Source organism: Arachis stenosperma, chromosome 9 (assembly GCF_014773155.1).
Source record: "Arachis stenosperma cultivar V10309 chromosome 9, arast.V10309.gnm1.PFL2, whole genome shotgun sequence".
Classification (NCBI taxonomy): Eukaryota; Viridiplantae; Streptophyta; class Magnoliopsida; order Fabales; family Fabaceae; genus Arachis; species Arachis stenosperma.
Window position 1 is genome coordinate 132,425,290 of NC_080385.1, and position 72,089 is coordinate 132,497,378.

The 72,089-nt window shown below is 32.5% G+C and overlaps 2 protein-coding genes across 2 annotated transcripts; one reads left to right on the forward strand and one right to left on the reverse strand.

Moving 5' to 3' along the window:
* Positions 1-12,871: 12,871 nt before the first annotated feature.
* LOC130948181 (long-chain-alcohol oxidase FAO1) lies at positions 12,872-22,200 on the forward strand. Its single transcript, XM_057876898.1, has 3 exons — positions 12,872-13,150; positions 18,778-19,050; positions 20,196-22,200. The coding sequence occupies exons 1-3, from the start codon at positions 12,920-12,922 to the stop codon at positions 21,942-21,944; spliced, it is 2,253 nt and encodes a 750-aa protein (XP_057732881.1). The 5' UTR covers positions 12,872-12,919; the 3' UTR covers positions 21,945-22,200.
* Positions 22,201-22,610: 410 nt separating this feature from the next.
* Positions 22,611-36,145, reverse strand: LOC130950989 (phosphate transporter PHO1). Its single transcript, XM_057879593.1, has 15 exons — positions 35,763-36,145; positions 33,909-33,989; positions 32,382-32,607; positions 30,356-30,704; positions 28,401-28,449; positions 25,892-25,963; positions 25,530-25,659; positions 24,701-24,821; positions 24,245-24,494; positions 24,058-24,162; positions 23,915-23,959; positions 23,681-23,833; positions 23,311-23,589; positions 23,086-23,222; positions 22,611-22,988 (listed from the first exon to the last, which is right to left on the reverse strand). The coding sequence occupies exons 1-15, from the start codon at positions 36,018-36,020 to the stop codon at positions 22,901-22,903; spliced, it is 2,343 nt and encodes a 780-aa protein (XP_057735576.1). The 5' UTR covers positions 36,021-36,145; the 3' UTR covers positions 22,611-22,900.
* Positions 36,146-72,089: the final 35,944 nt, after the last annotated feature.

The following is a 72,089-nucleotide window of genomic DNA, read 5'->3' on the forward strand; positions in this document are numbered from 1 at the left end:
AAATAAAATAAAACACTAAACAATCAAGGCAAGATATTTTCAAAAATTATAATAAAAATAAGGCTAGAAATTTTGAAATATATAAAATAAAATGAACAAGAAAATTAAATTAAAATTAACTATGTAACACCAAGCTTAATTTCATAAATTAAGGAAAAATACTAAGTAGAATTTTCGAAAATTAAGGAGCAATAATTAAATAAAATTAAACCTAAAATGCCTAATCTAAGCAATAAAACAACTAATTATTCTCAATCACAGTCAATCCCCAGCAACGGCGCCAAAAACTTGGTACAGAATTTATAACCCAAAAACTAACCGGCAAGTGCACCAGGTCGTACCAAGTAATACCTCAGGTGAGTGAGGGTCGATCCTACGAGGATTGATGGACTAACCAACAATGATTGAATGATTTACTTAGTTAGACAAGAAGAAAAGAGTGTTTGAATCTCAATTGCATTAAACAGTCAATTTAGGAAATCAGAAAGCAAGTAGTAAACGGGTTGTAAAATATATGAGTAAAACAGTCAAGGTTTCAGAGATATTTATTTTCCGGATTAACTTTTCTTACCAACTATTTTAATCATGCAATATTCAATTCATGGAAAACTATATATGACTAAACCCTAATTATTTAGACCTTTTTAGTCTCCTCTAACCTTCATCAACTGCCAATTCCTTGGTCACTTGATTCCATTTAGAGTGTTAAGTTCAATTCAAGTTTATATGCCACAGAAATCCTAATTATCTAAATATAAGAGGATTATATGTCACATATCCCGTTAAGTTCAGATGATTAGGAATTTAGGAGAAGTTATTTTCAAGCTGTTGTTCAAGCAAAGAGCTTTTCCAAGTTTTACAAGAACTCAAATAGAATCAGGTCATACTTCCGTTCCACCCAGATTCATAAGATAAAGAACGAAAATAATTCTTGAAATTGAAATCAATACATAAGTTAAAATAGAAAAGTAATAGTATTAATCCATAGAAGAAACAGAGTTCCTAACCTTAACAGTGGAGGTTTAGTTGCTCATGGTTCAGAGAGAAAATAAGGATTCTGTAAAACTGTAAAATGCAGAATAAGGTAGAAGAGAAGAGAGGAGCCCGAAGGGCTAATTCTTTTCCTTTTTATATCAAATCCTAATTAATATAAAATATATTTTCTAAATTTAAATAATATATTTTCCTAATTATAATTAGAATAAATGTTTTAACCAAAATGAATGAGATCTTCGTGTAGGCCTTGATAGATGAGTGGGGACCATTGCCTTTCATAGGAGTGGCGCCTAACTTGAGATGATGGAGTTGGACTTGGAGGAGGTAGCAAGAATTGGGCGTGCATTGCTTGACCTGGCGCCTAACTTGGGAGGGTGTGGCACCTAACTTGAGCCTGGTCGAACCGAATTGAGTGTTGAGAGTTGTCCTGGCACCTAACTTGAGAAACTTCAAGTTAGGCACCACCTTAGCAGTGTGCATTTGGAGGCTTTCCCTTGTCCTGGTGCCTAACTTGGGAAAAGCCAAGTTAGGCACCACCTATGCAGCAAGGAACTCTCGTGGAAGTCTTCCTTTGGCGCCTAACTTGGAGAATCCCAAGTTTGGCACCACCAAGGCCGAGTCTCTGGAAAGGAAGTGTAGACTATTATACATCGTTGGAAAAATCTGAAAGTTAGCTTTCAATGGCACTGAAATCACGTCGATTGAACCTCTGTAACTTGAGTTGTTTATGTTAGAGTGCAGGAAGGTCAGGGTTGACAGCATCATTCACTTTCTTCTCTTTTTCTACAGAAACTCCATCAAATCCAACCAAATGCTACCTGAAATAAACAAAATTGCAAACAACTCAAAGTAGTATCCATAGTGGCTAAAAGATATTTAAATCTTGATTAAACTTAGAAATTCAAATGCAAATTCACTAGAAAAAAGCTATTTTATATATTTGAGAAAAAGCTATGCATAGATTCTTAGGGATGCACGTCGAGGGACAGTCCATGGTTTAACAGCCGGACTTGTCGAGTTAGCTTGATAACTGACAGATGAGCCTCATCAACCATAGGATAGGCATACATCATGCGTATATTGTTTGCTTTATTTGCTATGCATTAATTGGGAATGCCTAATTGAATATATTATATTAACTACTATCTTTGCTACTTGCACTACTTGTTTCCTATCTGTTCTTGCATTTGTCTGTTTGTCTGTCTTTGAAATCTCACCAGAGATGGAGGAACGGAGGAAAGGTGGAAAGACTTAGTGTTAAGGTTAAGTTTAAGCTTGGCTTAGATATTCTTAGAAGACCACCCAATTATGGTTTTGGTTTAATTCCTTAAGCTTTATATCTGAGTGTCGGCATCCAAGGATTTCCTCTGGCATTCCCAGGACCTTATATCTTATATGTGTGGCATCTTTACCATGTTGAGAACCTTCGGTTCTCACTCCATACTATGTTATTATTTTTCAGATGCAGGTCGAGCGGTACCTTCCTAAGCGTCTGGAGCTTCTACAGTGGAGTGGGTATTTTTGGGGTTTTCTTTTGATCCTTTTAATATATGTATTTATATAGATTCTCCTTATAAATTCTTGTTTATTCTGGAGAACTAGGGTTTTATGTATGTGTCATTTTGGGACTTTGGGTTATGTACATATATATGTAAATATTCTCCGGCCAGCCTTAGCTTCGCAGGCTGAGTTAGGAGCTTGTTATTTTGTACCCTTGATCCTCTACTCTTATCTTTTGTATAATCATGTCTGTGAACTTTAGATTTCTTCACACGCAAGTAATCTCGTTTCCTGAGCATTGCGCTTTTTATTTTGTGATTTCGTTTTATCCGTTTTTCAAGGCTCCTCGTATACTATATCCTTTTTAATATTATTATGTATATATTTATTTTAGAGGTCGTAATCCATACCACCTATATTTTACGGCTTAAGCGTAAGGCTCTGTGTGGTAGGATGTTACATTTTGGTATCAGAGCAGTTCGTTCCTCTAGAGCCCGAGGAACGGACTGACTATGCTTCTATGCATTCTCTGTGTATGTGTCTATGTGCTATTAGGATATCTAACTGATATATGTGGCATAAACGTTCATGAGCATGCATTTGGGACTTGAAGCACTAGACTTGCGGTATTGAGACTGATCGACTTGATTTCACTTGTTTGGTGTGTATAGGAACCAGATGTCGACTTACAAACGTGGTCGTGGGCGAGGCAGAGGTAGGATAGGCAATGCTATTGCTAAACCGACAGAGAACAACCCTGTAGACTTCATGACTGCGCTGGAAACATGGTTGCGGCTATGCAGGCGACAACCGAAGCACTGGGAAACTAGATGAACAATGGGAATAATGGGAATAACAGTGAAGATGGCACTATGGATCCAAGCGATGAAACATGCACTACAGGAACAATGGGTTAAATTGAGTTGTACCACTTTATTATCATTAACTTATAACTCGAGTATAAGAATTTGAATATTAGGGTGTTACGGGGGGAAATAGGGATGAAAGGCAATTTACTAAATGGGAACGGGGGACGGGGGATGGAGGGAGAGTTTCTACCCCTATGGATACCCATTGCCATCCCTACACTAGACTTAGAAAATAGAACATATGAATATGTAGCGGATATACTTTGTGAATTTCTTCTCATTTTTTCATTCAAAAAACTGCTCTTAGCAAGATCCATAGAGATTACACCATTAGAAGTAGAATTAGACAACAAAATTCTGAAAATTTTTCACGAATCTGGTAAGGAGTCAGGAAATAACATTCTTTGAACTTCTTGGAAGATAACTGATTCATAAAAGATAACTGATTCATGATTTCTTGGAAGTTATTCATGTGCTTTGCTATTGATGTCCCATCTGTATATTTCAATACCAACAACGGCTTAATAAAAAATATCTTGTTATTTCCAGTTTTTCAAGCATACAACTGTTCAAGCTTAATCCAAAGTCCGAGCACGTATCTCTCTAGTAATATGGTTTAACACTTTATTATCCATCCACTACTTAATACATCCACAAACTTGTCTATGCAACAAAACATAATCATTATTAGATTTATCATTAGGCTTCTCAGTACTAAAAATTGGTTGATAAAAATTCTTGTCATAAAGTAAATCTTTGACTTCCACAAATCATAATTAGAACTATTAAGAGTGATCATCGTACTAGTATTAGTATTAGCTTTTATTTTTTTATAGATCACAAGTTTAGAAAAATACCAATAAACTCTGATGCCAGTATGAAAGAGCCCAACAGGTGAAACAACACAATATCTAACACAAAAATAGTTTGAAAGCACTCCCAATATAATATGACAGCAACTCTGAGCAAGTAAATATATCAAGTAAAGCAACAAGAATATATCAAGATTTTAACGTGGAAGACCCCCTTAATGTGAGAGGTATAAACCACGAGTCATCCAGACCAATGAAATAGCTCCACTATAATCAAATATGAGGTACAAAAGAGTCTCAAACAAAGCATAAATCGTGCATACAACTAGCCAAACCAAAACACCAAATCTTACAAATGAATAACAAAAAGATAAAAAAATATCCAAAATCAAAGTTGTTGTGCAAAGTCAATTTCTCTCACTATAGACGTCTAATCAGCATCTCCGTCATCCAAAAAAAAAAAGATGATATAAATCTGCCATCCAAATTTCAGATTGATTAACGGTGAACAAAAAAAAGAGCTTTCAAAGATTGTTGTTTTACATAAAAACTGAAATTTTATTTTTCTGCCTCTCTCAGTTTTGTGACTACACTCTCTCTTTCTCTCAAAGATCCCGAAATTCTAATTAAGTTAGTGACAAAAAGATGCAAAAAGATAACCAAAAAAATTGGATTTGGGTTTCACATAAAAGAAAAATAAACTCAATAAAAAATTTATTTACACAAAAATATTTGGCATCCATGATGTGGTAAAGTAAAATAATTTCTACTCCACTAAAATTTATAAAATTTGAATTACATTCAAAATTTTGAACTAATTTCAACCGTCTTATTCAAGATTTTATTTAATATTTTTTAACAAAATTTTAAGTATTATCTACATTTTTTTATAATTTGTATATTTTAAAATTGCTAGTTACACAATTTTCATTTAAGTTCGAGTTTCATAAAACTGTAGAACATCTATTCGCAATTTCAATACAATCAATTAAAAAATAATTTGAAGGCAAGAAAGAAAAAAAATAAATAATATTGACTTTTACTAATTTTCTCAAAATTTTGAACATACAATTTAAATTATATGATCCAGCTCATTTTATATCTTTTGTAATTAATATTTACTAATTTAATGAATTATATTCAAATTTCAATGTATACCATATGATTTAAATTATCCTTACAAATAACATATGTTTGTCTTTATATCTCTACTTTTTTGTTTTTAATATTATTACAGGAATCACCCATTATTTTTTTTATTATTAAAAATCATTAATCCTTGTGTCTTGTTTTAAAATAAAATGAGGAAGAAATAGTCTATGTTGGGATAAATAAATTAAAATTTAGCTAACAATTAAAATAGCATATAACAGTCAAACTAATTAAATTCTAAAAAGTCGGTTATATGAGAAAATAAGTAGTTGTAAGATATTTTAGGGAATGTTTGAAATAGAAATTGATACTGAGAGAGATTAGGAAATAGACACGAAAAGATAGAGAATAAATTAAATTTTTATATTGTATTTAGTATAAATGGCAGGCACGGATTTACTGTATAGTATGAGGGAGCACTTGTTCCACTGTATTTTTATTTTTTTTTAAAAAATAGTTATATATAATATATTTTTATTTTAAATTTTAAATGACCTCATTATAAAAAAATTAAATTTATTTGTTCAAAATCTTAAATTTATTTTTTTATTATTTTAACTATTATTTAACTTAATCAAATTTAGTTTTTGGGTCATTACTCTTTTATTTTTTTAAATTTTTTTTTTATTTTTATATTTTTAATCTTCTTTTTCTATTCTTTGCTAGTGGTCATTTTCTCTTTATCAAAAAGTAAATTTTAAATTCTTTATATTTTTTTATATAGCTCTCTATGACTCTATGTATATTCCAATTTCATTGTTTCGCTTTTTAAAATTTTTAATTGCAAATTTTAATTCAAACAATTATAGTTTAGATATTAATCTAATGTTTTATTTTCTTCATGAATTTATATATTTTATTTTATTATCAATTTATTCATTCTTATTACTTATTTTATATCTTTTGTTCTATTATATATACTTATGTTGCATATAAAATTTTAAAATGAATTGATTAACTTACTAATTTAAAATATATTTTTATTTTAGAAATAATAATAAAAAATATTTAAATTACAACACATAATTAAACAGATACATAAAATTTTTCATCTATCTAACATTATATCAAAATTAAATTAATTAAAAAATATATAACAAATTTAATTATTTTAAAAAGAAAGAAAAAATTATTTTTCTGTATATATTTTTGGCCCACTTCTAAAATTTTTTGGATCCGTCGCTGATAAAGGATATATGACTGAATTATATATCAGTATCCTATTTGATGAGAGTAGGTGTGATAGCGAGACGAGACATTAGAGGTAGAATGGGGCTGAAGTTAGAGAGGTGAGGATGATAGAAGGGGTAGAATGAAAATTTGAAAAAATTAGATGAGGATATTTTTAAAAATAAATGTTATTAAAATTTTAGTTTCTATTTTAAAAATTTTAATCCTATATGTCTCCGCTTTCTAAAAATATTGAAGGATTGAAATTTTGTGTTTTGAAATTAAAATTTTAGGCTACATTTTTTTACAAGTATATAACACTAAGATATGGATATAGAGATACATAATTGTATTTAACAAATGAGACATAGATAAATATATTATGTCCTGAGATATTAAATTAGTGTATTTTGCGTCTTTTCATTCAGAAAAAACACAAAGACATTGGATGAAGATACAATTTACCTTTTTTTATTATCACTCTCAATTTTTTATAAAAAATGTTAGAAAGTCATCATAATGTATTCTTTTTTATTATTAATTAATCATCAATATTTAAAAGTATAAACTAAAATATGTTGTTAAATTACTAATCTAAAATAATTAGATTGATTACTAAAAATAATAACAAAAAATAATAAATTCAAATGATTTTCTAATATTTTTTATTTCATAATTTTTTTATTATTCTATTTTTTTAAATTTTGTATAAAATAAATTAAATTTTTATGTTTTATTCTCAATATTCTATTTGATCTTCTTCTCAAAATCAAATAAAACCTTAATTTTAATATTTAACCAACAAATACAATACTTTATCCCAGTCTCCCATATCAATTATTTCTCAAGCATTATGCCATTAGTTGTTGAAAGCATTCAATTTATTAGCTTCGTTTTGCTTAACCACGTTTCTCATTATTTTTCTTCGTTTGAATTGCACTCAATGCATTAGAACTGGTGTGTTAACTTTCGTTTGATTATAAGAAATACAACCACGGTAATACAGACACTATAACAAAAATGGCGATGAAATTACAACTTTATCATGTGAAACTTCCTTCATCTTAAAAGAAGTTTAAAAGTAAAGTAATTTTAAACGGAATTATATTTTATTTAAATTATTTTTTTTGTTTTTTTTTAGTTTATTTAAACCAAAAAAAACTCTATTTAGCTCAACAACCCATACACAAGAAATAAATTGAGACACATGCTATATATCCATGCCCCATCCAACAAGAAGGAACCCTCTGGAAATTAGAAGAGCAATCATGATGTCGTGATGAGATCTTAATTAACCAACCTTCCATGGAGGACATGGGTAACTCTACAGCATAATAAGGTAGGTAGCAAGTTGTTAAGAAAAATTATAATAAAAAGTATGTTACCAATTAAATAATAGTGAATTTTATAGTACCTATAATTTGATATTTAATTTTTATTTAATTTATTTTTTATAATAAATTTTAAATATTTAATAATTATTTATTTTTATATTTTTTAAAATTAAATATTAATTTTTTATTTTTTAATAAATTAGAGAAATACTTTTAGACACTAACACAATCATTTTAAATAATATGCCTACAAAAAATTAGCATAGCCAATTTAAGAAAAAGAAGCATTGCTACTTCACGTATGGTTTGAGACATGGCCACATCTGCAAGTATTACTTTCTTCCAAGCTGGAACATTTTAGCTTTCTTTATAAAAATACTAAAATAGGTCAATGAAATTAATATAATATAGGTTATGGTCTAAAAAAATGATCTGGAACATAAGGATTCACCCATCAGGCCATGCCCCCGCACCCACTGTTTTCAATTTGTCACCAGTTGGGAACACAGCTTTGAAAAGCAAGTTTATTAAAGGCCGTATGGTCCATATACGACAGTACCTTTTTCAAGTTCAGCATAAGCATTAAAGAATTTTTATGGCATTTAATAAACTTTATTTTACATCGTCCTACTAGTGACAATCCAAAAATTTTAAGTAGTAAGAACAAATATATAATATATAAAAATAACAAAAAAATATTATAAACATATTAAAATATATAAAAATAAATAAAATAAAAATATTAACAATTAAATAATTTTATTATTTTGATAAATAATAATATAATTATTATTTTATTTTTTTATCAATTAAATATATAATAATAAATGAGATTAATAAAAATGATAAATAAATTATTTTTTAATCAATAATAAAAGTAAAACATATTTTTTATAAAATATGTATGATAAAGAGTATTTTAGGAAAAAAAATTATGACCCAAATAAATTTTTCATATTCTCGTTATATATTTTATAGATTATTTAATAGTTATTCAATTATTCAATCAAAAAGATCAAAAATTAATTTCAAATAATAATAATAAAGTTAGTTACTTAGATAAATAAAAGCACAAAATACATTATTATTTTAATTAATTTTTAATTTAATTTATGTTTGAGAATTAATTATCAAAATATATGTGCAGTACAAAATTCTTTAATTGACTAGTAAATATTAAAATAGAGTAAAAAAAATTGAAAGATATAAACTTCAACTAAATAAATTCATTAACTAAATAATGTTACAATATTATTTTATTTTTATTAAATTATTTTAATATATATTAGTTACAAATTAGAATTTAATTTTGATATACTGACAGCGTAAAATATTTTATCTAATTATCCAATTATATCTGTTTTCTTAGATAATCATTCATATAAATGCAATCAATATTAAACTGTAATTTTTTTTTATATGGTGTTACACAACTAGAAGTACATGTAAAACTATTTTACACTAATAATGTATTAAATTTTAATTATAAACGTTAAAAAATATATACAACAACAAAACAACAACAATAAAGCCTTGTCCCACTAAGTGGGGTCGGCTACATGAATCAAATGACGCTATTATGCTCTGTCATGTATCATGTCTACAGAGAGACCGTTTACATGTAGATCTCATTTAACCACCTCATGGATGGTCTTCTTAGGTCTTCCTCTACATTTCGCCCTTTGTCCATCTTCTATCTCATCCACCCTCCTGACTGGATGTTCTATCGGTCTTCTTCTCACATATCCAAACCACCTGAGACGCGATTCAACCATCTTTTCTACAATGGGTGCTACTCCAACTCTCTCCCTTATATCTTTATTCTTTATTTTATCCAATCTCGTATGACCACTCATCCATCTCAACATTTTCATCTCTGCCACACTCAGCTTATGTTCGTACTCCCCTTTAGCCGCCCAACACTCCGTACCATACAGCATAGCCGGTCTTATAGCAGTGCGATAGAATTTACCTTTAAGTTTTAAAGGCACTTTTTTGTCGCATATAAAACCAGATGCACTCCGCCATTTTGACCAACCTGCTTGGATCCTATGATTCACACCTTGTTCAATCTCTCCATTATCCTGTATGATGCACCCAAGATACTTAAAACTTTTAACTTTTTATAGGATGTTTTCTCCAATCTTCACCTCTATATTGAGGTTTTCCCTTCTCAGACTAAACTTACATTCCATATATTCCTCTTGCTACGGCTTATGCGCAGACCATACACTTCTAAAGCTTCTCTCCATAACTCCAATTTCTTATTTAGGTCTTCCCTTGACTCTCCCATAAGGACGATATCATCGGCAAAAAGCATGCACCATGGCACAGGCTCTTGGATGTGCTCTGTGAGTACTTCCAAGAGATGATCCCTGGTGTAATCCTATACCAATAGGGAATTCCTCTGTCACACCACCTTGAGTCTTCACACTATTTGTGGCCCCATCATACATGTCTTTAATTGCCCGAATATATGCGATCCTTACTCTCCTCTTTTCTAAAACCTTCCATAAGACCTCCCTTGGTACCCTATCATACGCTTTTTCCAAATCAATAAACACCATATGTAGATCCCTTTTGTTACTACGATACCTCTCCATCATCCTTCTTAATAGTATATCGCTTCAGTGGTAGATATTCCTGGCATAAATCCAAATTGGTTCTCTGTTACTTGTGTCTCTTTTCTCAACCTCCGTTCTATTATCCTTTCCCATAACTTTATAGTATGACTCATAAGCTTAATTCCTCTATAGTTTCTGCAATTTTGTATATCCCCCTTATTCTTGTAGATAGGTATCAATGTGCTCTTTCTCCACTCATCAGGCATCTTCTTTGACCTTAAAATCTCATTAAAAAGCTTGGTTAACCAGTTGATGCCTTTTTCTCCAAGACCCTTCCAAACCTCAATCGGAATATTATCAGGTCCTACTGTCCTGCCATTTTTCATCTGCTTTAGAGCCTCTTTTGAGGACAAATACAATTTTTCAATGGAGACGCGCGTGCGCGCACACACAAAATGTTAGTCGAAGCACTTACCTCCATAAGTTATAGCCTATAGCAGTCTCACTAGGTAACAAACTAGAGGCGCTACTAACTGCAGTCAACTAACAATTTTTTTTTTAATTTTCCTTTTGGAAGAAACATGTATTCAAACTATAAGAAAAAATATCCAAAACCTAAATGAAAAAAAAAACATCTAAAACTATTTTAAAAATTTTTAAATTGATTTAAAAAATTCCAAAATTATCTCTAAAATCCTTTTAAGAATTCTAAAATTTATTTTAAAATTTATGAAATTATTATAAAATTTCTAATAAAAAAAATATTCAAAACATACAAAAAATGTAAGAAATCTAACCAAAAAGAAATATCCAAAATTATTTTAAAAATTTTAAAATCTAACAAAATAAAACATCCAAAAAAATATTGGAAACAAAACATTCGAAAACTAAGCAATAAACATCTAAAATCATTAAAAAACATCCAAAGTCCAAAAAGAAGAAACATCCAAAACTTAGGAGATAGAAACATCCAAAACTAGTAAAAAGAATCATCCAAAACCAAGAAGAAGAAGAATAAAAAGAAAATATTAAAAATAAACATTCAAAAACTAAGGAAGAAACATCTAAAACTATTAAAAAAAATTAAAGATAAAAAAAGAACATCCAAAACATAAGAAAAAAAACATCTGAAACTTAGGAGAAAGAAACATCTAAAACTAGTAAAAAGAATCATCTAAAATTAAAAAGAAGCGGCGCTTGTTGTGTTTGAATATAGCACGACACGATGCCTAAGACGGAAATTGTTGTGTTTAGGAAATGAGGACTGCGGCGGTGATCGACAGCGTTGCGTTCGTGAGGGAAGGGGCTGCGACGATGATCAACGAAGCTGTATTCACGAGAGGAAGGCAATGATGGTGATCGACGAAGATGCATTTGTGAGGGAATGACAGTTATGGTGATCGACGAAGATGCGTCAGCGACACTGCGTTTGCGAAGAACAGACACTGCGTGTCTCCGGCGATGGTCAATGGCACTGCGTTCGTAAAGAGAGGGCGGTGCACCACTGTGGCGATGATCGATGAAAATGGCAAGAACGCACACGTGGATAGAGAGAGAGAAATTAGAATTTATGTAGTTATTTTTTTATTAAATTTTGTTTTTTTAATTGACTATACCACTAGTTAATTTCTTAAATTTTTTTATATTATTGTTAGTTTTACATAGATTATATTCATGTGAGAATGATCAAAGTGTTAGATATGCATTAATTAAAATCAAAAGTTAAATTCCAAGTAATGATTTATTTTTATTCTTATTAATCTTATCATTTCTATTGTCAGTTATTCATACTTAAAAATGTATGAAATAAAGAAATACTATTTCAACAACTAAAAATAAATGTATGTAATAGATATACTATTTCATATTTAAAAAATTAATGTAATAAATCTATTATTTTATACTAATTTAATAACTAAATTTTAGTGTATATATTATAATTATTAAAAAATTCTGGCTAATATATAAAGATGTTTGATTCTTTTATTGTCAAGCTGACCATTTTAATATAGATTTATTATTCAACAAAAATATATGAGAGCATAATTTAAAAATTATAATTTAACTTTTTTTTGCTTTTATTTTATCTATTAATTATCATTGAAATAAATACATAATATTAAATATAATGAATATATAATATTACAAAAATTTTATAGATATTATATTAAATAAAGTAACTTTCAATTATTATTTTGTTAGCAATGCTCTTATTTGATTAGTATATATGACTAACCTCCTCTGCCTTATAAATTGTCGTATTATTCTTATTACCCATTGCATTCTCTAAAATAAAAATAAATATGGAGATTTACATTTATATACCGTATATCTTTAGAAATTGGGTGCCATACATACATGTTTTTTGTTATTGATACAAGAAAAATTCACCAACTCTCTCTCTCTCTCTCTGTATATATATATATATATATACACCATTCTTGAATAATTAAATTATACAACTTAGACTTAAAAAAGAGTTGGTTTATTTTCTAAAGAGAGAGAGAGAGAGCAAAAGAAAAATGAGGAATAGAGAGTGTCATCCTTTGCTGAGAGGTGAAAGAAGAGAAGGAAGGAAATATAGAAATGGATTCTCTTCAGCTGAGATGGAATCATTGTCAAGCATATGTGAGACTCTGTTACCTCCTCTGCCTATTGAATCTTTGAATAATAATAATAATAATAATAATTCAAGTGATGCTGTGAAGTTCTTCTGGGAATCTTCTGGTTCTCAATTCCCTGTTCCTGATAAGGTATATATACTCTCTCCTTATCTTTATATTTTATTCACACGTTTTCTAGTAGATTTGGTTCTTGCTAATTAGTTTACATTATCAAATTACACCATAACATTCATCATATAATCAATTATTCTGATTTTTTTGTTTAATCATGTAAGATATTTATTTCTACTAATATTAGAGTTAGATACGTACATATATAATTGTGATTTGGGATCACATTTTTGTTAGTATATCATAAGGAGTTTGTGAAATATTCCACCAGAAAATTTAAGATCATATGTTAAGGGGAAATAAAATTAGGTTTACATTTACATTGCGAAGCTGCAGAAAGAAATAAGGAAGAGGAACTATTTGTGTGAGCGGTTGTTGTAATCAACATTTTACTATTTTTGATGGGAACGTTGGTAGAAATAATATAAATTATTATGAAGTGTGAAGATTATTTTAAGTAAACTCCCCTCGAAACATACAATTTTAGCTGTCGTTTTAAGTTTTAACCATTCGTTTTGTGTAATCTATTTCACTAATCGCTATTTGACTTCAACATATATATATGCATTATTGATTTTTATTAGGTGGGTATTTGACTGATCAAGTGAACATATTAAGTAGCTTCTTTCTTGAAATCTCCTTTATTATTGTCGTGTTGGAGGATCTATTGATGTATAATAAGCCCTTATTAATTTTCATAATTAAGCCATACAATTGCACTTAAAATGTCTGTCCACATATCTCATATATTCAGTAATCAAAATACACATTTTTTTTGAGTATGTATCATATTTTAGTTGTAACTGTGATCAGTTCAAAATTGAAATTTACAGATCTGAATTGCTAAAGTAACCCAAATGTCTATATAAAACATTGATTTTAAACACATGAACAGTGATTAAATATTTAAATGTATAAATTATTTCAAAATTAAATATATTAGTAAATATATTATTTATTTTATTTATATAAAACATTCGCTTACTTATAATTTTTTTTGGGGAGAAAATATAGACATACTAATGATGTAAATAAATTTATGAACTTCTTTTTGGTGGTCAATAAATTTAGTTATTTTTCCTTCTTTTCTAAATCGTACTGTAAGTACTGACTACCTGTAAATAAGACATGAAAGGATATTTGTAGAGAACAATAGAGAAAAATACAGTCCGAAAATAGAAAAAAAAAATTTCTAGTGAATCGTGTTTTCCTATTTATTATAGGAAGAGTTTTTGTCTTTTTGTACAACAATAGAGATTGCTTGTCAAACGAAAACTACGGTGATTAGCTTCAGGTCAATTAGTACCATGAGCATTTTTATATCACATATGGTACGTGGCTAATAGTGTTGTCATAAGCATTGATGAGCCATAATTCATAATAATGAATCTATGTACTACTTTAGCTTCTCCAGTTAAAAAGTTTTACTCGAGTAATTACATCTTAAATGTGTATGTACAACTAACTAATGTATAACGTGTGTAGGTCAAATAGTTCTATTGACGTAAAATTTATGTCGGTGGTGCATTAAAATTTTTGTCAAGTTACACCCTTACATATACACCTCTCTAGGCTCTCTTTCTTTTTCCATAGGTTTCAATTTAGGGCTAGAACTGGGTCAAGCCAGCTTATGAGTCTATTTAAACTCGACTCATTAATAATCTGATAAGCTGAATTCGTTAGTTAGTGAATCGAGTTTGAGCTTGAATTTGAACTCATAAATTAAATAAGTCGAATTTGAATTTGGATAAGTTCAACTCATTAACTCGTGAATTGGTTTGATTATACATATCATATTAAAAATATAGACTAAATATATATAAGATATGCGTATTAATAATTTAATATATATATATATATATATATATATATATATATATTAATGTTCTTAATTGTTTAAAATTTTATATTTATTTTTTATATATAATTTTGATGTAAGACATAAATAAAAAAATTATAATTGATATATAGACAATATATTAAATTTATTTTTTTAATATTTTTTAATATATATATATATATATATATATATAAAAGTTATAATTTATTGATATAAAATTATAGATTATGTTCCAATTATTTAAGTCAGTTCGGTTGTTTGAGTCAGCTAGTGAATTTTTGTTGAGCCTAACTTGAGTTTACAAAATAGGCTCGATTATTAATGAGTCGAGTCGTGAACCGAATCTAATTTTCGTGAGTCGAACTTGAGTTTGGTCTAACTCGACTCAACTCGGCTCACTTCCAACCCTAAGTTTCATATATCGACTTTCTAGTCAAAGTTAGAATTTAAATTCGGTGTACCTTTTAGCAAGACAAACATAGTTGCCACTAAACTCGACCTTGTGTGTTTTTATAAGTGTGATGAAATGAGTTTACAAAATAATGTAATATAATGAGAGCCACTCAGATAAAGACGCTTAAAACATCTTTTAATAATTAAAATTAAATATATATAATTGATTAAACTATGTTATTTTTGTCAAAATTAGACCAAATAAATTAATTTAATCGAAAAATTGATAAACTAAACCTTGAACCGATCTAAATTAATATTTTTTTATAGAAACTGATTATAATATTTTTATTATAAAAATTGACTAAAATACTCTTTTATATATATATATATATATATATATATATATATATATATTAAAAATCCTAAATTTTAACCTATGACGATATAGAGGGAAAAAAAAGGATTAGAATTTAGAGTTCTCAAAATATATATAATACAAGTATTTTAGTCATTTTCTATAATAGGGGTATTATAGTTATTTTTTATAAAAAAATTATTAATTTAGATCGGTTCAAAATTTGATTTACTAATCTTTTAGCTAAATCGATTTATCCGGTCTAATTTTAATAAAAATAATTTGATTTAATTGATTACATGCATTAAATTTTAATTATTAAAAAAATTTTAATAAAAAATATTTTAGGTATCTTTATGTGAGCGGCTACTATAATTTATGTGATTTTGTTTAGAGTAAAAGCCCTTTCCGGTCCCTAACCATTTACCCGATGGACGACCCACCCCCTAAGTAATTTAAAACCCCAAATCGGTCCCTATCAATGATGGTATATGGACATTGAAGACCCTGCAACCGGTTCCCAGCAGGTGACATGCTGATCTGTCAGTCACTTGTCCACCTGGATTTTTGTCCTACATAATTAGGACTAATCGCCCCCTGCACCTTTGAAACGATGCGTTCCATGAACTCCCATGTACTCCCATGTACTCCCATGTACCCCCCTGCTGGGTCAAATTGATTCATGTACTCCCATCCTCCATGGCACACACTTTTAAATTTTTCCATTGCCGCTTTGAACTGCACCTGAGTGGTGCACTTGGCAGCATGCCATAACAGACCCTTTACCTGCTTGTTATTGAACCTTTGTTGAAGATTCTTCCAAATATGCAGCACACAATTTCTGTGGTGTGCATAGGGCATGACTTCCTTGGCTGCACGCATAAGTCCCTGCAAAGATGGTTTACAAACCAAATATAATGCACTTATGACATAAAGACACCAATAACTACACACCAATTGCTGGGAATAGACATAGACCAATCATAAGCCACTTAACCGTATATGCATAAACTAATAATGAATGTATTATGTTGTGCAGAATTCTACTAACCAAAAGCTAGAAATTAAACAACACGATTACAAACAAATACTAACCCAGGTGACAATTCACAGATTAACAGATTATTTTCTATGGAAGGGATACCAACAATTGTAAGGGAAGATGGTTAGATTGGTTGTATTTACTACCAACTATGTTGCTGAATTTCTTCAGTTTAACAAGTATAGCCTTTTGCTTCAATTAGCAGATATTCCACTTTAAATCTAAACAAACAACTAATTAACACATTCAACACAAGTCTACATTGTGCAGAGTTACATTCATAAAACATACATTATATCAGAATAGTATAGGGACATTGTAGTTACCTTCTGTTGGTCGGACATCAGATTCCATCCGCGCACTTGATGGTCTCCCAAATCATCCTGAAGCCGCGTCAAGAACCACGTCCAGTTCTCTGTGTTTTCAGCTCTTGTCACAGCATATGCAATAACGAATACATGGTTGTTAGCATCAAGTGCCATTGCAGTTAGGAGCTGCCCTCCGTAATAACCTTTTAAGAAGCAACCATCTAGGCCTATTAGTATTCCAGATAACCTAATCCCCTGAAGAGTTCTTCCAAGTCCTTCTTGTTGACAAAATCAACATCCATCGGTGGAAATTTCTCAATCTTCCCATCTACATAGCGTAACACTCCATTTGAATCTTTCTCTAGTCTCCCACCGTGATGAAAAACAGGGGCAACAAACACAGACATCTGTAAAAAACCAAATCACAACTCAGTAACAGAGCTAAACTTCAAACACCCTCAACAGCAACTAGGCTATCCTGTCTATCCATTAAGCATTCTTAATGCATCAAGCCAACACAAAGGTACAAACTTTCAAACTTAACATCACTTTCATACTTTCACAACAACCCTAACTCATGAAACAAACCTACTGCTTCACCCGATCCACCCATAATCACCATGCAGGGGAGAACTCACATATCAAAGCTAATTTAACCCCCACTACCTGACATGAATCAATTTGACCCAGCAGGGGGGTACATGGGAGTACATGGGAGTTCATGGAACGCATCGTTTCAAAGGTGCAGGGGGCGATTAGTCCTAATTATGTAGGACAAAAATCCAGGTGGACAAGTGACTGACAGATCAGCATGTCACCTGCTGGGAACCGGTTGCAGGGTCTTCAATGTCCATATACCATCATTGATAGGGACCGATTTGGGGTTTTAAATTACTTAGGGGGTGGGTCGTCCATCGGGTAAATGGTTAGGGACCGGAAAGGGCTTTTACTCTTTTGTTTATGATCAAAAGTATACAGGCCAGGCTGATTTATATGATATTGTGAATAAAACAATTTTGTCTTTTTCGGTAATAGTCAACAAAGTTGTATGGATTGAAAGTTGACAAACTCGTAAAACCTTGTGGAATTGTGGGTTAAAAGTTTTAAACCCACCTCAATTTGTATATCCAACCCAGCCCAATTTACATTTTGTGGATTGGATCGACCCCAATAATACTCACGAGAGACTATTATAAATTAGTTCTTGCTCTTATTTTTTCGATTTATAAAATGTGTTTTTAACTTCTAGTTCTAAGTTCTTTAATTGTTCCAACTTCCAAATTTCGAAGCTACAAACAAAAATATCCTACAATACCAAATCTTGTTCTCTTAGAATAATATTGCATTCACATAAGAACAAAGGTTAAAAGGTTGAGTTTTCTTTGTACTTTGTGAAGAACAAGTTGTAATATAGCTCTGATCTTTTATTTAAAAGAAAACTTAACTAACACCTGTCTTAAGAACACATATTAAAGTTACTAAGTAAAAAATTTATTATAAAAAATTATGTAAAGTTTGATTTTTAATGTAATTATTATACGTCTATTAAAATAAGACATTTAAAATTTTCTATTAATAGTAATCTTAACTTGTATTTTTAGGACACATGTTAGCTAAACTCTAAAAGATATAAGAATAGCACATCACTTACAATTAACAATTATAACTACAATATACTAATTAATTTGAAATGTGACGATATAGATTGTAGAGATACTGTTACAGAGAGCTCTACCAGAAGCATTGATACTACTAAGATTGATTCTATGGATGCTAGCTACAAGGTTCGGCACTTTGCTGCTAGGTGGTTCTCTATGCCTCAATGGAAAATGGCCTTTCATCAATAAATTCTCAGATATGTCTTTGGACAACAGAGAAAAAGTTCTACAAAAATGGTTCAAGCACAGGTTTCTGACTCCAGTTAGGATAGTATTTCTCTATATCAAAGTCCTCTGTTTCATTATTTTCTTCTCTCAGGTAATCCCACCACATTCTTTATACTTATCTATTAACGGTTTAGTTACTTAAATTTATAGTTTCACTAAATGTTTAATTTAAGTTTTGTAATTGAATTCTAATTTTAAAATATTTTATAAAAAATAATATTTTAAAAGTAATTAAAATGAAAGATTGATGATTTTACTTGTAGGTTCACCAGCCATATGGGAAAAGTAATTAAAATATAACCATGAGGAACTGAGATATAAGCAAGGTTCTCAAGTAGTATTGCTTTAAATAAATATAGTATATAATAATTTATAGATAATGTTGTGAATACTTTTAAAATTTTATATATTATATACTATTTTTAATTTAGATTTAAAATAGCATATAATATGTCAACAAACATAACCAAAACATGTACAATTATCTTCAATACTCTCAATTAGGAAAGTTATTTATTTTAAAACATATCATTATTAGCAAAAAAATATTTTACCCTTGGATAAATTTAGATAATTGTTAAAGGTGAAAACTCAAGTGCAGTCGAAGTTGATATCTGAGAGATGAAAATTTAGTCAAATCAGTCAAATTATCTAACGGCTCTCAGGTATCAACTTTACGTGAAGTCGACTGTACCTGAAGTTTCCAACATTGTTAAAATATAAATTTAACTTAAATTCTTTTCTAAATACTTAAAATACTTGAACTATTTTAAGAATAAATTAATATATTTTCATAAAAAAATATTAAGTTTAAAATAAAAGAATAATGAGACACAAAATAAATGAATAAATAAATAAATTATGATATAAATATCATACAATCACATCAACCATTCATAATTAGTTAAGGATATAGCGTTTTTACGTAAAACCGTTATAATCTGTCGTGTTTTATGTAATCATGCTTTTTTTTTTTTTTTCATAAACCACTAATGCTTAGTAGCGGTTTATGCTGGTAACTATTTTCACATAAAACTCGATATCCCATAACGATTTATGTGTACATTTTGAAAATATTACTCTCTAACTGTTTATATAGAGTAAGCACACGACCAAAATATAACCAATTTCGAATTGTTGTATTTGGGTAATTTTGAGATACATCTTCTTTAATTATGTAATTTGCCCTTGTTAAAATTTCTAAATGCTTGTGGTTTTTTCCTACTTTTTGTGAAGTGTGATGAAAATGGTGAAAACAAAGTATGGGAAGCAATTGGATATAAGGTAGACAATGAAGTGAACACAAACAACTACACTGAGAATGACAAGAATAGGGCTCTTGAAAAGGGAATAGTAGAAGCAATGTATGAGACCAACTTGACTCTGCCACAAAAACTTGATCAGAAAGGCCTCAAAGTCTCCATGGATTCCAAAAACAACATCCTCAAAATCAAATGTGATGTGGTAATTGTTGGGTCTGGTTGTGGTGGAGGTGTTGCAGCATCTGTTCTTGCAACTTCAGGCCACAAGGTTCTTGTTCTTGAGAAGGGTAACTACTTCACATCAAGAGATTATTCCTCACTTGAAGGTCCTTCCATGAATGAACTCTATGAATTAGGAGGAACTTACACATCATGGGATGGAAAATTGGCAATTCTTGTAGGCTCAACAGTTGGTGGTGGTTCTTCAATTAATTGGGCTGCATCTATCAGAACACCAGATTCTGTGCTTAAGGAATGGTCAGAAGAATACAAGCTATCATTCTTCTCGAGCTACGAGTATCTTTCGGCTATGGATACAGTGTGTAAGAGGATTGGTGTAACAGATAAGTGTGTAGAGGAAGGGCTCCAGAACCAGGTTCTTCGAAAAGGATGCGAAAATCTTGGCCTTCGAGTCGATTATGTGCCGAGAAATTCATCAGAGAAGCATTATTGCGGCTCGTGTAACTACGGTTGTAGAAGAGGGGACAAAAAAGGGACTGAAGTTACATGGCTTGTTGATGCTGTGGATCATGGTGCAGTTATACTATCAGGATGCAAAGCTGAGAAGTTTTTATTGGAAGAAAATAACAAAGAAGGTTGCTTGAGGAGCAAGAAATGCTTAGGAGTGATGGCAAATGTGGTAACAAAAAATGTCACATGGAAGCTACAAATTGAGGCCAAAAGTACAATCTCAGCAGGTGGTGCTCTTTTCACACCCCCTTTAATGATCTCAAGTGGATTAAAGAACAAGAACATTGGTCGAAACCTTCGCCTTCATCCGGTGCTAATGGTGTGGGGATATTTTCCTGAATGGGTTCGTGATCTCAAAGGTAAGATCTATGAAGGAGGGATAATAACATCAGTTCACAAGGTTCAATCAAAGGACTCATCAAAAGTGAAAGCCATAGTTGAAACTCCTGCAATGGGGCCAGGAGTTTTCTCTTCATTGTTTCCTTGGGAATCTGGAATTGACTTCAAAGAAAGAATGCTCAAGTATTCAAGAACTGCTCATTTCATCACAATTATTAAGGACAATGGTTCTGGAGAAATTAGGACTGAAGGCAGGGTAAGGTATGAGTTTGATGATTCAGACAAAGAGAATATGAAGGAAGGACTTAAGCAAGCGCTGCGGATTCTGATTGCGGCCGGTGCAGTGGAGGTAGGCACACACAGAAGTGATGGCCATAGGATCAAATGTGAAGGGAAGAGTGAAAAGGAATTGAGGGAGTTTGTGGAATCAGTGTATTCAACAGGTGGTCCAATGTCTCATGAAGAGAAATGGAGTGTTTATTGTTCTGCTCATCAAATGGGAAGCTGTAGGATGGGCATGACTGAATCCGAAGGCGCCGTCGATGAAAACGGACAGAGTTGGGAAGCAGAAGGTTTATTTGTTTGTGATGCAAGTCTCTTGCCAACTGCAATTGGTGTCAATCCAATGATTACTATCCAATCTACTGCGTATTGCGTAGCGAACAGAATAGCAGAGATGCTGAGAATGGAATAGAACGCAAAAGCAGGTTTCTTCTTCTTTAATTTCCTTCAATCAAGCATGTCCTTGCCAGTGCAGTTGAATAAATAATTGCATGAGACATGCATTCAATTGTTTTAGTAATTTATGATATATATATCTATGTGATTAGCAATATTCTTGTGTTTACATGGTTAAACTACTTTCAGCCTTAGTTGTATTAGTTTAAGAGAATTTATTTGCAAGAAAGTTCTCTATCATTTGTACAATACAGAATCTTGCATGGTAAGTTCTGGAAAATGTGCTTTAACGTTAAATGACATAAATCTGCACCACAAGAGAATGAGCTACAAAATCTAATCACAATGGATTGAGAAAACAATAACCTACTCCAAAAGAATTAATTGATTTAATAGAACTAAACGAAGTTTTATTTTCATCCAAACTGTCATGAAAATGTATACAGAGAAATTTTATTGAGATATTTCTTCAAATCTTACTAATTGAAACATGATTTGATTTTCCTTAAAGAGCTACTATAAGCTTCTAGCTAATTGAAACATTTTATATTCTCATTAGGTTATCGACAACCCTTTTGCATCAATGTAACCAATTATACTATTGGTTCTTGGCTTTTGATTGCAGTTTACAATAAAGTAAATAAAAGCAAACTTCTAATTGGATCAGACGATAAAACAAACGGAAGCAATTAATCATTTTTGTTTTCTTGAGGCTATTGATATTGATATAGAACAACAGGAATTCCAAAATTTGAAATCCATTTATCCAATTTACATGAAATATTATTATTCGAGGTGCACATTTGGCATTGCAATTGATGGTATTCACAATTCAATTGAGTAATCATATGAATTACGAGGGACCTCACATGTTTAAAATATGAATCCCTTTCAACTAGTCCTTGCATCTTTTTTATGTCAGCATGTCTCTAAGACCTTTACATGTATAAGAACATGGCCTCCACAGATATCTTAGTCGGAATCCATCTCTCGGAACGGTAATGGCACCGTCTTCACTGCGCGGTAGCGACCAACATTGTTTAGATGTTCATTCTCCAACCTATGCATAAAATTTATCAAATTTATTAACCACTCAACAACGATACTCAATACAAAAAATAAAAATCATTTAGTTATTCTAAATGAGATAAATATACCTGTAGAAATTCCAATGGCCTCTTCTAATAACCTCAAGTGAAGCTAACATAAACTCGAGTAGACGCGATTGAACTCGCCCCACTTTAAAATGCAGGATAGTTTCCACCCATGTTAATCTTAGTACAACATTTAAGGCCTGCAATCCAAAGATCATTCAAAAAACTTACTCATATTTTGTAAGCAGTAACATTCAAATTCAGAAAGAGGTAAAGAGAAGAACTTACAATAGACATATAGTATATGCTTTTATTCTTCAAAATTAGATCATCTCTAAGCCAGGGATTTTTGGAGTTAGGATTAAGAAACCCCCAATCCTTGATGAAATCCCAGTATAATTGATAAACTGTGGCTACAGTGGAAGTGATCAAGACTATAACAAACCATAGATGGTTATCTTGTCTGCTATATGTTACTCTAGCCCCTGCTGCTACCATTGCTGAAACATACTTTCCCATGTTCTTCAAATGATTAACATCACTGTCATCAAACCACCTTCTTGCACACTATGTATTAATGAAAATTAAAACATGAATATTAGTTTCCTAATATGTTTCTAAAAGGAATCTCTTATTATTGATCGATAACCAAGCTTACTTGCAACGCACGCCAATAATAAGGCATGAATGAGATGATATAAGTTATTTCCAGATATAGCCTTCCAGAATGGCAGGCCTCAGGATTGTGTGTTTTGAAAATCGTAGCGAAAAAGCGACAACTTGTAGTTTCTAAATGCCTCAGCAATGGTATCTGTATCCATAAGATGCACGTTAATTACAATTCATAACGTAAAAAAAAAAAAAAAATCAAATAAAAATAACAGGATTATACCTGGCTAGTTAGTTGGTCAGCCATAAAAAAATCTACTAGTAGAACCTGAAGAAATCACAGATTAAATCCAATAATAATGCAAAGTTTAGTCTTAAAACATCTATAAATCTATACCAAAAGCTCAATTGAAGAACTTCCTTTACCTTATAAAATGGAGAGCAAGCTATGTTACGAAGAACACGGATGAAGCAATATCGAGTGGGGCGATAGAAAAAATCAAAAGGACAAATGAGCAGCATTATGAAAACCTGAATATCAATTATGACGTCAGCAGAAAGACTAACAAACTGTCTCTAACTAACTAACAAGAAAAATGAATATTAGACCAACCAAAAGAAGAATTCCAGGAATGGCATCAACTTGAGAAGGCGAAAATCCTGCAGCTCTTAAGAGTAAGTGTATAACCATTGCTCCAACCACCGTTGTCATGAGAGTAGTGCATATGAGGAATGCATCTCTGTGCCTGAGTGCTGTGGTTGGTGAGAATTCAAATATGAAATTGTAATTGATTCTTGTCCTCTTCCACATGAACAGGTTGCATCCATACATAAACAAGTGCAAGCTTAGCAATGCAAACACACTGCACAAATGCAAACACTGTTTAGTTAAAAATGTGTGATGATCAAATTAACCTGAAAACTCAGGTGAAGTCAACTTCAAGTTAATAACTGAGAGCCGTTAGATGAAAATTTAGTCAAATCATTCAAATTATTTAACGATTCTTAGCTATCAACTTTGCGTACAATTGAATTTTCACCTCAAATTAATTAACATAATATGAATCACCTGAAGACAGGGTAAACTGTTTCCATATATCTTGGCTCTTTGCTTGGAGAGAATATACCACACAAATGGGCCAAGATTGCATATACACAAAACAAGGATACAAAGCAACCTGTAGATAACCCTGCAAACATACCAAACAATTGATAATAAGCTCTTTAATTAATTTTCTTATCCAAATTCAATCTAGGTCTACACCAGGGCCAAATTAGTAATTTACCACGTTTTATATGCTCTTAATCTTTCTTTTTTTATTTGTAAAAACATACACTAAATTCTTTTGAGACTAGCATTATATATAATATCTGATATTTTTTTATCAAAAATAGTAAAATTCGAACCCGCGATCTCATAAATGAATATGAGAAGATTATACCATTTGAGTTATAACTGATTGGCATTTGATATATATGTTTGTATTTGATAAAATATAACAATCGCATTTTGTAAGGATATGATAAAAAAATTTTCTGAAAAAATTAGTATTCTAATGGTGGTTAACCACTTTATATATAATTAAGTTGAGTTTATGGTTGCTATCATTATAGTGGTGGTGTGCACTGTAACTATATAATTTTGACCACGTTTAAAAAATGTTACTAAAATTAAAAATATATTTTTAATATTTAAAATTTTTTTATAAAAACGTGTTATTTTAATTTTTAGCAATATTTTTTAAAGAATATTAAAAGTATATAGCTACTATAACGATAAGCAGCATAGCATACGCATTCCATTATACTATTTATCATGTATTGTATGATATCACTTAATTGTTAGTGAACGTACGTGAAGCATTAATATCGAGAAATTAAAGAGAAAGAAGATTTACCGACAAGGAAGGTGACCATATGAGAATCTTTATTTTGTTGAGGTCTTAAAAACTTCATTGCCTTTTTCCTATCATTGTTGGCAAAGTGCTTTGTGAATATGGATTCCACTTCATCCATTAGTCTAACAACCTTTTAAACCAAATAATAATAATAATTATATATAAAATGGTTAACCACTAATTTGAATATTATGTAACGACACCAAGAGAATTTTGATGAGGAGACCTAATTCAAAAGGTATATTAAAAATTTGAACACAATATTGGTGTTTTCTTTTCTTTTTCCTTTTAACAAACTTTTAAAATGAAAGGGGTTAGCTAGGAATTGAAGAAACCAATATAATATATTAATATATGTATACCTTATCAGAACTAACGAAATGAGATCTCTTCACTTCTTTCAAATAATTTGCTGAAGCTTTTTGGCAAGACACCTGCTCAATTAGATTGCCACATGCATATATTTGTTCATTTTCATAGGAACTTAGGTTAAATTATAGTAGCTAGATTAGACATGCAAAATTATTAATTAAAACTAATAGGTTCTAAATTATCAAAGCCAAGGAAGTGAATTAAATAGTTCATGGATTTACATGTAATATAATCACCCTAATCTGCAGCATGGACATTATTGATTAAACTATGAGAAAGTTTAAAGGACAGCATTTTTTATTGAAATTTGGTCAGCACATAACCATTAAAAGTAAATTGAGTAATTCTATATCATTAGATATCATCTCACATTATTAAAAATATTGATGATGACTAATTGATGACTATACATCATAAATTCTGTTGGTTTCTAACATTCCTCTTAAACTATAGCAATAAAATTTTACTGCATTGATTAAATTTTTTTGTGTACGTGTATCTATATATATAATACTTTATTAATGATTATATTGTCTTTCTACCCAGAAAAAAAAAGAGAGAGACTACATTATCTTGTATAATCAAGGTTATTAGAACCGACTTCATCAATAATAAAAATCTACCCAGTATTAGAGTTGTATATGTACGAAAATGATGATATTTGAGGATAATCACTTAAAAGTAATCTATGACATGAAACTACTTGTTACAAAAATTAAAAAATTTAATAAGTTGATGGTTATATTTTAAACACATCATTGTAAAAATATTGAAAACTTTTTTTGGAGATAAATAAAAATTGAATTTTAAATTTTTAGATCATAAAAATTTAATACCATACATATCATAAAATGTCTTTTGGAAATTAATAAATTAATAAAAATAAACACATAATAATTATATTTTTAATATATATTTTATTAAAAATTTACTCAATACCTTTTTTGTAAGTCAGTAAAAACAAAGAAAAATCACTGGATATATACATTGATACTTAGCCATTGAAATCTAATTATATTTTTAATTAGTTGACTTAAATAATTAAATAATATATAACTGTAAGTGATAGTCGCCAAGAATTTTTAAATATTCAATTTTTACTGATTACTAGTGCATAGAGAGCACTTTTAATTACTTTTTTTTATCAAACATTATTGCACTAAACTCTTTAGGCACAAATTATATTGCCACACAAATTAAAAAACACAAATTGAATATCTAAAAACTCTTCGTGACTATGACTTACAGTTATATATTAATTAAATTCTAATGGATAATTATGTATTTAGGTAGCATTTATTTTTAAAGACAACACACATAACTAATATTATATTATCTTTAAGATTATTTTTTTATATTTTTGTATCAACTCTTTTATAGAAGACAATGATAAACATAAAATTTAAAAAAATAGACACGTTTTTTTAATAAATTTTTTTTGTCCAAAAATATTTTTTATTATTCTATTATTATTCCTTCTTATTTTCCTTAATTTGAACTTCTTTCTTATTTTGCGTTCTTCTTCTTTCTGTTTTTTAAGTATTCTCTTTTGTTTATAAAATTTTTTATTTGGTTAAATAATTTATTTTTTTTATATTATCGTTATTAACTAATTCTTCTTGTATGTACTCCTACGTGCTCTCATTCTTTAGTTTATATTCCGTGTGTGAAATTATAACAGATGCACTATGATCATTAATACAGGAATTGTGTGTTAAAAGTATTTCCACTATGAAGTAAGAAATTAAAGAGTTTGAAATAAAAATATGATCAATAATCCATCACCCAAAAAGGAAATGAGAAGAGATATGGTTGCATTGTGTCACTATCTTAAGGTCATGTGTCGTGTGAGACACATATATAGTTGCTTTTGGAAATTAAGTTGAGTTTCAATCATGAAGAGATGGTTGTTATTTAATTAAGATCCTCACAACCTTCATGTGATTGAAGACTACTAGTTTTCAAGTGCTTAATTAGTTTGAAGCATGTTTTGATTATTTTTTTATTAATAGTAAATGTAGATTTATTTGTTATAATTTTTTTAGTAAGAATATATAAAGAGTACATAATATATAAAATATAATAATTTAACAGATATTTTTTTAAGAGATTTTTTATTAATCCTAACTCAACAGATATAAAGTTCTTCTCATTATTGAAGAGAATAAAAAAATTCTTAAAACATATCTGTTGAATTATTACATTTTATATACTATGTGTCTATGTACTCTTTATATATATACTCCCATTAAAAAAATAACAACAAATAAATTTATATCTACTATTAATAAAAGAATAATGTAAATAACAACCACAAATATACCTATTAGAATTAATATTACTGGAAAAACTTAATTACAGTAATTAGTTCCTTTTCGTATTTGTCTCTCTATTCTTGCCATAATATGCTATTGAATGTGTGACCCTAAAGAAATAAAAGTAAGAACTTTAACTTAGTGCATATATAGCAAATAGGATTAGATATATTTTAAGCCTTACCTTATCAAACTTCTTGAGTATCTTTGAAAATGCTACTGTATTTAGTGAGCTGCCAAAATTAGAGAATAATTTGATTAGAAATGATGGATTATTGGCTCATATATTTTAGTTAGAGGCTAGTATTCATATATGTACCTAAACGTTTTAGCTAAAAAAATAATCGAAAAAATACTTTTTTTTTCTAAAGTTAACTCGAACCTCAATTTAATTCTTAAAATTTTAATTGTTTTAATTTAGTCTTTTAAATTTTTTAATTGACTTTGTAATGAAAACTACCGCATAGACTAATTAAAATTTAAAAAATTAAATTGAGATAATTAAAATTTTAAAAACTAAATTAAAATTTAAATGCAACTTCAAATACCAAAGTGAGTATTTTTTCAAAATAATCACTTTACATTATTTTTAAATCAATAAAATGCTCTATTTTAGTTACATCTTTTTCTTTGAGGTTTCTAACCTATAAAATTACAACCATTAGAAAACCAAATTGAACTATCCTTTTATGATTTTTTTTATAGTATCTCTTAATTCGACAGACTAAAGATTAATTTAATGTGAATTAGAGTTCGAATCTATTTAAAAGTTTGTTGCTGGTCAGTGCATTATTACATGTACAAGACAAAATTTAAACTTTTGACATTTATTTAAACAAACTAGTGAATGAACTATTAAACTAACCGAACTTTATTAATTTTTATGAAGTTTTATTATATTGTTTTTATCGTTATATAAGATATAAAATTGCGATTTTTGGCATATAAAGCTGGTCTGTTTCTTGGGATTGGAATTGAAATTAAGAGATTGAGACCAAATATTGTGTTTAATGTGATTAGAGACTAACTAGAACTAAAATTTCAATCTCAAGACAAAAAATTTTAATTCATTTAATACCTCTAGAAAATAGCTAAAAGATACATGACTAAAATTTTTAGAAAGAAAAACGATAATTTTTAGAACATTTCTTTTTAAAAATATTCTTTTTATCTTTTTAAATTTTAAATTTATTATTTAATCTTTATATTTATCTTAAATTAAATATAATATTAATACATAATTTAATTTATTATATTTTACATTAAACATAACACAAAAATTTAATTTAATTTTTATTTTTTAATCTCTATATTTCAATTTCTATTATTTAGTTTCAATTTCTTTTTTTAAATGTAGTCTAATTTAATGAACCATACATCAGGCATGGAGGACCATTATTACTCTCACAATGACTTCTTAAAATGATAACACAATTACATATATAACTTAATTTGCTAAAGAAACTAAGGATGGGTTTAGAATATATATGATTTCTTTTTGTTATTAAAAAATACGGATATCTCTTTATCTCTTTGGGATATGGATGAATAAAATATGAAATGCCACACTAAATTTGCATATAAAAATAAGTAAGCATATTGAAAAGTGAGATTTTCAATTTTTGAATAAGGAAAAAGGAAAGGAAATAGGTCAAGCAAAATTCGACCTTGCCAGCCACTAAGCACTGTTTGGAAGATAGCTTTAAATAAAATCCTTGTAAAAAGTGTGGCCAATTATTATTATTTTTTCCATTCCTCCCATGAAACACAACATAGATATCATGATCATGATCACGATCACGATCACAGTCACATACCAACTTTCCTTTACTCTATCCACCTGAAAAAATTAACCTTACGTGGTGCTACATCCTGGCGCCATGCAACTCATCATAATATCCAAATTTTATTATCAACAATGAATTAATTACTCAATTGTTGAATGTTGATGAGGAAATTTAAATTTCTAATATTTATTTAAATAAATTAATAAATTAATTACGATCAGATCAACTAAAGTTGGTTGCATGATTTACTTATTACCTCTTAATAAATAAAAACGCTGGAATAATATTAAAATATGAAAATATTTTAGCCTCATAACATAGTGGGCAAGGAAGAATGAATGAAGAAAGTAACCTGTAAGTTTTGAGGAGGCCAAGGGCACGATAGAGTTCAACAAAGGCACTTCGAATCATTTTCTCAGCGCTCTGAATCTTCCTCTTGAAGATGAAGTCACCGCCAGAAGTAGTTGGGTTGTTAACCAAATCCTCCAAGAGCATGCTGGTTATGGCGGTTATGGCCCGGGTCGGATTGGTTGCTGGCACGTCGATTCTCATTCCCATTTTGGGCTTCCCCTTCTTTGTCTTTTTCCCTCTCATCCCTGAATTCACCAAGTTTATTCCATTCTTCTCCAATGTCGTTATTACTTCTTCCGTCTGCGATGACACTTCTGAATTCGTTTCGTCTGATTCCCCACCAAACCTTTCTGCGGTAACCAACCAACCAAATCATCTATGTCATTGTCTCCCCGTATCACTTACTTCAAAGTCTTTACACCCAATATTATATGTCTAATATTACAGTTAACATTCATTAAGGGAAAAGAAATTAAAATATAGCAAGTTAAACTAACTTTTCCAGTTTAGATTTATAATTTAGAATTTATGGTTAAAAAATTATACAATTTAAAATAAAATATCTTTTCATTTTAAAATATTAGTTGATGTTGGCAAAAAAAATTAATTTTTTAAAATTATTTAAAAAAATCTAAAATTTAAAAAAATAGTTATAATTAATATTTACTAAAATTGAATATTATAATATTAAATTTTTTAGCATTACTCATATTTTAATTATTTATTTTGTAAATTCAAAATTTTAAAATTATTTTAAAAAGTATAATTTGTAATTTTCTATTCTCATTTATATATAGTTATTTTTATTTAAAATTATTAATTAAAAATTATTAAATAATAATTTAATCAAACATATTAAATTATCTAATAATTTTTAATTAATAAATATATAAAAATAACTTAATGTCAATTTTTGTCTTATATGTAACTACTAGTAATCTGCTATCTAATATGTCCAGCAATGAAAGGAATAGAAAAAATGAATGGATTTTGTTTTCTGAAGATATAAGAATTTCTCCGTTGAATGAACTTTTTTACATCAAAAACTTTTTGAAATAGCATAGGTCGTAACAAATTTTCTCTATGAATAAATTTATTCTATAAAAGTTATATTGTTACTAAATTTTATACGGTATATTAATTACTTTATTAGAAGTATTTTAATTAATTATGAAAATAATTATATATATACAAAATATAGTTATATTATATTTGACAAATATTTTTTCTTTTTAATATTATTTTCAATCAAAGATTAATTTGTGACAAATTTAAATTTCTAACACTTAAATAGGTGAGCGAATTAACTATCCGACCAAGTGTATCAGCTTGGTTTGAAACTGCATTTTTGACAAATATTATTCTTGTAACGTTAAGGACTTGATCCATCAACAATATAATTATATATTTTATAATTATATCAGGTGGTCTATGTTATCATTTTCCCCTCCCTGTTGCGCACTTCATTATGGTCTGATAAAAAAAAGTATGATAGAAGAATGAGTGCCTCACTGCCTCCTTTAAAATAATTTGCTTAGAACATAGTCGCACAAGCTAAGTGGTGCTGGATCGACAATGTTCCACAAACAGTCAGTCCACTTCGGACTATAATATGTTTGTGTTGTATGATGTCAGTAACCACTTAGAAACGTGATGAGTTGACAGGGAATAATTTCTTGAGCACAAACGCAACATCCATTTTCTTTCTTTTAATGTTATTTAATTATTTATACATGCATGGTACATTACATGCGGTCTCCATTAACAAGTTGTTATTTCTAATATAATAATAAATAATATACTTTAATTTAGCCAAAGTATATATATACAAATTAAATGACTTTGACGATGTTGTATTTTCTTTAATTTGGTACATCTAACCAAATTTTGACTTCTACTCTACATATAATTTATTAATTATTAATTATATGATAACAAATTAATATGAAAATAATTAATGAATCTAATTTTTCTCAAAATATGTAAAGTGATAAGAAGAGAGAATAATGAAAGAAGATAGAACTAACCGGAATAATCAGAATTGCGCGAAGGAGAATGAGAGAAACTGGCGGAATTAGAAGATGGATTAGAACTTTTCCAGCGGCGGTTGCTGATGATTGTCTTGAGATCAAGCAGAATTTGAAGCTGTTTATTTAAGGTATCTCCTCTCTCCATGAACTCACTCTCTTGCTTCTTGTAAAATTGATTTACCTTGTTTAGCTCTTCATCAAGACTCTCAAAAAACACACGTACCTGAACCACTCAATATTATTCATCACCAAATCGATTATTTTTTAGTTATTAAGTGAAAAAATAACATTATTTTTATGTATATGTTATCCATAATTAGTTTATCTACTATATTATATATTCCTCTAATTAAGATGTCATTATTTCTCATTTATTCATAGAAATGTTTTTGGTATTTTCAGATTTTAGTAACCCATCTCTTGTTAAGATAATGAAATACTTATTATTTTGATTAAGTTTATAATAATTATTATTGTTATTATTATTACTAGTGGATCTATGTTTTATATATTTAATATATGCTAAAAAAATTTAATTATTCTGTCGATCCTATAATTTCGTCGAATTTTTAATTAGATTATTATGTTTTTTTAATTAGGTCTCTATACCATATCATATTTTGTAACTAAGTTCTTATCGTAACAAAAATATTAAAATTAATGGAATATTTTGTATTTACTATTCAGTCAAGTTAGGCATATTCATTTTGTTTAACACAATATTCTGTTAATTCCAACATTTTTGTTACGATAAGGACTTAATTACAAAATCTAATATGGTATAGGGACACAATAAAAAAAGTATAAGAACCTAATTGAAAATTTAATAAAACTATAAAGACTAATAAAATAATTAAACTAAAAGAATAAAAATAAAATTAATTAGAATGACAAACTATTTATAATTTAGGTAAAAGGTCTTGGAGTCAAATCACTGAAATAACAAAATAATTTTTTTAATAAATTATACTTAATAAAAAATATTTTAAAAAAGAAAATTAGACATCAAACTACTCTTATATTCTTTTTATATAATAGATAAATTATTATTATTATTATTTTTATTATTATTTAAATGAAGAGTTATTTTTTTAAAATTAGAAATGAAACTTAGAACGTAAAATTTTTAAGTAAAAATAGAAAAATGATGCTATTTAAATTATAGTTTATTGGCATTTAAATGAAGAATTAATAACTAAATTGTTAGCCGATTATATGAAATTCTTTTTGAGATTGTTAGCCCCACCAACCAAAAAAGTTACATAAATAATATTAAAATTAATATATATTATATTGAGTAAAAATTATTTATGTCAAGAGTAATAAGTCTTTTACATATATAATTATTGATGTATAATAACTTTGTACATAACATTAAATTTTATTGACTTTGATGTTATCTTAAATTTTCTAAAACTATGTTACATTAACATTAGATAAAAACTAATGAAATATATAATTAATTTATGATAGAAAATAATTTTTTTTGAATGGGTGATAGAAAAGAATTAAATATTTGAATACCTCATCCTCCTCCGAAAATAATTGCGCAAGTTCTGTTTCATATATTTCTTCTTCGCTACCTTTCACGGTTTTCCTCCTCACCTGCGTGCATCAGAAAATATCTGCTACTTAGTCATTAATTGGTCATACGATAATGTTTTCTTATATGTAAATGTAATGTATTGCAAATTTACATTGACGATTTACTTTTAATTTTTTTCATGGTGCTCACGATTGTTTCGTGATAAGTTGGTGAAAATATAGGTTCCACAAATAGAATAGAATACAATAATAGATCCAAAAACCTTTTTTGCTTGCTTTCGTGAGAGAATGAGAAACCCCCAAAAGAAAGCTGAAAAAGCTTTTTCAAAATAGAAATGGCCACTAACCTCACTTCGTTGCTCATTAGTCATTCTCATAATCTCATTTACTCATACATGTATGATACATCAAATAAATTTGCATATATATAATAATCATATCCCTTTCCGCCTCCAACTTTTCCGAAATTTTGGTTTTATCATTCTATTTATAACCATTCATTGTACTTACTCCTTTATTACCTCCCACTTTTTAAAAAATTGAAATATCAATTTCATTGATAAGATATCAGAAATAAATAACCAAAGAAAAAATAAAAGGGAAATAAAGTTCATGCATATTGATTTTTGAGTTATATATATATATATATATATATATATATATATATCTCTTCCTCTCTGCATTATTGTATGATAATGCTCTGACAAATTAAATCATATTTATAAGACTTTTAATTTCTAGATGAGTAGTAAAAATGAAGGCAGTTAAATTAATTCTATATTTTGTATCTCTAATGATGAATTATGAATGTAACAACAAATATATGTACGTGACAGCAGTAAATAGCTAGTAAAAAATCTTATTAATTTAACACTACTGTCTACCATTAAAATGTGAATCCAGCAATTACTATTTCATCAAATATGAACGTACAAATTGAGTATTAATAACAGAATAAAAAAAATTGAAATTGAGCGGACCACACACCCAAAGTGAAGAAAATAACATATCAAATTGTTTCCTTCAACTAACAATATTACAAATTGACCATCATTACAACCACATGAAGTTAAATTTTTTTTTCTTGTTTTAATCTGTGGTTCGTATGAACCATAAACGCAATACGCAGATGTTATTCATAAAGTCATTTCTTCTTTATTAAATAATTCATAAAATCCTTGCAAAACATATCTTATATGTCCGACGACGATGACGTCACAATTCTATTATTTGAAAAGAAAAAAACCGACTTAGTTAATAAACAAGTGTCTTATTTTTTTTTTTAAATATTGACATATTCTTAAAAAAATTTTGCTGATCAGTTGAAATTTTTTTACTATCGCCAATTTACCAAAAAAGACATTTTCTTTTTTAAGAAAAAATGAAAAATGGTTTCGCTTTAGTTTATTTTATCTTTTGAGAAGGAAATTAAACCTACTATATATACCATGAATTGAGACCTGAAATAATGGGAGGCATTAGAGGACAAAGAAACACAGAAAACCATGAACACATTACTCACGCAAAAAAAACCGCACCGAAGTTTCGGCATTTGTGATGGAAAAAGCTCACATAATATCGTAAAAAATCACTTAAAATTATTTTTATATAAATTAATAACTAAAAATTATTAAATAATTTAATATATTTTTAATTATTAATTTTACACGAAAGTAACTCCACGTGAATGATGACTGTAGTCCTATAATGTTTCGCTGCCATTAAAAAAGAAACAAACAAGGAGAAAAACCATGGGAGAAAGAACGATGCAATTAACTATATATAGTTGATATTATATATTTTGAATAACTATTTAGTTAGTTAGTGAGTTACCTGAATGACCGTGAGGTTGTGGTCATCACAGGAAGGTCGAAGGTTGTCGGCAAGGTTGGCGGCAATGGAGCGAAGTGAATCGAAAATGGAGCGGCCGAAGTCAACTCCGGCGAACAATTGGGCGGTGTGCGGTGGGTTGGTTGGAAGCCTTGAAAGCCTGATCCGTTTAATTTGCTTCTTGAGCTGCCAGTAGTTGACGAATGCCTCCTTCCATTCCGGTATTAGTTGCGCTTCTAGCTCCTTTGAAAACTTCACCATCCTTCAATATTTCTTATTTATTTTTAATTACTTTAATTTTATGGTGTAGGAAGGAGATGAAGGATGGTGAAAAGAGAAATTGAAAGAGTGAAGTGGGATATGAGTGTGTATGTGATATTGAGATATGTAAGAGTAGGGTGATAGCTATAGTGAGAGTCAATAGATATATATATAAAGAGAGGAGAAGAAAAGAGAAGAGAGAAGAGCCGTGTGGAGAACATTGTTTTATTTTCTTTGTAAAAAGATACATTGCTTTATTCTTGTTTTATAGTGGTTATTAGTAGTAATAACTAGTATTTTTGTATGTAATAATATTATGAAAATATAAATTTTTTAAAATTATATTAATTTTGTTTTAATATTATAGATTATGATAGAAAATATTTATAAAATTAAATTATTTTTATAAAAAAGTCATAAGAAATAAGAATTTTTTCGACTAGAAAGATCAAAAGTTTTATATATAAAAAAATTAAATAATAATTTTGTAGTCATTATTTTTATATAAAAAAATTAATTTTTTATTAATAATTAATTTTAGTATTTATTATCTAAAATTTTAAAAAATTTAATGTGTATATTTTTATATTTAATTAGATATTAAATCTATTTTACAAAAAATTTAATTTTTATAATTATTATTTAAAAAAATATATTTTTCTATGTATATATAAAAATATAATTAAATATTATATAAAAAAATTTATGTTGATAATTATAAAATTAACTCAAAATTAATATTTTTTAAAATAATTGAATCATAATTCTAATTATTAATCATAACATTAGTATTATCTCCAAATTATATGTAATAAATATTTGAAATAAATAAATATATAAATTAGAAAGATAATAAGTGATAAAAATTTAAAATTAAATAAAAAAATATATATATATATAATAATATACTTTTTTATGTGAATAATATTACAGAATTATTTTTGTAACACCCTAACTTTTAGCACGTCATGATCGTACCAAAAGTAAGGAGTTACTAACCTGTTCTCCTTATTTACTATTTAATATTGAGCCTTTAGGTCGATATCGCATTTCAGTTTATAAAAAAATACCAGAAAATTTATTTGTACTAATTAAAATCACACAATTATTAATAATAATAAATGCTATACAAATGAATTCAATATAGAGCTCAAATACAATACCTATCCCTCTGGATAAAATAAAACTTAAAGCAACAAGGGCGAGGGAACTCTATAAAAAACAACAGGAATCACCAGTAAATCTACTAATCGTCTGCAGCTTCTTACTGAATCTCCGAACCTGCGTCTCTGAAAGGGTGGAAGATTTTGGGGTGAAAACAAACCACACGTTCTCAGTAGGGAATGAGAATGCCGTAAAAGTAATGAAATAAAGTGCAAATAATTAACTTTACTCAATAAAAATATATTTTTATTAAACCCTTTGAAAATACTCTTGGTTCTACTTTAGATAATTAATTACCTCCTTTTAAAATCTCTTAACTCAAAACAAATCTTAAATATAAACTAGTCACATTTTCTGTCTCTCAGCCACATAGTTAATCCTCAGTCAAATGTCAACAAGTAATCACTTTAATACACTCACAAACAAGTAGTGCAAGCAAGAGATTCAATTCAATGTACAAGCAAGTCACAACAAGACAAGCAGTACAATCACAAAGTAATAAGACAAACAAGCGCAATCAAATGCAAATGTGCAAACAACATGATGCATGTCTATCCCTAACGCAGGCCATGAGCTCATGTGTCGGTTGCCTACCCGCTCCCGACATTACCCGGGCACAAGTCCCAGATATGACTTTCCAGATGCATCAGTGTGCTTATAAGTCGTACGGCTAGGCCGCATCAGTGTGACTTTCCAAATCAATAAGCGTACATCTGGAAAACAGTTCTCAGTGTGTGGGCGTCCCCACTTTACATTTGGCACTAAAGCACAAACAATGTCACATCTGCTCTCCTATGGCAGACACTTCATTAATTAATATATTCTTTAAATCCTTGTTCTCTGCTCTCCTGTGGCAGAGATTCCTTTTCTTAATAAACCGAGCTCAAATCTTTACTTAAAACAAAATCTCTCCTTAAAAGATTGGGTTTAAAACATTATATTTTCCTTAATAAATCAAACTTTAAAATAGAGTAAATCTTTTCTTAACTAAATATATTTTAAATAATTTAATTTTTCAAAACCAAATCTTTTAAAATAACTTTTCAAATAAAACCTCAAATTTTATAAAATTTCGACAGCACTTCCCCTAAAACTCGGGTTTAGCCACCCTTTTCGGGTCCTAACTGAATCATTTTCAACCTCTTTTCAATCAAGAAATCAAATACAGTCACAAACACAACTCAAACTCATCATTCAGTCATTTCAAACAATCATAAATTATTTACAAATACCCACTAGATTTCCATGGCATTCATAGTTTAAAAACAGTTAATTTCAAAACAAAATTTTCTACCTCCGTAAGAAATCAAAACAACAGAAATTCCGGAGAAGCTTTCTGATCGAGCTGCTGAAAGAGAAAGCGTCAGAAATCGTCTGTGCTTCCTAAAACTCTAGTTTGCCGAACTCAAGGTGCAGGAGAGTTACGTCACCGTCGACTTCTACCGGACAAAAATAACACCAACGTGTAGAGGATGAGGATACGAACACTTTTACCAGATTAAATTTTTTATTAGAGTTACAGATCCCAAAAAATCGAGACTAAAAGTTCATGGTGCCGTTGTTCTCTCGTTCTCTCTCACTCACGACATTCTCTTCATTTTCCCAAAGAAAATGATTCAGTATTACTTGGAGAAGGAATGGTTAATGAAAGAAGAATGGATAATTAGTGTTAAGGTGACATATATATATATACATGCATATAAAGCTTAGCAAGTAACACATTCCATTTTTTTTCTTTCATTCCCTTAAAGGCTTTCGGCCGATGGGAATAATAATAATAATAATAATAATAATAATAATAATAATAATAATAAAAATTACGTCTTAATATAATATATTTACTCATAAATAGTTAATTATTTAATTTTTAAAAATCAGAGTCTTACAATTTTTTAATTATATTTAATTATAAAATTAATATTTTTTTATAATTTTATAAATTTATTTGAATTATATTATTTTATTAATTTTAGTTTTTATAGAATAACAATGTAGAGAAAGATAGAAAATGAGAGAGAAAAGAAAGAGAAAGATAAAGAAGAAGAAAGAAAGAGAGAGTTTGTTAATTTTAGAGGAAAAATTTTTTACTTTAATTGTAATAAAAGAATATTTCATGACATATTTTGATTTGTCAAATTAATAATATAAAATATAAATTATAATTTATTTATAGAGTGGAGAGGATAGAAAAAAATAGAGAAGGGGAGAGAGGGAGATAATTAAGAGGAGGGAGGAAAGTAGTTTATTAATCTTATTTAAAGATATTTCATCCTAATTTTAATGAGAAAGTATCATGTGATACATATTTTAGTTGTTAAATTAATAATATAATATAATTATATTTTAATTTTAATATTAATTTAATTTTAGTTACAACTAAATAATATCATATTGTATATTTTGATTGTCAAATTTAAAATTAGTTATTAATAATGATATATAAAAGAAATAAAATAAACGAAAGAATGATCAATATAAAAAGAAAGAGGGAAAAGAGAATAGAATTTTTTAATTTAAAAAAAAGTAATTATAATGGTGATATATAACGTATTTTAATTATAAAATTAATAATAAATAATATATAATTTTTATACGTGTATATATATATACACAAAGTATGTTTATTAAAAATTTACAATTATAATTATTTTCCAAAATGAGGTTAGTTTGCTTTTTTTAATTATCAATAAATAATATGGATGCCTCATGCCTGCGCACTAATTTTATTTTACAGTGTCTCCTTATTATGGAAAATTCACGAATTTGTCAATTCATGATAAGTTATTATAGTGTATGTAGTGGGTAGTTCGTTTTTGTTATGAAAATATAAATATTTAGTGTAAAAAATATTAGTCAATTGTCAAAACTTATTATTACTATTTTAATTTTATTTAGTGCAACTAACAATAAATAAATATTAAATAAAATAAATTTAAGTTAATTGTCTTTAATTTTCTAACATTACCATTAAGTCTTTTAGTAGTTGACGATGATAATGTAAAATTTATTATAAAAATATTAAAAAATTATCAAAATTTATTATTTTTAATTATCAATAAATTAAAAATATATTATTAAATTAATAAATTAAAAAAAATTAAATTAATAACTAAAAATAATAAATTTTGATAACCTCTTAATATTTCTCATTTATTATATTGCTGTTATATAAAAGTTGAACTCTTAAAAATTTATTGAAGTGAATTGATGAAAATATTCTTTTATATTAATCTAATGATTCTAGTTATAAACTAGATTCCTTAATTATAACTGAAAATTTTCCTCTTTCTTTCTTGATAATTTATTTTTTTCTTTATGTTAGTCAATAAAAAAATTTAATTATCTATTCTATTCTTATTATTAAATTATTTAATTAGATGATTCTCTAATGTTAAAAAAAATATAAATGATCCAGATAAATAAATCCCCCTTTTGTACGTTTCACTTGTATGTACACACAATGATAACTGATTTTTAAAGAAAAATTTAACTAAAAAGGAAAACCCACTTAAAAAATTCTTGCTTTCATTATAAAGCAATGGAAAGGATCAAGGTTGTCAAACTCGCGAGTCTAAGTAAACTCGTGGAGCGGATCTAAACTCGACTCGCGAGTTAATTCGTAGACTCATATGAGTTCACCTATATATATATATATATATATATATATATATATATATATATATATATATATATATATATATATATATATATATATATATATATATATATACTCAATTCTAACCCTTTAAAATTAATAATATCAATCTTAAAGCACATAATAAATTAAAATAATAGCATATATTATAACAAATACTTTAAAATACACATTCAAATCCTCTATAATTATTCTTATACAAATACAACATAGAACACACAAAATTAAAAATTTTAAATTTGTAATAATAAATTTTTAATTGAACATTGAATAATATCAAATAATCAAATTAATTCTAATCAAAATAATTAATTACTAATCAGCCATGAATAGATGAACCATCTGGCAATCTAACATAAACGATAAGCAATAGGCTAAAATTAGAAGCAATAAAATTTGAAAAGCAAAAAAAAAAAAACTAAATCAAAAAGCAAAGGCTCAAAGAAAGGGCAAAAGGTATACAAAAAATAGAGGATACAGAAGAAAAGAAGGGACAAAGTCCCAGCAACAGCAAATCAAAGACAAGGGTGCAGCAGGCAGCAGTGGTGAGGGTGCAGCAGCAGCACAAAACGACAGCGACAAATAGTCATGGATTTCACGATGGTGCAAACCAGAGCAGAAATAGGACTGTAGGAGAAGTAGTCGAACTCGTGAACGGTGATAGCACAATGGAGTTGCAAATAGTGGAGATGTAAAGAAATACAAAGCAGAGGGCAACATAGATAAAATTCACAAAGACAATTGTGCAAATCAGAGCAGAGGTAGCAGACGCAGGCGAACAACGGCAGCTCGACGGGGAACGGCAACTGCAGCAGAACATGGAGAAAGTGAGACTTGAGAGAAACAACGCAGATGAGTGAGTTGTGAGTGAGTTTTCTTTCATTCTTTGGGAGTGTTATCGTAACCGTAATAAAAAATTACTTTTTTGGTTTCAAAATGATGCTTTTTTGAGCAAAAATGAAGAAAAACACAAACTCGCTAACTCGGTCCTAGACTAACGAATTTGTCCGAGTTTGACCGAGTCTAGCCGAGTTTACTCAAGATAGAGTCTATGTTTGAGTTAACTCGATTCCATATCTAAACTCGTAAACTCGTACGAATTTATGAGTTAACTCGAGAGTTTGACAACAATGAAAAGGATGACTTCTTCCGTTGAACTATCTATATCAGCTTGTTATTAGTTGCCAGCATTGGTTGGTTCAAGTCATAAGGATCGAAAGAATTCTAATTAGTTTTTTGTTGTATAAATTTGATTTTAAGGATTACGAATTATATTTGATATTTGATTGCCGTAAACAATTCAAGTACAATGTTTAGGTACAAGTACAACCATGCTTATCCAGATTATTCGTGATTTTCCCTATATAACCTTAAAATAATGGAGTCCATTATTCATTCTCATCATAACTTTTTATTAGATAACTTAGTTAATTGGTATTTCCAAGTATAGAGCCCTCCTCTATAACAAAGATACATGTATGGATAAATAATCACAAATAAATTAAATTAAGAGCCATATTGATTCAACAATTATGGGGGGAGATAAATTAAATTAGGGTCTTTGAGCATAATTTGGGATTATTAGTACATTTGAAGAAGCTTGAAATTAGGGCCGGGTTCGTCATATCTCATCAGAAAGAAAAATGGTAAATTTGATTTTGTTCTTTGATCTTTATCATCGATGAAAGGTTAATAAGTTCTAACCCCGGGAGAAGGGGGGGGGGGTGGTTTTAATTTTTAAATCTAAAAGTTAATTAATAACAAATTTTAAGGGCGGTGGTGATAAATATAAATTAAATTAAATTTAAGGACTTAAAATAAAATGTAGGACAATTTTTTTAAATAAATAAAATGAGTCTTAAAATTATTTGATTACACATTTTTACAAATGAAGACGCAATTACATGTTTTGACGAATTTATAGAAACTGTTACTGTCAGTAGCAGATTAGGGTATAATATAAACTGCTACTGACAACCACGGTTTATGTGCAAGGGAGTTTAAACAGAAATTGCTATAGGCAGTAGCGGTTTCTGTGCAGTACAATTTGACCATAAATCACTACAGGCAGTAGCGGTTTATGCATTGGAGGCAATCAACGTAAACTGCTAGAGACAATAGCAGCTTACGTGGAGAGTGCGTCTAATAATTCGTGGCTTGCAGTCGCGGATTTCATTTGTGTTTTGCTTGTGGGGTTGCCTAGAGAGAGAAAAATTGTAGAGAGAAGGAGGAGCACTTGGAGGAGGGTTTTAGAATTTTTTCAAGCGCTGACTTGAGGTAGAGAGCATTGCAGACGAACAGAGTTGTACCAACTGAACGGTCCCATGTTGCCGGTGCCATTGCCGACGAGATTAGCTTTATTTTATTTATCTGAACATTAACATTTGTTAGATAGGTTTTAGAATGTAGGATGTAGATGCTAGAATATTAATCTAAACCTTATACATGAGTATTAGATCTTACTTAGGGTGTGGAATGTAGTGATGATATATGCTAGGTTAGACGACATTGGAATAATAGGTGAATATAATTTTAATTTTAATTTTAATTTTAAATTTTAAATATTCTGTTAAAAATATAACTAAGAAACCGGTATTTAGCCATAAATCGATTCAGGTTAAGAACGTGTTTATTTTGTATGTTCCCTTTGGAAAACCGAAATTTGAAGTTTATAACCGGTTTTTGAAGTATCTAACGAATCAAATATTTAACAGGTTGAATGTATAAGTGAATAATAATTTAATTAATTAATTGTTTAGTTTTGTCATTGTGTGGCAATATTTATTTATTTATTTGGTCGAATAAGTTAAAATTTTTTCGTGTTGCATGTAAATTTGAATAACGTTGTGGATGTCTTTTGTGCATGGTGCAGCCAAGTAGGTGTATCTACAGTGGAGGTGGCAACAAAATATGCCAATGCATGACAGAATCATACCTTATTTAGAGAGGGCTGGTTTGTACCACTTGGCCAGGCTAAACAGTCGTTGGTTCTGGTTGGATGAGCCTATGGTTAGTGAGTTTATTGGGAGGTGGAGTCCCGAGACGCATACTTTTCATATGCCTTTTGGAGAGTACACAGTGACACTGCAAGATGTGGCATTTCAGCTTGGGTTTCCTATTGATGGGAGGGCTGTTAGTGGTTGCCTTGCAGAGTTTGAAAATTTCATGAAGGGTGGCCGACTAGCCTGAGAATGGTTTCAGGATTTATTCGGTGAGCTGCCTCCACCGAACAAGGTCAAAGAGATGATCGTCCACTTCACATAGTTTCATGAGAGGTTTCCAGTGTTACCAAAAGATGCGATCGAAGATACTGTTCGCATATATGCACGTGCCAACATCATGATGTTGTTATCCACTCAGTTATTTGGGGACAAAAGTGCGAACCGAGTTCATATTCGTTGGTTGCCCTTTGTGGCGAATCTTGATGACATGGGGAGTTATAGTTGGGGATCTTCTGCGAGGCATGGTTGTATCGATGCATGTGTCAGGTATCGAGGTATGGTTGTATCGATGCAGCTGCTACAGAGTTGGATATTCTGGCGATTTCCCTCATTGCGGTCCTCTGGGTTTGATGATTTTTCATTTCCGTTAGCATCCAGGTATTATTTATTTGGTGGGATTTTGTAAAATCTTATATCTGGTTTGACGCATTCAGTTTGTAATGGTTGATTATTACTCAGGTGGGCTGCCTACTTACCTCCTAACGATGGAAAAAAGCAGAGGGTTATCAGATATCGCCTTGCATTAGATCGATTGACCATTCGAGATGTAAGTATCATGGTTGTCGTTGGTTATATGGTTGTGGTTCATGTTGCTGCTTATATGTACATTGTTTTATGTCTTATGAGGATGTCCAAATTTCAGATTGTATGGGAGCCTTACTCCTCACTCGACGTACTTGTTGTGGTTCACCCTGAAATTCTTACGGAGGAGCATTCTCGGTTATGGAGAGCGGTGACTAGCTTGATATACTTTGCTGTGATCGAGTGGCATCAAGTTGATAGGGTAGTGGCATAGCTTGGAGGGGTTCAGCATGTTCCCAAGAGGGCTTTGAACATAGACTGACCGCATGCTAAGGATGGGAGAGGCGGGGATAGGTGGTTCCCCTATTACTATCAGTTGTGGCATTTGCACTAGGAGAACAGGGGTGATTCCATTCTTCTTGCTATCGACAGAGTGCCTGATCCAGGCCCCTCTGCTGAGTTCCTTGATTGGTAGCACCGTGAAGCACATAGGATTCTTTTCCCGGTTGTGGCATTCGCAGATCCGACCCACATACGTCTCCCCCATCTCTCGTTGTTCGCTAATGGCTTCCAAGTTCAACGCTGACAAGTGTGGAGGATATTGCTGTGTGCCGGAACCCGATGCTCCTTGGGGGTGTATGTGTGGTGCTCGGAATATCATCCTTATTGTCCCTAACAATGTCGACCGGCTCATCCACTGAATCATCATCTCGCATGGCATTTTCAACACGATCTGGTCCAACTTCATAGTCGAAATCGGGGACACCAACAGGCACACTAGCAATACCAATCGCAACACACGGAGGATCGTGGTGGATCGGACCGGAAGGTATGACCACCAACATTGACGTGGAGGCACCACCCATCATCGTCGACTGAGGATTTGGCGCAGATGTCCCAGAGCTGTCGACGCCATCTTCTAACTTCACAAACAACTCGGGTATTCTAACCTCCAGAAAACTCCGCCGACAGTGAAACAAGGCCTGCAAGTTTTCATCGAACCCTATGACAAACATCTCATACTTCACACCGGCAGACACAACGGCAATGGGAATCTTGTAGAACAATTTTTTAATCCACTTGGTCCCGCACACACCAAACTTCTGTAATATGCTTTGTTTTATCTCTGCCAACGTACTCGACAACCGAATAAAAACACTAAGGAGTTCTCTATCTGTAAATGTAACCCTGTGCCTTTTACTTTTTTTTTTAAATTTTCCCAGAGCAATGCACCAAAGCCACAAAACACTCCTCCCTATCCATTTGTGAGAAATGATACTCTTCTCACCTCAATAATGTCTTGGAGGGGTATTTATAGGCAACCAGCTTCGACGCACCCTCCACGTAAACCACCACTGTCTCTAGCGGTTTATGTTGATTGCCTCCAATGCACAAACTGTTACTGTCTGTAGCGGTTTATGGTCAAATCGTGTTGCACAGAAACCGCTACCGCCTATAGCAGTTTCTGTTTAATGTAAACTGCAGCTGCTAGTAGCGATTTATATTATACTCTAATTCGTTGCTGGCAGTAGCGATTTTTATAGATTCGTTAAAAAATGTAATTGCGTTTTCGTTTGTAAAAATGTGTAATCAGGTAATTTTGAGCCCATTTTATTTATTTAAAAAAATTACCCTAAAATATAAATTACAAAAATGCTCCCGAAGAATTAGGAATTCACAAAACTATCTTCTGATTAAAACAACAAAAATGTTTCAAAATATTAAAAAATGAGAAAACAAAATAACAATTTTTTTTATAAGTGGTAACTGAGATTTTATCTGAGCTTTTATGAAAATATTTGGATATCTATTTAAGAGATACATAAAAAAAAGCATAACAAAATTTGATCCCGACTATTTTTTATTTTACCTAAATATTTTTTACCATTCACAAAAAATAACAAAATAAAATCTACTAAATATAAAATTATTAAAATTTAAGATGAAAAAATCAAACTCTAAATATGCTTTGTAAAACACTACACTAAAATTTAATCTCTAAAATAATTTTTGAGAATATATATCTAGTAACTAGCATTCAGTTTTTGTTATGTTTTTTAATTTTTTTAATGATATTTGTGTTATTTTAATCTTTTAAGAGTATTTTTTATTATTATCTAAATCTATTGGAATTTTTGTGATTTACTCTAGAATAAAATTTAACCAATTTTAAATAATGACACTAGTCACATTTTTAATAGTACCATCAACTTGAAAGATTACTTGTAACCTATAAAATATGAGGAAAAACCTCCTTAATAATTTGAATTTCATATAGAGAGCATTAAGTACGACTCTGGTTTGTATTTTTTATTTTTATTTTTAATTTTACTATTTTCAATTAATATTTTATAAAGCAAAAATAAAAATTTTATTATTTTTAATATTTTCTCTTTTTTTTCCACCACAAAATTCTAAAAAAACATTTAAAATAAAAATAAAAAATAAAAAACGTATTCTAAAATTTCACAAAACAACTATACTTTTTCTTCTTTAATATTATTAACTTCACAATGTTTTTCTTCCTAACATTTTCTTATCAAAGCATTTAATTAGTAGTAACATTACAATCTATATTTTTAATAAAATTAGTTAATATGTTTATAATAGTATAATAATAAGATTCTCTCCATCAATATGTTTTATTAATTTCGGTATTAATTTAAAAAATAACCATTCGTTTATAAATATATAAAATTAGGAATTTTTTTTATCTTTTCAATGATGCAATCTTTAATTTTTTTTTCAAACATCATATTCTAAGACTATATATAATAATTCTTTGCATCTAAAAACATTTTCAGCTTTTCACATTTATATTCTGGACTGAAAGTTCCATTCTTTTTTTTTTCATGTTAAATGACTTTTGAAATTCAAGTCAAGTTGTCATAACTCAATAATTTAAGAAAATAAGTTGAAAGAGACTCAAATTAAGTCCTTCAATTATATAGACTCAAATGTGAAAGCTTTATGACAAAAGAAAAGGTTTTCTAGTTCGAATTGAATCATACATCTTTTTGCCTTTCATGATGTATGTTCCTTATATGGTGGCGATGTAAATGGGGTTATGCTTTTTTTTTTTTTTTTTTTTTTCTGTGCAGTAGTATGTACTCGGAGAATATTCCAAATTGAAGAAATTTATTAAGCAAAAACCTAGTGTGGTAGAGAAAGCTCCTACAACAGATATCATCTTTATAAGTAAGAAACTATATGTGGAACTGAATGCATTATTGCCTTCTCCATGCTAGCTCATCTTCCACAAAGTATAGTAGCACTCAGCTTTTGTGTTTCTTTGGTATTAATGATATCCTCTGCACAGTAAAAACAGTAGTTGGCTGCCTTATGTATATATAATCTATTTATTTTAATAGATAGATATATAGAATATGAGACCGTGAGTGACACAATTTTTGCGCACAATAAAATTATTCATTCAGCTACTCTTAAAAAAGTGTAGTCAACAATTTAAAAATATACCTTTAGCAAATGTTACATTTTTTTTTTTAATTTTAGAGACGTTTTAATGAAGATGTCTATTCAAGCATTGTCTATTCTCAAAAACTACGCTTTTATGTATGGTGCGCTTTTTCAAGTGATGCTTTTAAAAATCAAAGGCTACAATTTTTATCACTCGTACTTACCAGAATATAAAAATATAAGCTACTTATTTTTATTACTGCATCACCTTAAAAACGTAACAATATTATTATATATCTATAGCTATTCTATATAAACATAGCCTTATATCCCTTACTTTTTTTTTAATTTCTGTGTATATATATTCTAATATTTTTTTTCAAAACTTAATATTAGTAATATGATTATATATAAATTTGTATTTTTAATTGAATTAGTTAAATATTATAAAATAAAAATAAATATATAATAATATTATATAATTTTATTTAAATAATAAAAATAATTTTTAAACAAAATATATTTATAATGAACTAAAAGTATTAAGATAATCATAATTTTAGATATTCGTACATCTCACACTAAAAGTAAATTAAATATATTCCTATCAAAATATGTATGAGACCATCTAGAGTTTATTACTAATAAACTATAAAAAATTAAAATATTATATTTTACATAAATATCTTCTAATAAAAGTCATTAATCAACTATGCATACATTTTTCAATTTTCTAACACTACTCCATCTCTGTTAATAAATCATCATAATAAATATTTTAATTTTTATTAACATTTCTAAAATTATTCTGCATAATTATATATAAAAATAATTTAAAAAATAATTATAATGATATATATGTAACCAAGCATGATGATAATTAATCCATATATAAAAATCATCTCATGCATATTAGTAGTCTTTGGTTTTGATTAGGTTTTAGAATTTCAAGAACTGTCTCAAAAATATTTTGACTTACAAGCAAGTTTAAACTAAAACAAACTAATTCAAGTTAAACCATTATAAATTGCACGTGTGATTAACAGATGGAGTTCATGCGAAGAAGTTATATGTTTCGTATCCTCTTTAAAATTGTGATGGCATTTCAGTGTTTTTAGAAGACAACACACAATTACTAGCATTCTAAATGGTGAATATCTGACATCCTTAAAGAACCATAGCCAAAAATGGGATTTGTATGTTGTGAGATAGTACCGAATACTGTAACAGAATTACCCGTGTTTGTACACAAGAAAAGATAAGTGTCTCTTTCTTCCAATAGAAGACGAAATCAGGATAAAGAGAACAGAATATAAAAATTTTGAAGCACAATGAATCCTTCTTAATAAAAAAAAAGGGAAAACGTAAATGACAGAGAGGGTTAACAAAAAAACAATGAAGCACACATTTTAGAGGACAGCACACCGTATTTTATGGTCCAAGTTTTTCTCAAGGTAGTTAATATTAAAATAGATAAAATTCATAGATTAGTATGGCTGAACAGATATCATATGGGCACACAAACCAGTTGCACAAGTTCATAAGGTGCTAAAGAATGGAAAGTGAGTATTGTACCTTGCCATGATACTATTAATTTTGTTTTGACAAAATCTGATTGAAAGTTTCAATCAAAAGCTTCAATTTGTTCAGAATAAACCAATTATGTTTAAAACACACATTAAACTAAAATGAAGCTTCTTTCAGATCTTACTGAAAATTTACAGCAAAAATTTGCAAAAAATTTATGACAAAATAAACGTATAAATTAATGAAAGGAAGACAAGAACAATTAGGAGAAAAAAGTAAAATAAGTAACAATCATTTACCGCAAGAAAAATGCTTATAATTACCTTGACAACAAATACTAAATCAAAAGAATTATGTTTACTAGCAAACTTTGTCAAAACACAGATGATTCAAACTCTTATTACCTCAAATGCAAAATTACATGAATGCTGAATCAAGAAACAAACTAAACCCCAAATTAAAAACAATCATGCTATATACTTAACTTTTTTTGACAAGCAAGTTCAACCAAATTGGTCCAAACCTAATAAAAATCAGTTTTATTAGTGAAAGCATGAATACACGCTCCAACTCCCTAGCCACTAACATAAATGTGAATATTCATATTCTTTTTCTTCTTTGCATTCTTTTTTTTTTCTTCGCGTGTTTTCTTCCCATCATTGTAATACCCCAATTAGCCTAAACTTTACCTCACGTCGTAAAGCAAAGATTAATCAAGGATTACGACAGTTCTAAGCTCATACATATGATATATAAAAGGATTAATATTATCTAAAAGTCTGATGAAGGATATAGCTCAAAAACAGGATTTAAAAGCGCAAAACGAACTAATGAAACGTCTAACATAAAGCACAAGAAACAGATGTGATATAAACAAGAATAATAGTATAATAGTGTAATATCATAAGAAACTAGCTATGACTCGCGGAGTTTAAGCCGGCTAGTTAAATATACCGACAAAAGGAAACTGAAGCTTAAAATGGCTTATACAAGTTTTGTTCTCTCTCAAATACAAATCTCTATGCCAAAATAAAAATACAAAAGCGAGATATATATATAAATAAACAAAATAACTCAAAGAGACTCAAAAGGTATCCGGATCCTCCGCTTCTGTCACCAACCAAACAATTTACCGAGGTGGGTTGCAACCTGCATATGAAAAACACAACAGAAATATGATATGAGAACCGGAGGTTCTCAGTATGGTAACAGTGTCCAGTGATGTAGGATATAAGACCCCGGGATGCCAAAGGCAATCCTAGACTCCATATCCATCACAAGTATTCAAGTTTAAAGCATTCTAAACCAAATAAGCATAATTACATAAATATTAAATTAACTAAACAAGGTATTCTAACTTAAGGGATTTCTATTCTAACTGAACACCGCTGTCCCACAGCCTTCACCAACCTAACCTCCATGCGATCCCATCGCCACGGCCTTCCGAACCTCCTCAATCCCAGTAGAAAATACAAATATATGCAATACAAGTAAAACACAGATAGAAGCATATATAGCAATTAATTCAAATAGCAATTAGACATGTTATACAGATAGGAAAATAATATCAAGTCGGCAAAGCATAGAAACAGATAGAAAATGCACATGATGAATGCCTGCCCTACTGGCTGTGATATCACATTGTCAGTTCAACTGTCAATCCGACATATCTCCATGGAGATGTTGCCCTTCGAATTAATGGTGTGGGAACCCCCAAGATATAGTGCTCGGATCACTATCCAGGATTTTGCGCCTATACGCTCTGATGATCCGAAGGGATGCAAGCGGGATCTATTGCCACCGACCTCACATCTAAGCGCAAGCGGGATGAACCACCGCTCTTACGCTACCGCCGCTACCTCGACAGGTGGGATCTGATGATCGGACTTTTGTGTGGTATATAATTTCACTGATGATATCTCGTTGCAAGTATAGTTTCTAAACCAATAATAATGCTTTCATACAAAAATTTGTTTGTCACAAGTACAAACCGCTAATAATCCTAATAACCGAAGTATTTAAACCTCGGGTCGTCTTCTCAAAGGAATTGTAGGGTAGTGTTCTTGTTATTGGTTATGAGTTATATATTTTGGGGTTTTAGATGAGAATTAGGAAAAGTAAATGGCAACGAAAATCAAATGATAAAGCAGTCTTAGCAAGGTTTGGTGATCAATGATTTCATCCTTATCTCTAATCACAACATGATAATTGCAAGGATCAATCTCATTAAATCATCCTCTAACTAGTAGTAAAGGAAGACCAAATGAGCTATATCAATCCAAGTCCATAGGTCATAACCATTCACTAATTGAATTAATGAAAACTCGAGTCAATGGTTACCAATCATCAATCACTTGGACATTAGTAACTCAAGAGTTTCTAAGTTACCATCTCAAGCCAAGAACATAGAATTCTATTTTAACATCCTCCCAAGCATTTTATCAAACACTTGGAAGGCACAAAAGGAAAGCATAGTAAATTGACAACAAGAATGAATTCTAACAACAATTAAATGCAAAAGATTAATAACAACAATAAAGGGAAACACAATTAACATGAATTGCGTTAAGTTGCATTAAAATAAAATAAGAAGAACAAGAGTAGATCAACCTACAAAATATGGAAACAAAATAGAAGGAATTGCAACAAGAGAATAGAAGAACAAGATGTAGCAACATAGAATTCAAAGGTAGAAGTAGATGAAAGCAAAGATTAAAGCCTAGATCTAAGAAATTCTAACCTAAACCTAATCCTAATTCTAGAGAGAAGAGAGAGCTTCTCTCTCTAGAGACTAACTCTAAAACTAGATCTAAAGTCCTTATGATAAAAAATATGCCTTCCCCTTCAATCCTTGATCATTTTGAGCATTTTTGGCACCAAAGTTAGTTCAAACTGGGCCCCACTGCTTCATTGAATTCACTAGGCACAATTTCACTTAAAAATCACGTGCTAGCACCGACGCGTACGCATACAGCATGCGTACGCGTCCATGGGTTTTTTACAATCCGCGCGTATGCGTCTAGTGCGCGTGCGCGTCCATAGGCTTATCCCAAATCTTTGACTTTTCATGATTTCTCCACTTTGCATGCTTTCTCTTTACTCGTTTGATACATTCCTAGCCTTTTGAAATCTGAAATCACTAGCAAACACATCAATGCATCTAGTGGAATCAGAGAAAGATTAAAATTATCAAATCAAGGGTCCAAAAGCATGTTTTCACATTTAAGCACAAATTAGGAAACAATCATGAAACTATGCTATTTTATTGAATAAATGTGAGAAAAGGTTAACAAAATGCTCTAAATTCATCCCAAGATAAACCCTAAAAACGGGGTTTATCAACCTCCCCACACTTAAACCTTAGCATGTCCTCATGTTAAATTAAGAAGGAAACAAGGGGTATGACATTTATTCAATGTAACTAAACTATATGCAACCTAACTAAATGCAACTATCTATATGAGTGTAAATGCTTGGTCAAAACAAATCAACCTCCAAGAGAACATATGTAAGCATAAGGGCTAAAGTAATAGGAGCTAAGCCAAACCAAACCCACAATTGTATTGAATTACCAAAAGATTTACAAACTTGCAAGAATAAGAATGATTATGGTAAACCCATGTAATTGAGCAATTGAACCCTCACCGGATGTGTATCTGCTTTAGCCACTCATGTGTTTAGGGGTTGATTCACTCAATTCTCCCCTAATCATGCTCTCTAAAATTTGTTCTTCATCTAACAATCAATAATCATTCAATGCATGCATACAAATATCATGAGGTCTTTCTCAAAGGTTGTAATGGGGTTAGGGTCAAGGTAGGATCATATATGGTTAAGTGGACTTAGAGTTTGAATCTTTGATGAGGCTAACCTTTTCCACCTAACCTATACAATGACCTATACTAAAATAAAAGTATCCACAATACTAGTATATACAATAATCCAAAAAGTGCAAAATAAAGCAAAATAACATAAACTAGGAGATAATGTCCGAAAATGTTCATCCAAAATGATAACTCCACCAACGGCGACGACAGTGATCTCCCCACACTTAAAATGAAGCATCGTCCTTGATGCTACTGCTCGGGCTCAGGGTGAGGGTCAACGATCGCATCTGGCTGCTGGGTCTCAGGCTATGGCTCCTCAGGAGGCTGCTATGCCTTCGGGGTAGCCTGTGTCTACGAAGGTGCCTCAGGCTGAGCCTGCTCCACCTCATGCTCCTCCTCATCAGATACGGAAGAGGTGGGAAGAGAGGGCAACTAAACGCCCAGTGCCATAAACATCTGATCCACTCTATCAAGGCGTCGTATAATGCGGCGCTCACTACGCTCCATGAAGCGAAAGAGACGCTGTACTAATAGATATATTGACTGGGGTGCTGGTGGTGGTACTAAGGATGCTGCTGGTGCTGATGGTCCTGCTGTAGCTGATGAAGAAGAAGGTTCGGCTGTGACTGCTCTGGCTCGGGCTCTTGATACACGCCGGGATGGAGGCTTTTCGTTCACCCACGTCCCGCACGGAATAAATTCCTCCTTGCCATCGTCTGGGGGTAGTGGTGACAGGTCACCCTCTCTCCAAGGAGCACCGGCTAGCTCAACCATCCTGGTGACCAAAGTGGGAAATGGTAGTATGCCATGGACATGTGCTCGCCACATGTATCTCCTGATCAAGCGGGGAAAGTATACCTCCTTCCCCTCCATAACACAATCGATCAGGACGAGCATGTCTACCGAAATCTCAGTAAAGTGTGTTGTAGGCATGACATAAGTGGCAAAAATCTGCTGCCATGTTCTAGCCTCTCTTGACAGGTGAGAAAACAGCATCCCATTGGGTTTCTTGTTATCAGCATCCATCACCCAAGTGGCATCCGGGGTGGCAATAACACATCTCAAAGCCTCATAATCAAAAGTCATGCAGTACATCTCCACCTCCGCCTGCTCATAGGCATCTGTGGCGCCGGTCTTAGGTAGACAATGTAGTGCATCCTCAATCGCAGCCTCTGTAACCAATATCTGCCCGCCTCGCAGGTAAACCGAATCAAGGGTCGCTTTGAAGAGATTACAGTAAAACTCCCTGACTCATGATGTGTTTATCCTGCCCAATATCAATAAAGCCTAAACCCAGCCCCTGAGTACGAGCCTCAATGGATCGCCTTAGGTAAGCGGGGATGGCCAATTTCTTCTCTATGTTAAGGTTTTTCTTCTGATAGGTCGGGAAGCGGAGCTCACAATACAGGTTAGGTAACCTGTCTGTGTCAGTGGCAGGTAGCTGCTGGTTCTCTTTGTCCATTTCATTGAGTGGGTTCTTAGCATAATTGGTGAAAGGAGAAAGAGTGGAGGCCTAAGGTTTCTTCCTCTTTCTAGAGGTGACCTTGGCTTTCCCTCTGTCAGACATCCTGAAAAGCAGATATGACAGGATATAAACAGTTAAGCCAAGTAGAGGAAAGGAAAGCAAGGAATGACATATGCATGAAGTGAGTTAAAAGAAAAGAATTCTTGGAATATAAGCAACAAAAATCAAAAATCAAAACAAAGCCATAAACCAAGAATCTTTGCAATAGTAGCACAATGCTTGTTTGTTAAGCTCAATAAGTGTCATACCTAAAAGAATGGTTAAAGGGTTACTTTGAAACTAAAAAAGAAAAATCAGCATGTTAAGCAAGTTAGAAGTTAAAAAAATTGGTTCAACACTTAGTGGTATGACGAGTATTGGCTCACTCAAAATAAATTCACAAAGTATGGAAAACAAGCACACTCACAATCATGAGGAAGATGCAGTCATTGATGATGAAATATGAAGTTTTTGCACAAAAGCATATATATGGAAAGCAAATCATCAATCAATGTCAAGGTCACTAAATGGTCAATAATTGGTATAGAAATAGTAAAATATGCACTTTGTGTGACCAAAAGCGAGTCGGAAACAATTTTGAAAGAAAAGGGTCACACAAGTGGAATACACAGTTATTCAACCAATTATTGCAAATAAATGAACCAAATTCAAGAAAAATGCAAGTTAAGATCAAATGGTAAGCTTAGTAAGAGTCAAAAGGCATTCGATTAACTTGGAAGGTGAAAGCATATGAGGGTTCAATGCATATCACGGGAAACAAAGTAAACACGGAGATGCCAACCGAAGTGACCTAAGAAGTGAGCTTGGTGTAAGTCAAGTGAAACTTAGTTCTAAAAGTATCAAGTTCAAATCTAGGTGGCAAGTTTAAAAACAAAATAGTTTCGAGAAATTTAGGCAGTATTCTGGCAATAAATTGGACGTTTCTGGATAACAAATAGCAGCAAAAATCACACATGAATCCAAAAATTGCAACAACATGAGAGAGCATGGATTGCATGTACACAGGCAGCATCAAATATAACTGAAGTTCAGCAGGGTAGCAGTGAAAAGAATAGCATGGCAGTAACATAATCACGTAGGACATCACCAATCAACAACCAAGCAATTTACATTCAGGAAGTAAACACGAACGGAGCAATTATCAGGCCTAGAATCTTCTAACCACATCCTAACTGCCTAACCGCATGCATCTCTATCTATCCTAACAAGAAAAATCAAACATTAATATAACTAAAATTAATCAAACAAAATTAATGAAAAAGAAAGTAAAATAGAGAGGCAACAGGGCAGGGAACCTGGAAGGTCGTAGGGACAGAATAGAAAAATGGAAGGGGAAGTAAGGTAGCAGCGCCGCCCAGAGACGGTGGCGGCGGTGGGTTGCAGCGACACGGAGCAGAAGACAAAGCAACGGTGACAGTCGGAGAAGCAGGGTGGAGAGGAAGATGTGCGACTGGGGGAAACAGAAAAGAGTGACAGAGGTTGATGGTTGTGGGTGGAGGTCACCGGTGACAATGGGTGTCGTGGTGGTTAACGGTCGGAGGCAGGGGGAAGAAATAGTGAGATAGAGAGGAGGAGAGGAGGCGAGTGAGAAAGACAGGAAGAAGGGAAGCCAATGGGGTGACTTGCGATGGCGATGTGAGGTCGCCGGAGTGTGGCTGGTGATGGTGGATAAAGGTGGTAGTGGAGGTCTCGTGAGTGAAAGGAAGAAGAGGAAGAGACGTTGAGGAAGACAAGTGAGGGATGCGCACGTTAGGGTTCTCGCGTCCCTTGGGTTATGGTTTTTAAATCCATGTGTCCGCGCCCTGTACGCGTGATGAGAGGAAAATTGATGGTATAGAATTTCACAATTGAAATCTCGTTGCAAGTATAGTTTCTAAACCAACAATAATCCTTTCATACAAACATTTGTTTGTCGCAAGTACAAACCCCTAAAATTAATAACCGAAGTATTTAAATCTCGGGTCGTTCTCCCTAGGAATTGCAATAAAGTGTTCTTGTTATTGGTTATGAGTTATATTTGGGATTTTGATAAGAGGCATGAAAGATAAATGGCAATGAAGTAAACTAATAGCTAAAAAGGTCTTGGCAAGGTTTGGTGGTCAAGGATCTCTATCCCTATCACCAACCACAATGAGAATTGGTAAGGATTAATTCTATTAAATCATCCTCTAACTAGTAGTAGAGGAAAGTCAAATGAGCTATATCAATCCAAGTCCATAAATCCTAACTCTCTACTAATTCAATTAGTGAGACCTAGAGTTAATGACTCCCAATCATCAATTACTTGGACATTAGTAACTCAAGAGTTCCTAAGTTACCTCTCCAAGCCAAGAACATAAAATTCTATTCTAACACTCCTCCAAGCATTTTATCAAACACATGGAAGGCACAAAAAGAAAGCATAGTAAATCAACAACAAGAATGAATTCTAACAACAACTAATTGCAAAGAATTAACAACAACAATTAAAGAAAACAAGATCTACATGAATTACCTCAAATTGCATTAAAGGAAAATAGAAGAAGAAAGAGTGCATCAACAACAAATTAAATAATTACAAGAATGAAATACAAAATTAGAGAGAGGAATAGTAGAGAAACAAGAAATTGTAAAGGGAAAGTAAATCAAAGCATGAATTAAACCTAGATCTAAGAAGAGATTAACCTAAACCTAAACCTAATCCTAATCCTAGAGAGAAGAGAGAGCTTCTCTCTCTAAAAACTAACTTTTTCTCCAAAACTAAACTAAACTAAACTAATGGTAACTAAGTGTTTTGATTCCGCTTCAATCCTTGGCTTATATAGCATCAGAAATAAGTTGGATTGGGCCCAAAATGCTCCTAAAATCGCTGGCCACGAGTTGCATTAAGTGAATCACGAGCAGCCATCGGTGCGTACACATACAGTGCATGTACGCATCCTTACACGCGCGGAAACTTTGGCAAATTTTATTATTTCGAAGCCCCAGATGTTAGCTTTCCAACGCAACTGGAACCGTGTCATTTGGACTTCTGTAGCTTAAGTTATGGTCGATTAAGTGCGAAGAGGTCGGGCTTGACAGCTTTGCGATTCCTTCATTTCTTCATGACTTCGCTATTTCTACATGCTTTTTCTTCATTCCCTTGATCCAATCTTTGCCTTCTAAACCTGAAATCACTTAACAAACATATCAAGACATCTAATAGAATCAAGGTGAATTAAATTTAGCTATTTTAAGTCCTAAAAAGCATGTTTTCACTCTTAAGCACAATTAAAGGAGAATAACAAATACCATGCTATTCTAGTGAATAAATGGGAGAAAAATTGACAAAAATCCTCTAAATTCAACACAAGATAAACCATAAAAATGGTGTTTATCAACGCGTCCGCGTGGGTGGGCGAAGAAGGAATGGACGCAGAAACGTCATGTGCGCTTGAGCGTGGATGGGGAACATGCGCATTGACGCATACGCGTATGGTACACGTCCGCGTGCATTGGCGATTGGGCTAAAGGCATAGTGTTGGTCCGGAGTTAGCACAACTCTCGGGTTATATGTATGGGTGCTGCACCAATGCATCGACGCGTACGCGTGATGTACGCATCTGCGTGGGTTGCAGCTTGCGTGGGAAGCCCAATGTTTACGCAAGGGTTGCCCAACTCTCTAGATTCATGTATGGGGCTGCATCCGCTCATCGATGCGTACGAAGTACATCGTGTGTACGCATCCCTGCCTCTGTCTTTTTTTTTTTCAGAAACACTAAAAACGGCCTAAAACCTCCCTAACACTACCTACAACTCAAAACCAATCAAAAATTCAAAATTACAAAAAATCTTTTTGGTGTTGAAACTTTTCCAACTACTAACAAGCATAACTTGCATGTTAAGAAACTAACAACCAAATTGTTAAACCAAGCCTATATGAAAAGAAAAACTACCTATGATGGTGACTCAAATCACTTATTAATTGAATCTAAAAGAGAGTGGAAAGAGTTTACCATGGTGGGGTGTCTTCCACCTAGCACTTTAGTTTAAGTCCTTAAGTTGGACATTTGGGAAGCTCTTTGTCATGGTGGCTTATGCTTGTACTCTTCCTTGAATCTCCAAGGATCTTTGCTCCTCAAATGGTTGACAGAAATTCCAACCATCTTCACCAAGCGTGGGTAGAGTTCTACCCAAGATATGAGCTCCCATAGTTGGTCTTCATGCTTCAATCCGGGATCCAAAATTAGGCGCATAAAGCCTTCAAGGAGGCTTAAGCAAGTGACAAGGCCCCAAAGTTGATGGTTGTCTATGTATATTCCGGGGTCCCATACTTTGTTTGTCAATCCCCTTTCTTCTTGATCTTCATGCTTCCAATAGGGTGACAAACTTATTGAATTCTCTTTGTAGCTCATCATCCTAATTCCACTGATTTGAGTTCCACGCCACCTTTGAATCCCAAAGTTTGAGTTTCTACCCACTATGTACCTTGACTCTTGTTACCAACCAATATCCAACTCTTTTCTACTTTCCAATGCATAAATATTTCTAAGTTGACCATCCGTTTCTAACAATGCATATTGATATGGGCCATGGAAATTAAAGGATGAGATGATTACCCACTCAATTTGTAATTTGGATGGTGACTTAGCAAGGAAGATATCCAATGGTATTGACATTGTAGGCTCCACTTCCTTTGGCTCCTCCTTGATGACTTCCATCTTTTGACAACTTCAATTTCCTCTTGTTTGCTAACTTCTTCCAACTCTTCCTTATTGATCAAGTCATGTGTCGGAGGTTGCGCACCCTCCTTAACATCGGTTTCACATTCAATGTAAGAAGCTTCAACAAGATCGCCATTGTCACTTGATGTAGAGTTGTCTTCAATGATGGAACTTCCTTCTTGTTCAACCTCCCCTAGGTCTTCTTCCACTTCTTCTTCTTCAACAATCTCCATCTCTTCCGCTTGTTGCAAAACACACTCCATTTTCTTGTGCTCAACTTGAGACTCTAAAATCTCCCTCATACTTCCCTCTTCGGTTGCTTTTTCACAATCATGCTTGTGGCATGAATCCCACGAGTCCAACTTTTGATGGATGGTTGCTTGAAGCCGATCCATTTCTTTCTTGAGATGATCCTTTGATTCTTGTTCCGCTTTCCTAACATAAGTAGGATTATATTGCTCTTGGATTGATGGACATGGATATTCTTCCATGGAGAGTTGTATTGGAAAGGAGAGTTCATTATGTGGGTGGAAAGGGGGTTCATCAAAGCTTGGAGGTTGAAAGGTGTTTTGGTTGTTGGTAGAAGGTGGAAGTATACGAGACGTAAGTTCTTGGAGGGTAGAGGTGAAACTAGTGAGTGTGGTTTGGAGCTCTTCTTGCTTTTGAGGAATGATACCAAGTGTATCATCCATAGGAACTTGGTTTGAAGGGTAGAGATGTTGGAGCGGTGGTGATTCAATGGTTGCTTGTTCATAATTATCACAAGGATATGCATAGGGGGAATATGGACTAGGATTTTGTGGAGGCAATTGGTGGAAATAGGATGTGGATTGAGAATATGGTTGATGCGGCAGAAATTGGTGAATTAAAAATTATTAAAATATATACGTTGCAAGTATAGTTCTTAACTCACCAGAAATCCACTTATCAATTTATAAAGGTGTCACAGGAATTTAAAATTAAAATACTGGGAGTATGAATCCCAGGTCATCTCCCAACGAGTTGCAGAAAAGCGTGCTATTTTATTAATCAGATATTTTCAAAAAGGTTTGAGTTGAGTAAACAGGAAATAAAATTGGAGAATTTGAATAATGTAAATAAAGCCTTGATTGGGAGTTGATTAGTTGGAAGCCCCACTGTTGTTAGATTACTCTCTATATTAATTGATAATTAAAGGTTATCCTGTTTAGTTATCTCTTAATAGGTAAGGGAAAGTCAAACAAGTTGGGATGCTATGCCCGTTCACAAGTTGCAACCCACTTAATTAAAAGGGGTTGGTGTTAGTGACTAGAGGGCAAGCCAACAATAACCCAATTATAATCTTTCCTTCAAGCCTTCCAACTCAAGGGTTCCTTTCAATCAACTCCCCCATCAAGTTAGGGAACTACTCGCTCATTGTGAATGTAAAATTCATAACATGAAAAGGAATTAAGGAAAGACATTGTAAATAAAAATAAAAAACAATCAATTAAAAATAAAAGTAATCCTTGTATTAAATAATCCTAAAAATATTCCAATGGTAAAATTAAAAAAGCAAAGGACATGGAAGAGTAAAGCCAAGTAAAGAAAACGAACTAGAATGACGAAGTCTTGATGAGGTAATAACTCTTCTCAATATCCCAATGCAAAAAGTGGTAAAAAAATAAAATCCTAAGAACTATGAATATCTAGAGAGAAAAACCTAGAGGAGGAGTAAAAACTATATCTAAAACTAAAACTGTGTAGAATGAATTGTTGTTCTGATTTCTGCATGTTCTCTGGCTCTAATCTGCTGTTCTAGGCCGAAAACTGGGTCAAAATAAGGTCCAAAATGGCGCCCAGCGAAATCTGCAGATTATGCAGATCACGCTCGTCACGCGATCGCGTCATCCATGCGGACGCGTCATTTGCGTTTTTCCTTGCCGCGCGTTCGCGTTGTCCACGCTTCCGCGTCACTTGTGCTTTTCCATTCCGTGCGGTCGCGTGAGCCATGCGGCCGCGTCACTGCGATTTCTCCTCTTTCGCACGAACGCGTGAGCCATGCGGCCGCGTCACTTCTCGCTGGTCATCTCCTCAATTTCTCGTGTTCCTTCCATTTTTGCTAGCTTCCTTTTCAATCCCTAACTCATTCATGCCCTATAAAGCCTGAAACACTTAACACACAGATTACGGCATCGAATGGAATAACGGAGAATTAAAATGCATAATTAAAAGTCTCTAGGAAGCAGTTTTCAATCATGTAATAATTTCAAGAAGGAAATATAAATGCATGCTAAATTAATGAATAAGTGGGTAAGGATTATGATAAAATCACACAATTAAACACAATATAAACCATAAAATAGTGGTTTACAACCTCCCCACACTTAAACATTAGCATGCCCTCATGCTTAATTGAAGGAGATAAGATAAGTAAGTATGAACATGTAGAAACTCATGCAATGCAATGCAACCTATATATATGAATGCAATTATATGATTCTTGCCCACTTGATTAAAAGTAAATAAGCTCTTCAAAACAATTACAAATCAAATTCCACTAATTCTATCATTTTACAGTAAGACAGATAAAAGTGCAAGAAGATAGCTTATGAAAGCAGGGAACATGGAAATTCAAGCATTGAACCCTCACTGATGATGTATGTACGCTCTAATCTCTCTAGTGTATAGGGTAATCACTCTATTCTTCTCTAATCATGCTTTCTAACTTTTGTTCTTCTCCTAACCAATCAACAACAGTTAATATACCAATGCAAACATCATGAGGTCTTTTCAAGGTTGTAATGGGGCCAAGGTAAGGGTAGGGATACATATATGGTTAAGTGAGCTTATAAATTGAATCTTTAATTAACTCAAGCTTTAACCCAACCTATATATTTTATATAACCTTAGAATTCATACCTAGCTACCCAGAATTCCCTTTTACATCCAATACTCGTGTATCAATTTTAATTTTTATCATATGTGCATTGATCTTTGAAATTTTAATTCAGCATTGGGGTAATTTTGTCTCCTTATTTATTTATTGATTTTTTTAGACATAAAAAATAAACATAGCTTATCAATGCACATAGATTTTTAATTCTTATAGTTTCACATGAGTAGGTATCCAAATTCCCATTGTATTGTCATGACACACTCCCTTAATAACTTTTGTTCCCACAAATTCCCATACTTAACTAGCATACACAATTCTATCTTAACCTAACCAAAGATTCAATTTGGGATATACAATTGTTTTTCTGCTTAAGGTTAGTAATGTGGTAAAATATAAAACAAATGGGATTTAAAGACTCAAAGTGGTTAACAAAGGTAATTGAAAAGGGTAGGCTTAATTTGGATAAGTGAGTTTAAACAAATAATGGCCTCAATCACATGCAAGCATATAAACATAATAAATATTGGACATATAGGATGAAACAAAATATATATTACAATCATAGAGAAGTAAACACACAAGAATAAAATAATTATGGTTAAATAATGTAACCATGCATAAAGGCTCAAATTTTCACAGGTTGTGTGTTCTTTAGCTCAAAAATCATGTTCTAAATATAACTTCAAGCAATTTTAACATAAGAGTTTTGATTAAAATTAGTGAAGTTTTTTTCCAAAGATAGCTTTTTAGAAGAAACTTATTGTCTTTTCAATCAAGTAGAACATGCATGCAACTAACCTATTACTATGCAATTTATCCTATTCTATAAAAGAAAGAAAATCTAACTAAAATATCCTAATTTATTGGTGCTAGGGAAGAGAAATTACCTCCGGAAGTCAGGTACTGACCGACCTCCCCACACTTAAGACTTTGCACCGTCCTCAGTGCCATCTGTTAGGAACAGTGGTGGGCTGGTGGCAGTGTCTCCACAGTCGGGGCTATCATGGCTCCCTGTGATGGTGAAGGAAGTGGAGTCCGGAGTGCTTGGATCGTCATCGGGTCTGTGATTGCCTGTGAGGAGCTCCTTGAGGTAGTTGAAACGGCGTTGGTTATGGCACTCTCGGAGCTTGGCTTTCTTTTCGTGTGCTTCCAACCGCTTCAGTATTTGATGTAGCAGCTGACTAGTAGATGGGGGAGGAGCTGCAGCATCCTCTGTGGACTAGCTGGTAGTAGCAAGTTGTGGCCTGAGATATCTCCCGTTAGGGACATACTGATCATCCCATGGAAGAATGGCTTTGGTGTCTCCAGCTCTGTAGGATACTCCGGCTGCTGAGATAAGATCAGAGACCAATGCGGGGAAAGGAAGGTTGCCCGCGATCTCCACATGTTCCATAGCATTCCGGATATGTCTTGGTAAATTAAGAGGCTGGTCTGTGAGGATGCACCATAGTAGAACGACCATGTCTGCTGTGAAGGAGGACTCATGAGTACTTGGGAAGACGTAATGGGACATAATCTGTGCCCATACGTGAGCCTCTAAGGTGAGTGCAGAAGCTGAGATTCCCTTAGGACGGGAACGATGGTATCCGAAGATCCATTTACTACCAGGTCGAGCGATAACTCTGAGAACAGTGTCCCAGTCAAAGGTGTATGCCTGGCGCTTAATTGCGGCTTTCTGAAAGGCGTCCAATCCTTCTGGAGCAGGTGAGAGATCTAAGGCTTGCTGTATGGCCTCTTCTGTAATGGGGACTTGCTTCTGGCATAAATAGACGGACTGCAGAGTCGGCAGGTGGAAGTAGGAGTAGAACTCAACAACCCAAGAAAGATTAATCTGTCGTGGCTGTCTCTGTAAGAATCCCCAATGTCTGTGTGCGATTTGTGGCTCAACAAATTCAGCGATACGAGGTGAAAGAATAAGAAGGTGTTCATTGTTGTAATTTCGAGCTGCCAGAATGGGGAACATCTGCTCACAGTAGCGATTTGGAAATCGTTAAGTGTCCTTGGCTGGGAAGGCTCTCTCCTTTTCATCAACCTTGATGATCCTTTTAATTCTTTTTGTTGAAGGCTTGACTGCAGTTGAAGAAGGTCCTGCCACTAATGCTCTCTTCGTTCCTTTCCTTGCTGTGGGTTTAGGGGTAGCTTTCTCTTTGCCTTTCTTGGTGGCCATTCTGAAAAAAGGAAGAGAAAGTAAGTTAAATCCAAAGAAATAAAGCAAGGAAGGGGATAGAGTGAGTGAAAATCAGTGCACGGTAAAGATGAATGAAATAAACACATGGTCATGACAACATGTGAAAAGATCAAGAAAGGGAATAGAATAAGTGCACGATAGGGAAGTAGATGCAAGATGTTTATTGGCATGCCGGTAAGGGCATGAGTAGCATAGATCAATCGTCACTTTGTAACAAACTATCACGTTTGTATTGGCAATTAAATTCAGTTAATAAAATAGTAAAGAGAATTTGTGAAAAACATGCTTTGAATAGTAGGAAGTATAATAGAGAAGTGCATAATGCCATATGGGCTTTTCCACAAACACATAGCATGCATGGTGAATAAGGTATAGAAAGTATTAAAGCAAACATGCAAGTAACCCTTTAAAGAAAATAATATATAATTGCCAAATAATTTGCAACAATCCACAAGCATATAATGAGGAGTAAGGACTCAAATAAATTTCTAACACCATGTAAAAAGGAAAGAAGAAGAAAGAAAATATGGATAAAGAATAGAAAAAGAAAAGAAAAGAAAAAAACATATAAAATAAGAAGAATGATGGAAAAGGAAGGAGGGAAGAAGAAAATAAAACCTTGTTAATGGAGGTGAGAGAGAGAGAGAGAGTGAAAGGTGAGATAGAAGGAAGAAGGGAGAAGGAAGAAATAAGGAGGGAAAAGAAAAATTAGGATTTGGAGGAGAGAAAGATAAGATATTTTGAAAAATTTGGTTGAGCTGTGCGGCGCAAGCGACGCGGACACGTGGGCCACGCGTTCGCGTGATTGCGCTTCAATTAGGTTGACGCAGTCGCGTCGGTCACGCGGTCGCGTGACCCTGTTCATGCTACCCTCGCGCCTGCACAACTTTCTGTTCAAATTGATATATTTGCCAAATTTGGGGCATGCGATCGCGTGAGTGGGCTACAGAAGGGAGCGATGCGGTCGCGTGATAGGGTTGGTGCGTCCAGCACCATTCCAGCACCACTTTCGCACAATATTTCGTTGTGCACCCCTTTTTACGTCGAAAATTAGGGCACGCGGCCGCATGGGGCACGCGGTCACGTGGGAGGCCATGATTCCCATATGACGCGGACGCGTCAGCGACACGGTCGCGTGGGACACTTTGTGCCACTGGCACACCTCCAGCCATGCTCCAGCGTGACTCTCTGTTCGTTTTTTATTTTCTCCCCTCTCCTTGCGACGCGGACACGTCGCTGATGCGGTCGCGTCGCGTGGCTTTTTTTTTGTATGCAAATGTAGATGCACAAAAGGTGCTGATAAAGAGAAGAGTTATTAAATAGAAAAACTAAAAAGAAAAGAACGATCATACCATGGTGGGTTGTCTCCCACCTAGCACTTTGCTTTAACGTCCGTAAGTTGGACGCTCCACTAGCACAATCTTCTGCCATGTGGGGATCTTCCAAGAGGAAGATCTCAAGCTCCTTGTTTTTCTGCATCTTCTCGCCATGGTACAGTTTCAGACGTTGTCCATTAACTTTGATAAGTTCAGAGCTTGAAGGATGGCTTAGGTGATAAACTCCGTATGGTTCGGCCTTCTCTACTCTGTATGACCTTCCCATCTTGATCTTAACTTGCCTGGCATGAGCTTCGGTCGAGATTTGTAAAGGAGGACCAAATCCCCAGGCTGGAACTCTTTTCTCTTGAGGTGCTGATCATGTACAGCCTTCATCTTCTCCTTGTATATTCTCGAGTTCTCATAAGCTTCTAGGCGAAGGCTCTCCAGTTCTTGCAGTTGCAACTTCGGTTCAGCTCCGGCTTCCTTAATTCCCATGTTGCACTCCTTGACTGCCCAAAAGGCTCTGTGCTCTACTTCAACTGGGAGATGACAGGCTTCTCCATAAACTAAGCGGAAAGGGCTCATCCCAATGGGTGTTTTATATGCTGTCCTGTATGCTCATAGTGCATCTTGTAGCCTGGTGCTCCAGTCTTTTCTATGAGGTTTGACTATCTTCTGTAAGATACGCTTTATCTCTCTATTTGACACCTCGGCTTGCCCATTGGTCTGAGGATGGTATGCTGTTGCAACCTTATGAATTATCCCAAGCTTCTTCATTAATCCTGTGAGACTCCTATTACAAAAATGGGTGCCTTGATCGCTCACGATTGCTCGTGGTGATCCAAAGTGGCAAATAATATGGTTTCTCACAAAGGAAACAACAGTCTTAGCATCATCAGTGTGGGTAGGAATTGCTTCCACCCATTTGGAAACGTAATCCACAGCTAATAATATATAAAAATAACCATTAGAATTTGGAAACAGACCCATGAAGTCAATGCCCCAAACATAAAAAATTTCACAAAAAAGCATAATTTGTTGAGGCATCTCATCCCTCCTGGATATATTACCAAATTTTTGGTATGGGAGACAAGATTTACAAAGCTCAGCAGCATCTCTAAAAAGAGTAGGCCACCAGAATTCACAGTCTAAGATCTTTCTAGCTGTTCTTTGAGGGCCAAAATGTCCTCCACTCTCAGATGAGTAACAGGCCTCTAAAATGGACTGGAATTCTAATTGAGGCACACAACGTCTAATTACCTGATCAGCGCCAGATCTCCATAAATATGGGTCATCCCATATATAATATTTAGACTCGCTTTTCAGCTTGTCTCTTTGATGCTTAGAAAAGTTTGGAGGAAATGTGCAACTAACGAGATAATTAGCTACAGGTGCTGATGAGCGGATGTTTTATACGCTTTTTGGGGGTAATTTCATTTAGATTTTAGTATGTTTTAATTAGTTTTTAATAGAATTTTATTAGTTTTTAAGCAAAAATCATATTTCTAGACTTTACTATGAGTGTGTGTATTTTTCTGTGATTTCAGGTATTTTCTGGCTGAAATTGAGGGAGCTGAGCAAAAATCTGACTTAGGCTGAAAAAGGACTGCTGATGCTGTTGGATCCTGACCTCCCTGCACTCGAAATGGATTTTCTGGAGCTACAGGAGTCCAATTGGCGCGCTCTCAACGGCGTTGGAAAGTAGACATCCAGGGCTTTCCAGAAATATATAATAGTCCATACTTTGCGCGAAGATAGACGACGTAACTTGGCGTTGAACGCCAAGTACATGCTGCTGTCTGGAGTTAAACGCCAGAAAAACGTCATGATTCGGAGTTGAACGCCCAAAACACGTCATAACTTGGAGTTCAACTCCAAGAAAAGCCTCTACTCGTGGATAGCTTTAGTCTCAGCCTCAGCACATACCAAGTGGGCCCCAGAAATGGATTTCTGCACCAACTATCTTAGTTTACTCATATTCTATAAACCTAGGTTACTAGTTTACTATTTAAACAACTTTTAGCGAATTATTATGTACCTCATGACATTTTCAGATCTGAATTACATACTTTTTGACGGCATGAGTCTCTAAACTCCATTGTTGGGGGTGAGGAGCTCTGCAGCGTCTCGATGAATTAATACAATTCCGTTATTTTCCATTCAAACACGCTTGTTCTTATCTAAGATGTTCATTCGCGCTTAATTATGGAGAAGGTGATGATCCGTGACACTCATCACCTTCCCCAACCAGGAACGTGTGCATGACAATCACCTCCGTTCTACATTAGACTGAATGAGTATCTCTTAGATTCATTACGCAGAATCTTCGTGGTATAAGCCGGATTGATGGCGGCATTCATGAGAATCCGGAAGGTCTAAACCTTGTCTGTGGCATTCCGAGTAGGATTCTGGGATTGAATGACTGTGACGAGCTTCAAACTCCTGAAGGCTGGGCGTTAGTGACAGACGCAAAAGAATCAATGGATTCTATTCCAACCCGATTGAGAACCGACAGATGATTAGCCGTGCTGTGACAAAGCATAGGAACGTTTTCACTGAGAGGATGGGAGGTAGCCATTGACAACGGTGACACCCTACATAGAGCTCACCATGGAAGGGACTTTTCGTGTGTTGAAGGATTTTAAGGAAGAGTTGAAGTTCGAAGGACAAAGCATCTCCAAAACTCCAACATATTTCTCATTACTGCACAACAAGTAACGCTGTTATTCTCTTTTATTTTTCTAATCAAATCTAGTAATTTCACTTATAATCCTATTGGCCTCCTGACTAAGATTAATAAAATAAATATAGCTTGCTTCAAACCAATAATCTTCGTGGGATCGACCCTTACTCACGTAAGGTATTACTTGGACGACCCAGTGCACTTGTTGGTTAGTTGTGCGGATTACAAATTCGTGCACCAGGTGCGTACCAAGGGACTACTTCAGATACTGCTTGTAGGTTATCAAATGGAAAATTATCATCTATAGGAGTAGAATTATTCTTAATGTGCTCAAGGCGACTCAAGTGGTCCGCCACTAGATTCTGGTTACCACTCCTATCCTTTATTTCTAAATCAAATTCTTGTAATAGCAGTATCCAACGTATGAGCCTTGGTTTGGAGTCCTTTTTAGCTAATAAATACTTTAAAGCTGCATGGTCCGAATACACTACTACTCTAGTACCAAGTAAATAAGCTCGGAATTTATCCAGAGCAAAAACAATAGCAAGAAGCTCTTTTTCAGTAGTAGTATAATTGGACTGGGCAGCGTCTAAAGTCTTAGACGTATAAGCAATAACAAAAGGATCATTACCTTCACGCTGAGCCAGTGCTGCTCCTACTGCATGGTTGGAAGCATCGCACATGATTTCAAACGGTTGGCTCCAGTCTGATCCTCTCACAATTGGAGCTTGAGTCAGGTCGGTCTTCAGCTTATCAAATGCTTGTTTGCAATCCTCACTGAACTCGAACTCAATATCCTTCTGCAGTAATCTGGATAAGGGAAGTGCTACTTTACTAAAGTCCTTAATAAACCTCCTGTAAAAACCTGCATGGCCAAGGAACGAATGGACTTTCCTCACAGAGGAGGGGTAAGGTAAACTAGAAATAATATTCACCTTTGCTGGGTCTACAGAAATGTCAGTATTAGATACAACATGTACTAGTACAATCCCTTGTTTTACCATAAAGTGACATTTTTCAAAATTTAATACAAGGTTTGTTTTGACACATCTATCTAATACTCTAGATAATCCATTGATGAGCGGATAATTTGTATGCTTTTTGGCATTGTTTTTAGTATGTTTTTAGTAGTTTTAGTTTAGTTTTTATTATATTTTTATTAGTTTTTAGTTAAAATTCACTTTTCTGGACTTTACTATGAGTTTGTGTGTTTTTCTGTGATTTCAGGTATTTTCTGGCTGAAATTGAAGGTTCTGAGCAAAAATCTGATCCAGAGACTAAAAAGGACTGCAGATGCTGTTGGATTCTGACCTCCCTGCACTCGAAGTGGATTTTCTGGAGCTACAGAAGCCCAATTGGCGCGCTCTCAACGGCGTTGGAAAGTAGACATCCAGGGCTTTCCAGCAATATATATAGTCCATACTTTGTCCAAGATTTGATGGCCCAAACCCGCGAAGCAATCCGGCCTCAAAATTCCCAGCGTTAAACGCCCAAACTGGCACCTAAATGGGAGTTAAACGCCCAAACTGGCATAAAAGCTGGAGTTAAACGCCAGGAAGAGTCTCTACACGAAAATTACTTCATTGCTCAGCCCAAGCACACACCAAGTGGGCCCGGAAGTGGATTTTTATGTCATTTACTCACCTTTGTACACCTTAGGCTACTAGTTTTCTATATATAGAACCTTTTACTATTGTATTTTCATCTTGGTTCTTCTGGTTCCCTCTCTAGGGGCCGAAACCAATGATCACACTGTTCTTATGTATTTTCAACGGTGGAGTTTCTACACACCATAGATTAAGGTGTGGAGCTCTGCTGTACCTCGAGTATTAATGCAATTACTATTGTTCTTCCATTCAATTCCGCTTGTTCTTTTACCAAGATATCACTTGTTCTTCAACATGATGAAGGTGATGATTGACGCCCATCACCATTCTCACCCATGAACAAGGTGACTGACAACCATTCTTGTTCTACAAGCATCCGAGGCTTAGTGAATATCTCTTGGATTCTTCGGAATCTTCGTGGTATAGGCAGGACCTGATGGCGGCATTCAAGAGAATCCGGAAGGTCTAAACCTTGTCTGTGGTATTCTGAGTAGGATTCAATGATTGAATGACTGTGATGTGCTTCAAACCTGTAACCTACTGGGCGTTAGTGACAGACGCAAAAGAGTGATTCTATTCCGGTAGGGGAGGGAACCAAACCGGTGATTGGCGGCACTGTGACAGAGTGCTTTGCATTAGCTTTCACTGCGCGGATGGGAGGTAGCTGCTGACAACAGTGAGACCCTACACGAGCTTGCCATGGAAAGGAGTAAGAAAGGATTGGATGAAGACTGTAGGAAAGCAGAGAGACGGAAGGGAAGGCATCTTCATACACTTGTCTGAAGCTCTTAAACCAATGATATACATAAGTATCCCTATCTTTATCTTTATGTTATTTTCGTTCATCACCATATCCATTTGAGTTTGCCTGACTGAGATTTACAAGATGACCATAGCTTGCTTCATACCACCAATCTCCGTGGGATCGACCCTTACTCGCGTAAGGTATTACTTGGACGACCCAGTGCACTTGCTGGTTAGTTGTGCGAAGTTGTAGTGATCACAATTTCGTGCACCAAGTTTTTGGCGCCGTTGCCGGGGATTGTTCTTGTGTATGGACAACTGACGGTTCATCTTGTTGCTTAGATTAGGTATTTTTCTTCAGAGTTCTTAAGAATGAATTCTAGTGTTTCAAGGTGATGTTCTTATCATCACCAAAGCTGATTGATCCTCATCAATTTAGCTCTTGAATGCAATGTCCTGCTGAAGCTTAGCCGGCCATGTCTAATTCCTTTAGACTAAAGCTTTAGACTAACATTGCATGATTCCTGGAATTCTCATTAAGAATTTTGATACCTTTATTTTCCTTTTCACTTAATTTTCGAAAAAGCACAAAAAAATTTACAAAATCATAAAAACCAAAAATATTTCTTGTTTGAGTCTAGTGTCTCATTTTAAGTTTGGTGTCAATTGCATGTTTTTGTTCTTCTTGCATATGTCTTCACTAATCTTCAAGTTGTTCTTGATGATTTTCTAGCTCTAATCTTTAAATTCTCTTGACTTGAGTGTTTTGTGTGTGTCTCATATGCATTAGTGTCAGTAGTGTTCAAACTGCTAAGTTTGGTGTCTTGCATGCATTGTTATTTGATTCTTATTGCATTTTAATTTTTCCTTATTATTAAAAATCCAAAAATATTTTTAATTTGTGTCTTTTCAAGTCAATAATACAGAGAATTGAAGATTCAGAACATACTACAGAGGAATTATACAGAAAAAGCTGAGCATTCGAAAATGCCCAGTGAAGAAGGCAGACTGGCGTTTAAACGCCAGCCAGGGCACCTGGTTGGGCGTTTAACGCCCAAAAAGGTATAGGTTTGGGCGTTAAACGCCAGAATGTGCACATTCTGGGCGTTTAACGCCAGGATGGTGCTAGGG

Coding starts and splice junctions, on each gene's coding strand:
- LOC130950989 (XM_057879593.1), bottom strand. CDS start 36,020: ATGGTGAAGTTTTCAAAGGAGCTAGAAGCGCAACTAATACCGGAATGG. Junction 33,990..35,762: donor ACAACCTCACGGTCATTCAG/GTAACTCACTAA, acceptor TGATGCACGCAG/GTGAGGAGGAAAACCGTGAA. Junction 28,450..30,355: donor GGCCTCCTCAAAACTTACAG/GTTACTTTCTTC, acceptor TAATTTTGGCAG/CTCACTAAATACAGTAGCAT.
- LOC130948181 (XM_057876898.1), top strand. CDS start 12,920: ATGAGGAATAGAGAGTGTCATCCTTTGCTGAGAGGTGAAAGAAGAGAA. Junction 13,151..18,777: donor AATTCCCTGTTCCTGATAAG/GTATATATACTC, acceptor GTGACGATATAG/ATTGTAGAGATACTGTTACA. Junction 19,051..20,195: donor TCATTATTTTCTTCTCTCAG/GTAATCCCACCA, acceptor CTTTTTGTGAAG/TGTGATGAAAATGGTGAAAA.